Source organism: Miniopterus schreibersii, assembly GCF_964146895.1.
Source record: "Miniopterus schreibersii genome assembly, chromosome: 7".
NCBI lineage: Eukaryota > Metazoa > Chordata > Mammalia > Chiroptera > Miniopteridae > Miniopterus > Miniopterus schreibersii.
Genome location: NC_138108.1, coordinates 26,943,454 through 27,015,542, shown reverse-complemented (window position 1 = coordinate 27,015,542; position 72,089 = coordinate 26,943,454).

Here is a 72,089-nt window from a genome sequence, read left to right as displayed (position 1 = left end):
TGTTTCGTCTTACTTTGTACCTGTCAGGTGGTTGCCTGCTTTGTTAATTAACTTGCAGTATTAATAAGTCAGACTCTCACTGTATATCATTCACTGTCCTTTTAGACTGCACTCTCAGTAAATATGAATACTCCACTGATTCCATTTAACTTGTAACAGATCCAGGCACCTGCTTCTGAGCTGAAGCACATCTCCACTGTGGAGTTTTTTAAAATGCTTTAGCAACTGAAGTGCATCTTTACTACTGAATAGCAGCCCTCATCTGTAAAGCCATTTACAAACTTTACTGATCAAGCTGTACATTTCTGAGTTGGAATTTAATCTACAGAGCCTTCTGCAAAATGAGCTGAATCCTTTGCTAATCATGGGCAATGGTAGAATTTATTTGGTTTGCAGTAATTTGCATTATTTGCTTATTACACCCCTTGGTTCCTGCCGCAGACTGCTGTGCAGTGTTGCTGGAGCTAGGAAATCGTTCTCCACATCACCCCACTCCCGAGGTGAGAACATTTTGGTTGCAGATGAAATGTCCTCCTAATGTGAGAATCTCACCATTCACGCATGCATATACGCTCTCTCTGTGCCCATATGATGCCACACAGTGCGTGCTGCTGGACATCTCTTTATAAACTTATGAAACTATAATGTTTCAAAATATTAAACCAAAAGCAGCATCATTCCATTTGACTGTAGTCTCTGTATGACTCCCCGCAGCCTAACACAGCAAACACTGTGTTTATGTAAACCCCTAATGCTATTAAAATTGTTCCTGTGCTACATCCCACCACTCTAATTTAATTAATTTAATTAATCCTATATTATTATACTGTTTAACCTACTGCACTGTTTCAGATTAAACAGTACAATAATGTAGAATTAACTTAATCAAACCTAGATATCATTTTATGATTCCTCCTCCAAAAAAGGTTTTATTCCAGCTAAAGTATAGAGAAAGACTCAAAATTCCATTAATTAAAGATATTCAAGCACAAGCCTTTAGTCTTGGCTAGCAAACCTAGATAGACTGCAACAGATAATTGCAATAAAATTGGAGCGCTGTTTTAAGAAATCAAGTGCACCCCCATAACACTCTGGGGAAATGCATTGGCTCATCTAGAGAAAGAATAAACAATTCTAGGAAAGAATTGTATTCACATCCATTAGTATCTGAACCAACATCTAGACTTGTCAGGTAAGATCAATATACTTGCTTCATGTTTGCATCACAGAATGGCAAGAGGGCTTTTGACTGGATAAGATAATACCTTGAGTTTAATCCTGGTGTATCAGAAGATAAGGCACTCAATTGTCCAAGAGATTATAAAATTTATGCTTTAGTACTTTGTAGACATTAACCATATACACATTAGACCAGATAAGCAAATATGTACAATCTTCAGAACAAAAATATGAAACCGAGTACTTGCTTATACTTGAAGGTTTTTCTTAAGTCAGTGCATAAAAATGACAGTTTGTCTACAGTATGCAGACAAAAATATATATAGCCCAGTAATACAGTCAGGAAATATTTTCTATATTAACAGATTCACTTTTCAATCCATAAATTATATGCAAGAAAGATTAAATAACTCTAATAATGACAGAATTAGTTAAAAATAAAATATATAAATCTTCACCTTCTACTTTTAAACTGATCTTCACATTTGCTTAGGAAGATTAGCACCACCAATAATTGCCCAACTGATAGGTCTTTTGTATACATGTTCTTAATCTATCTACTGAGAAATAAATGTTCTAAAATAAAATAAAATTATAAAAACTATAAAATATCACACTTGGATTCTTCAATATTTTGAGGTTTGTAGCATCTAACAGATTACAGGCAAATCTATTTTTTTAAAATAGCTTTTGAAGGTTTTGCTACATATATCATTCCTTGTGCTTTAATTCCACTTCAATCCTGGGCAGATTCCTCTGTGTTCAGGATACCGCATTAATTTTGAAAACTGTTCTTGGGGAGCCTTGCTAGGATTATTCCAAGAATCTATTAGACCTTTCTTCTATTCCAAGAAGAAAGGTTGAATTTTAAGAATGTGATTTAACCTATTTATATTTAACCCATTTTATAAAATAATTATTCATATATTGTGGGGAATAAGATATTTCAGAAAAATTCAAAATCATATTAGAAAAGATATAGCATTGCCTTTCATTATTGAGTTACTTTCTAGGTATTTTCTACAGTGTACACTCCAGTGGAGACATGCTCCCAAAATCTCTCCTACTATTACACTGTTGCCAAATACAATAGGGCAGAAAATGGAACTGGTCAGGCAGAATACTAAAACCTAAAGCAAAACTATTCCAAGTATAAGATATATGAACTTATGATTGAGCTCTTAAGTTTGCCTTAAATAATTGCAGCTCTTCCTGAAATATGAGTAACATGCTAGTCTCTGGTCAACTGAGGATCCTATGTAAAACAAGCTGTGAATGTTACTCTATATTTTACCTAGAATTAATCCTAGATTTTTTTTTTCATGTAAGTACTTATTTATAATTCCTTGGGGACTACCCAAGATGGTATATGGCATTAAACTCAGGGCCTACTCCTTGATTTCTATCCTATCCACAAACAAGAAAGAAGAAAATGAGAGTAGCCTGTGACAGTGCAGGGGTCATATAGGCAAACTTATGCAGCTAAGGTTGTAACAGGTTATTATTTATTAATTCAAATTGGGGGAGGGTTATAAAATGGAGCCTTGTGTGAAAGAAAATAGAGTTTTTGCTTAGGATGCCTTTTTGTGTGTTAGAAAATTAATCTATCACCACCAACATACTCCCACACACACACACAAAACTGATCTACTGCTTTCTGTGAAAACAATGACCCTGGGAGAGCTGGTACTAGCCAAGGGGATCAGCAAAGTAACTGTACATTCACGCTGGAAAATAACCCAGCAGACGCCAAACAACTACAGCCCTTGTGTGATAATATACTAACAGTCATTTCAGTAATGGGTGAAGCCCTAATTTTAATGTCAAATGAGCCCCAACAGTACGGTTCAGAAAAAGTCCTGAGAATGCAATAGCCCTTGTGTTTGAGAATGCCCGGCACAGGTGAGGAAAACAAGAGGGGCTGCTGTTTCACGCAAAGGCTGAAGAAAAAGGCTAAACAGATTCGAGACGTACGCATGATAGGTAATCAAGCCAAAGTTAAACTCTAAATTCTAATCCCCAGGAGAGCCAAAGGGGCTTGCAGGAAAGGGAGACAGGGAGGCTGTGGAAAACAAACTGCTGCCGATATAATCGGAGTTTGAGATGCAGGGTGTCCAATGGGGGCTCCATATGCCCTACAGGTTCCAAGTGATGCAAAGCCAGCTACTTATCATCTCTTAAATCATATCCATTGGCTTAAAGCCAATAATCTCCAAAGTGCTGTCCCGTGATGCCTCGGACAGTGGTTGGGCCTGCCCCAGGCATCCTTTCTGAGCCTGCTTCCTAACCAAAGGAGTCATGCCGTCGGCCTCTAATAAGGCAGTCCAAGGTCTCTGAAAAATGGAATACTCTAGCTATTCAGATAAGATGACCCATCTCAACTTTTCTGACATTGTCCCCTACCAAAAGGGGGAAGATGTCCAATGCAAACAAAACGTGTTCTAGAAACTGCCGCTTAGACCACCCTAAGAGGAAAATGCCCTGGGCTTTATCTTTCCCTAGACCACAGATGAGTGAGAAAAGGTAATAAAGAGTTGGCGCCATATCCCTTGTCATTCACTATACTTTTCCCTTTTTTAAAAAATCTAGTGGTAGGAGTGCCTGATTTGATCAAATCATCTGGCACAGCTAAGGTGTATGTTCAAAGGTGTTGGGGGGGTTGTAAAAATCCTAGAAAACCATATATTAAAAATATATAAATGGTTTTGTCTCAGTGTTGAAACTGAAGGGATATAGATAAGGTTGACTTTCTCCTTTGTACTCTTCTGAAATGTTCAAGTGTTCTTTATCTTAGCATTTCAAATAGTCTGTACCCTCCCAAGTATTTGATAAATAACTTTTTCCTCATAGTTTTCCAAAATGTAGATTTCATTCAATATACAGAAAAATCACCACCAATGTGGCTATAATTATCAGTGAGCCCTCTCACAAATAAACAAAAAAATGTATATGATTTTCAATAGGATTGAATATATAAATATTTATTTTATATACACGTATTCAGAAATAAACCTCAAATGAGGCCTGTGGGGGAATTATATGCACTGGAAAAGTGGGAAAGAAATGAGGAAACAGTAGTGAAGGATGAGGCAAGTGCCTTCCGGACTTTTCAAAAACAGCACAAGAAAAGGTTGTGTGAATAGTTATCCGAGTCACCAGTTCACTCTTTTTTCTTCAGAGACCTAACTACTGCATATACGTAGTTAAAGTCAAAAACAAGTTCAGTTCAAGCAGAAATAAGTAAAACATAAAATTTTAACAATTACTTGAATAATAGATCTAATCCTCCTTGAAATTTCCCCCTTGAAAAACTTGAGAACATTGCTACAATTCTCTACTTCTCGTTGGCTATAGTTACCCAATAACAATGTGTAAAGGAAGGACATTAAGTAGCATGTAAGATGTTATACCATGCCAGAAAATGTTTTTTTTTTATTATTATTATTATTTGCCTTTTGATACTCAAAATTTACCCAAGGAATCAGAATAACAAATATGATTAGGAAATAGTTGTTTTAAATAGAAGATTATCAGAAATGAACATAGGGAAGAACAAAAATATGTAGATCATACAGAGCAGAGCAGTACAAGACCTAGAAGAGCAACACCAGCGTGAGTAGTTTCTCTGAGGCAATCGTCTGGCAAAGTCCCGCCTTGGCACTTGAGCTGAAGTTGACAAACGTATTTGAAAGGATCGGGCTTTCTGCTCTGCTTTCACTCCTTTAGGCACAGAGACAGCCAAGGAAAAAGTTGACCTCTAGGGCTTTGCAGTAGAACTTTCTAGGGTTAAAGTCAAGCCCTGACCTGAAGTACCTGCTGACACTGGTTGTTATTGTCCTCCCTGTGCCTTAGTTTCGTCCTCTGTAAAACTGGCACTATAGTAGCTGCCACTGGAATCATTATGCAGGTTAAATTAGGAAACATATGCAGAACAACTTTTTAAATCTCTGGAAAATAACAAGCCCCTGAACAATATTAACTACTGTGAATATTATTACTATTGATTCTTTAATTCCTCTCACTGCTCCATGGAAATTTTCACAATGGTTTTCACAATGGTTCAAATAGCTTAGACCCATTGAGAAACCACTGCAAAATAAAACTAATAATGTGACATGTCTACCACCACTCGCGGATTTAAAACCAATTTCTTTGGCCGCTCTAGTCTAGTTGTCAATGTGAAGGCACTTATTAACACTTCTGAAGCACATTAGAATTGTCTGTCTTCTATTGACTCAGATCTCTCTTTCTCTTCTTTGCCCTTTGTTCTCTCTCTTAAAGACATCAAGGGGGGGAAGAAAGAAATCTGGTGTCTAGTTCAGGCTTTAGCTTCTGAGGCTTGCTCTGTAGTAGGAATCGAAGCAGCATGTTTTTAACCTTGATGACACTTCATTTTAGAAAGCTGCTTGACAGGATCTCAAGGGATCAATATCACAAGTGGTCACGGCTATTGTTATGTTATTGGTCAGACAATGGGAGTTACCTATTTGTAGCAAGAAAGCTGAAACAACCACCAGCTAGTTAAAATCACAGAACACATGAGCAAACTCTACGACATGGAATTTAAACAAGAATATTCTATAATTTACTAAATCTTTATTTTGACTTATGAATTTTTAAGGCATTATAATACAAAAAGACAATGTGAAACTACTACTTACATAGTCACTATTTGGGGAAATTTAATAATGCAACATAGAAAAAATTGGCACCCTGGCACATCACCAAAATTAAACCAATCCAGATTTAAATAACCAACATAATGAGCCAACTTCAAGATTCAAATCCATTTAAAATATATTTTAGCCTGGCCGGGCATGGCTCAGCGGTTGAGCGTCGACCTAGGATCCAGGCGATTGGGGTTCGATTCCCAGTCGGGGCACATGCCCCGGATGTGGGCTCGATCAATGACTCTCTCATCGTTGATGTTTCTATCTCTCTCTCTCCCTCTCCTTTCCTCTCTGAAATCAATAAAGATATATTTTTTAAAAAAATAAAATAAAATATATTTTATTTTCCAAAAGGAGGAAAAACCAAACATGAAATATACATTTCTAGTGTCATTAAAATACTTTTAAGACCTATAATACTATAAGTTTTGCTCCTGTCATTCCACTGCTTTTCCCTATCTGTTCAGTCCCAGGTCCAACAGTGCATTTAAGACATTGGCTTGAGACCACAACACTCACTGACTTTAATGGGACTTCTAAAGTATTAGTAAAAATTCAGTAAGATTATACTATACATGAAACCACTTTATAGATAAATGAATAAAATCACAATGCCAACATATGCTCAATATGCAGGTAGAGTTTGTAAATTGCATTATGTACACATTCTGATTTGGATGGACTTATTCTAAAACACCTGAGGGTAATTACATGTATAAATACAGAAAACAATAAAGTTATTGTCTGAGCTATTGACCATAAGAGCTCTCATGACTCTGAGCTTAAACATAGTCTGGCCTTGCCTGCTATAGACATCAGTTGGTGCCCTGCTGTTCTTTGTGTCTCACAAGTTAAGGGTAAAATTCTCCATTTTTGTACATCTATGAGCTACATTTTTTTTAGAATCATAAAAGTTCAAACTGAACAGTAACTATCTAATTTTGCATCCTCGTGTGTACCGATTATTTCTGGAACTGGCAATAAAATTTTGCTAAGATCAATGTTATGCATCATGTTCTAAGCTGGCTTGCTGGCACAGTATCGCATGTAATATTGTAAAACAATTTGTTCTAGTCAACCTCAACTGGAGCTACAGTGACAACATTTCGCAGATGATGAGACTTAATTGCACAGAAATGTCATTTTTCAAAGATCCTGGAAACAAAGGAAAAAATCTGGATTCGAAAAGAAATCTCATGTTAACAAGGTCACCAGGAATCAGCGTTGGGTTTGCAGATGAGATGAACTCTGAGGTATCCTGTATTTGATTTGAAGAAATTACAAATATGATCCTAAATTTTTAAATGGCAAATAAAAGATAAAGCAGATAATTCTCTTAACTGGTTATGTTAAACTAAATAAGATATTTTATTTTTAAAAACACAGATTAAATGTTTACAAAAATAATAAAAACCTAACTATAGATATGCAGAAGTTAGTTATATAAGGTTTTAACAAAGTACACAGAAATTTCTGCAGCATGTTGACTCACAAAAGAAATGACTATATAAGCCTGCAAGAGTGAAATTTATTTTTAGTGGCCCAGCTTTCAATACATAAGATGTAACCTATTATACAGTGACATGCCAGTTAAGCTTCATCAGACTGATTATATACCATTTCATGAGGATGTAATCCACTGGGAGTTAAGTAGTCCAATGTAATCAGTTATAATAAGATGGATCAGCACGGGTTGTAAAAATATCAAATCCCCCAAGCAATAGACCAAGACAGATAAAATTCTGTATGTTGAAGATTTCTGAGTCCTGACAGATAGTCTATAATTACAGGGCTTTTATGGTTTGGTTGCAACCAATTTTTCTATAAAGAAGTCAGAACAATAAATATCTTCTTTACACCCTATCCATGAAATGGTCATTATCTTTAATAAAAAGCAATCAAATGTTTTCCTTTTTCAGAACTCTTCTCACTTGTTAAATCACATCAATGATTTCTCTATTTCTCTGGCCCAGTGTAAGTTTCCCAACTTTTCTGAAAACTACACCAAAAACAAAAACAAAAACAAAAACTTGGGATGGAGAAGTGATGGGATAGGGCTAGGACTGGGTAGGGGAGAGGCTGCACACATGAAAGTTCTCTCTATAAGTCTTGAATGAAACTTTAACCAGCCTGGACTGCAAATGAAAGCAAACCATGCCCTTTCCTCTCCATTCCTCTCTGCTATAAAGCTGGTAGTTCAAGAGTGAAGAGGAGATGAGCTCAGGGCTGGAGAGAGACAGCTACCCGGCCCATATTCTCACTCTTTCCCTCCCCTTTTCCATTTTAGTTGTATGCAACCCATGAGAAAATCCCACCTTGAGAAAAAATAGGGACAGAGTAAACCATTTTAAAAGTTTAAAATAAACTAAATTTTGAAGATAGAAGAAAACTCATAGACTCTCCCCTTCCTCTCATGGGGTCCTTTAGCCGGCATTCCCCACCTTGGTGACTCTCTTCTTCTGTCCACTCCCCACCCCCACCCCTCCTCGGGCTCCTGCTCTTTTTCTCCTCTCTTCCCTTTTCCCCTTTCCTTTCCTCCCCTCACTTACTCTCCTGTCTTTTTTCTCTCCCTGAGTGTTTAATATGGCTAAGCCTTAGCAAGACACCTTGCATTCTTTATATTATTTACTTTAATCTTTAAAATAATCTACAAAGGAGTATTCTTTTTTTTTTTTCCCCATTTTTCAGATTAGGAAACCAAGAATAGGAAGAATCTTGCCAAAATTCAAAAATCTGTTTAAATGAAAATCAAATCTCATTATTTTTTGTCCACGATATGAAAATAGCTCAGAGAAATTTCACCAAATTTTGAGAAAGTGCTTAGGATAGTCAGATTTAAAGTGTAGGCCCTTGGTCACATGTAAAAATCACCTTGGAGCATCTCAGGAGCCCTTCAAAACAGGAGAAGGGGGGAATGAGGGACATCTGTATTAATGTCAATAATAAAAATAAAAATATATGAAGTTAAAAAGTAAAAACACTCAAAAAATAAATAAAATAAAACAGCAGACTGAAATCTTCTAGAGAAACTCTATCTGTGTTTGAAAAGCTGACATAATTGCCAGTCAGAAGAGACAAACCATGATTGAAAATACGACCAGCACATCTAAAGTCACACACACACACACACACACACACACACACACACACACACGTGCCGGCTCACACACAATATATGGACTTACAAGCATCGATTTATGAAGAGAGCAGCCCAAGATATATAATATAAAAAGAACCCACCCAAATAATTATCCTATCAGTGACCTGGGCTGCAGAATTGTGACTACAGCGTGTTCCATAAACTCAAAGATTACCCTCTGAGAATCCTTTGCCTTCACCAGAGGTTTGACAGCCTGCTGAGCCTTGCCAAAATTGTTCACTAGCAAGAACCTGTCATAATCAAGCATGCCAACTTAACCATGAAACAATACAATGTTTTGTAGGTGACTGAGAGTTTACAGTTGGGAAGCAAATTCAAAAAGTCATAGAGGTTATCAGATATGAGCTACAGCCTCCAGAGTCTGTTCAGTACCAACCACAGCAGGAACATGGTTGTTCAATTATTACACAGTCTGTTAGAAAAAAAATGTAGTCTTCAGAATGAGACAGGTGTCAGTCAATTCAGATGTCAGCTCTGCCAACCGTCACTTAGCCTCCCTGCCAGCTTTAGTTTTTAATTTATTTTAATTTTTTAATAATAACAGTGTATATGTTTGTGAGGACATTATATCATTTATAGTGTAGACTTTCAAAAAATAATTATTATTCTCTTCTTAAATTAACTCGCACGAGGTTACGTGTTGAAATGTTTTCATATAAACACAGAGTCATCAATTTATATTCAAGTCACTTGTTCCCTAAAACCTTCCCCAACCCATCCTCAAATATCTACCCAGTTCATTCCCATATTGTATCTCTTGTGCCTGTTTTGGGCATGCGATTGTACCACTTTACTGAAACAGCTTCTTGAACTTCTAGAAGCAAACTAAAATCTACAAGTTTATTATGTTCTGTAGTCAAATGATCCTATTTTACCTTTGTTTTTATATCTTCAATTCTACATCTCATCAATAATTTCTTCATAGGTTATATCCTTGACAAAAGGTTTACAAGAGTGATTTATGAGTGGAAAAAGTTATATAACAGTTGCAATTCATAAATGTTGAAATACCTGACTGGTGTTTGAATGTATTTTTAAAAATTATGCTCATATTATGTGGAAAACCATTGCTGTATTCACTTTTTCCTGTAGTACAAATCAATGTACGGATTAATTTATTCACATAATTATATTTGCAGCTCTTTTACCTTTATTCACGTCTATAACATCCTTTATGGGAAAGTGCACCCTGCAAGTCAGTATAAAAAGTCTTTTGAACACTGTGGTGGATGGTCAGAGATGATATGTGTGCCTGTGGACATGGGGAGCCATCTGAACTCAGTCAGGATAAAAAAGCAGATGCCTGGACAATTTTACATTATAAACACCAGGAAGAATTTTAGACAATAGATCCTTGATTGCCAAGCCACTGAAGACTGTTATTTCATCTCTGAAACATAATTGGTCTGCTGGCATTACACCCACGTTACTCAAAAAGATGAAAATAAAATTATAAAGTGCTGTGTAAAGCCTGAAATGGCCACCTTTAAGTTTAATTTCCCCTTAATGTTGTAGAGTTCATAAAATATGCATTAATTCCAGTTTTTAATAGCTTTTATCAATCTATCTTTCTTCTTCAGATGGTGGACAATACCTATCTAATAGGAGAGATTTCTTATACTGCACTTCCAGGCCATGATCTAGTCTGTAATATTGCTGGCTTTTTTAGTTTCTTAAGCAGCATTTTTTAGATAAAGCACAAAAAGCAATAAACAGCTTCCTCAATGTTGAAATTATGGGGGGGATGGGAAATTAGGGTCATTTTGATAAGCCAGTTCATTTGTTATGAGCAGATTAGACTTTCGCTGAGAAAATATTACTAATGTCATATTTTTAAAGGTTAAAATTTATAAAAATTTTAATTTTTGAAACAACTGCTCCTAATTTTCTTTTGCCTTCCCATCATTGTTTTTTAATTCAAGGCAAAACCATTTAATCTTTAAAGTCTACATTTAGAAATACAAAACATCCAGAATCTTTTTTGTTTTCAATAATTTATTTTTAAATTAACAAATCAAAAAAGTTCATGGGAGATGGATGAAAAATCCCCACAAATTCTGATGAGGATAATTACTGCATTTATCAAACTTCCCATTTACCACCACCTATCAAGTTCCTGAATTTTTCAGTAGCAATTATGAATAATAAGAAATAAAAAAACTCAGTAGACCCAACTATAACCTCCTAAAAATTGGAAAAAACTTAAATGGCCCCAAAATACATGATAGGTTAAATAAACTATGGTATATTCAGAAAAGAAATGCTATACTATAATTAAAATCATAGCCTAGTAGGATAATAAATAACAGGGACTAATATTTTCAGTATATTGCTAAGTAAAAAAAGTAGGGTACAAAGAAGTGTAACCATATGATTCGTTTTTGTATAAAATGTCTGGAAAGAAATAGAACAAAATAATTACATTTTTTCTCTCTCTGATGAAATTCTGGGTAACATTTTCTTCTGCATAAACTTCAATATTTTTCAGAATTTTCCATTGAACTTATATTACATGTATAAATAAATTAAAATATATATATATTTTTTTTAATGAAGAAACCTTCTTTAGGCACTTATCAATTGACAACAGTGTCACAGTGCAATCTGTATTAACTGCCAATGATGATTATAATTAAGTAATAATACTAAACTAGATATCAAAGTGAAATCTTTATTTTATTAATCAGAAAGAAATTGGTAAGTAGATATTGAATGACTACTAAACACACAGCTGTTAAATAGCCTGCCACGGCACTTGTAAAAGTAGAACTGATGACCGGGGAAGCCAGTCTGCAGGCCACCTAAAGGACACAGGCCGGCTTTCAGTGCAGTCAGGGAGACACAGACACGTGAGCCGGGAAGGACAAGCAGGGGAGGAACCACCACGGTAGATTTGGGAGCACGAGCTTGATGCTAGGCTTCAGTGCAGGGCTGGGTTATGTTAGGTGCAGTTGGCACCATGCTGAGGCCCACGGTGTTTGAATTTCTTTTAAAATGAAAAGAAGAGACAGAAACAAGATGGTGGCGTAGGCAACAGCTGCACCCGCGCCTCCCGCAACCACATCAAAATCACAACTAAAACACAGAACCACCAGCACTCGGAGCCTCCTGAGATCCGGCTGCGCAGAAGCCCTGCAACCAGGGAGCTGAGGAAGCACCGAGACCGGGAGGAGGGGCGGAGACGCGGGCGGGTCGGGGCTGAATCCCGGAGACGCGGCCGCGGGCCCACACCCGGTGCTACGGGGTAAACCTGAGAGGGAATCTCGGCAGCGGAGGTTTCCCGGAGGAGGGAGGGGTCCCAGCCCCACAGCCCACAGCGGGCCCCCAGCCCAGGGCTCCAGGGCCGGGAAGAGACGTCCCCACAGCTTCGGGCTGTGAAACCAGCAGGGACTGTCCCCGAGGGTCGCGGAGGCTGCGGGAGCCCCGGCAGCTCCTCTAAAGGGCCCGGCACGGACTCACTCGGACACGCTCCCTCTGAGCCCAGCGCCGGGCAGCAGCCTGAAAGGACCTGGGACACTCAGGGGGGAACTAACCTGCCTGAAGTTGGAGTGAGAAGTGGAGGGGCGGCTTCCTCCCGGGCAGAAGGGCTGGCGGAGGCCATGGCTCCTTTGGCGAGTCCTCCCCGCACACAGCCGCAGGCAGGCGCCATGTTTGAGTCGCCAGCACCTGACTCGCACCTTTGGCCCCGCCCCGTGATTCCCGAGGCCCCGCCCCTCCCCACCTGCAGCTCATCCAGGCCATTTCCAGGGGCTTTTCTGTGCAAGTGGCCTCTCGAGCCTCATGCTCAGGACTTTCCTAAAATCTCTCAAACAAGCAGCAGCGGGCCCCATACGGCTTAATAAGTGGCCGGAGCCTTGCACTAGTGGCAGCTGCATTGGCTCATAGCCTGGCCTCTCCTGGGCACCTCCAAGCCCAGCACAAGGAGCAGCCAACTACGGTTTGCTGTGTAGCTCATGCTGGGTGGCCCTGGGCAAGGCACTGGCAGAGGCTGACTTTGCACCTCCCGGGAGGCCCCAGAGACAGTGCATCTAGTGGTCAGGCTCAACCACGTGGATTACAACCCTACCACGTCCACGAGTGACACACTCAAGGGGCTCACTTGGTGAACACCAAAGCCCCACTGAAGTAAATCCTGCTCCATAGGTGTGACTCCAATACAGCAGCTCTCTGGCTGTAGTTGCAGCTGGTCCTCACAGCCGATTGGCCAGAGGATCAATTCCTCCCAGTGATGCCAACAGCAACCAAGACTCAACTACAACAGGACAGTGCACACAGCCCACACAGGGGAACACCTAGAAGGCCCAGCTCAGGTGACTGGGGAGGCTGAATCACTGGACCCTACAGGACACCTACTACACAAAGCCACTCTCCAAATTCCAGGAGACATAGCAGCTCTGCCTAATACACAAAAACAAACACCTGGAAGCAGCCAAAAGGTGGAGGCAAGGAAACCTGTGACAATGGAAAGAACAAAAGAAATCTCCAGAAAAGGAACTAAATGAAATAGAACCAAGCAAGCTAACAGATACAGAGTTCAGAATTATGGTTATAAGGATGCTCAAGGATCTTAATAAGACTATTAGGAAAATTAGTGAGATCATTGATGATATAATAAAGTACCAATCAGAAATGAAGACTACATGAACTGAAATGAAGAATAATTTACAGGAAATCAACAATAGAGTAGAGGATGCTGAGAATCAAATCAGCCATTTGGAACATGAGGAAACCAAAAACACCAAACCAAAAGAGCAAAAAGAAAAAAGAATCCAGAAATATGAAGATAGCATAAGGAGCCTCTGGGACAACTTTAAGTGGCCCAACATTCGTATCATATTATTGGGGTGCCAGAAGGGCAAGAAAGAGATCAAGAAATTGAAAACCTATTTGAAAAAATAATGACAGAAAACTTCCCCTACCTGGGGAAAGAAAGACACTTACAAGTCCAGGAAGCACAGAGGGTCCCAAACAAGAGGAATCCAAAGAGGCCCACAGCAAGACACATTATAATGAAAATGGCAAAGTTTAAAGACAAAGAGAGAATCTTAAAAGCAGCAAGAGAAAAGCAATTAGTTACCTACAAAGAAGCACCCATATGACTCTCAGCTGATTTCTCAACAGAAACTTTGCAGGCTAGAAGGGAGTGGCAAGAAATAGTCAAAGTGATGAAAAACAAGAGCCTACAACCAAGATTACTCTACCCAGCAAAGCTATCATTTAGAACTGAAGGGCAGATAAAGAGCTCCTCAGACAAGGAAAAGCTAAAGGAGTTCATCACCACCAGACATGAAATGTTGAAGGGTTTTCTTTAAGAAGAAGCTAATGAACAATAGAATCTGACAAACTAAATACATCCAGAGACATTGACGCATGCAACAGACGATCATATTTCAGAGGGAAGAGGGAAGAGGGTGGAGGGTAGGAAGAGATTAACCAAAGAAGTTATATGCATATATGCATAACCCATGGACACACACAATAATGGGGTGAAGGCCTGGGGAGGGGGTGGGAGCGAGGTGGAGGGGGTCAATGGAGGGGGGAAATGGGACACCTGTAATACTTTCAACAATAAAGATAAGTAAAAAATAAATAAAATAAAATAATAAATTAACTAATTAAATAAAATAAAAAGAAGACACTAACTTCTAGGTCAAAAAACTAACTTTATGTCAACACGGTTGTAAAATATAATTTTTAAAAATTTTTAATGGAGGAAGGAGCTCACAAAAGCAAAAATGCCTAAGGTCCATGAATATCAGTCATATTGGAGCCCTGGTTCAAAGACTTGCTAAAGAATAGCATTTAAGAGAACAACTCCAACATCTCTAGAGAACAGATGAAAAAGTGTTTAAGCCCAGCAAGACTGCATATGAATATGTTACAGCAAACTGAATAAAATGAGGGACCAGAGACAGAAAACAGATGTAAATGATGAGAATGGCAAAAGAAGTAGGGTACCTTGACATAGACAAGAGATTTGACAAGTCATTGTAACAGTAGTTGTGGTTCTCACGACAATATAGCTCTGTGAATTCATGGCTGATCAATCTACAGCATGTGCCACAGGCACTGTCCTTCAAGCTCCCCAATTCTACCTAGATGAAGGTAAACGTTTTGAATTTTCACATTTCACAAAGCTGGAACATATTACTGTGCTGATTGACAGAATCAAGTTAGGCTTTTTTTAAAGAGTAAAAGACTTAACACAGTGAAGTTAAACAATTATGGATGTAACATTCAATGAATTTCAAAAGTTCACAATGGGAAAATGTAGATTCAAGAGTTTACATGGAGGGAAAAGGTGGGTGGTTGACTCTAAGAGCAAAATGAGTGTGCCACTGCTACTAAAATAAATAAAGACAAGCAAACTAGTGCAATCTCAGACTTAGACTTGGGTTGAAATATGATCTTTAGATCAAGGAAAATTACTGTGTTCAATTTGCATGTGTTATTTTTAGATAGAGTATGGTTTATTGTGATAAAGGTATGAGAGGTAACCAGGTTGGAAAATGGTCTATAAACCACTATGTTACATAAAGAATTTGAGGATGTTTGTCCTGAAGAAGGGAAGTGTGTGTGTCTATATGTGTGTTGGGAGTAGGACATAACAGCCAACTCTAAATGCTTGATGATGAATTACCATGTAAAATGAGGATTGTGTTTAGTTTCAATAACTTAAGAAAACACTCAAGATGAAAGGTTAAATATTGCAAAGGAAATGGTCTTCATGATGATAAGAGTGAAAGAATTTCTAACAATTAGAGCTGTCCAATAATAAAATAAAATTCCTGGGAAAGTAGTGAGTTATTTGCTACTAGAAATCCTCAAGTACAAATTAAAAGATCATATATGAACAATGCTATAGAAATGATTCTTGGAATGCGTATGTGGTTGAATAGGATGATCTCTACTATTCTTTCAGAGTAAAATATTTCATTGAAGAGAGACAGATGCAAAAGATGCAGGGAAGAAGAGAATAGCAAGGTGTGTGAGTGACCAGATGCGGGAAGGCAAAGGAGAGAAACGAGAATCGCAGCGTGTATGCTGCATGCCACACACCATAGACTAAAACAGAAGGAGTTCTAACTTGACTTCCCCACCACACATCATGTCTGTTCTTATCTGTTGGAATCCACCCAGCTTAGCCCTTGCAGGGCTGAGCCCAGCGCAGTGACACCAGGAAATCCAGATGGGCCCTCTATAACGAGTTCATTCCTCCATTTTCACATCTCGCCCATTTCTTTCAGGGACTTTCAGAAGCACCAAGAGCACAGTCAGAGTAACATTCACAGATAAACTTCATAAGCAATCAACTCTTCAGAGTCAAGTTCTCTCAGCCCAAGACAAGGAAGAGCAGAATATACCAAAAAAAACCCACAGCTTTGATAATGTTATTGTGAATTATGATGACTTATTAAACAATTTTCTTTATGATTGTCAGAATAAATGTATATTGCCCAGAAACAATTATTTTATAATATAGAAACAACTGGAGAAAACTAGGATTTTTATTGATATCTCATTTAGAGAAATGTGGATTAAATGTAAATGATTATAGAAAGAAGTTAAAAGACAATAAAACAAAATGAAAAGCAGCTTGAGACTTTTCGGCCATAAAGTGTAAGCCTGAATGATCAAGCTTTATTCATTCCTGTGCAGTTCATATTAGCATTTTATTATGCAAAGCTGTAAATTTGATTTTACAGGGAAAATAAAATTGGTTTCTTTAAACTTATTTCCTTTTCTGTAAAATAGAAGCTTTGAGCAACATGATCTCTATAGCCCATTACAAGTTTTACAATTCAACAATTAATAGATGATATTTGCTATTTACTATGGCCTCAAAAGTGGCTATATTTTTGAGAAGTCTCACTCACATTTAGACACTCAATAGCAAGCAAGAGTTGAAATAACAGAAGCTCTTTTCCAACTACCATCAGTATGCAAGCCTTAAAAAAATGATAGAAGCACAGTCTCAATTATTAGATGCATGGTTTTCATATCAATAAGTTGTGGGTAAAGAATAGAATGTTGATGAGCCTATCAATGTTCTCATCCCCTCACAGCGCGTAACGGCCCTCATGGAATTAATTTCTTGCAGGAATCAAGAAGAAGCTTTTAATTCTGATTTGCATGTTTTCCTGGCTGCCCTTCTGGGGAACTAGGAACATTATCATGGACCCTCATGGTGACTAAGATGTTGAAATGATCATTATTCTTAAATTTCACATTGCAATAGGACGCCCTTCTAGAAATATAGGATTAGGAAATAAGATTTTAAAATTGGATTCTGTTATTCACAATTAAGTGTCCCTTTTGACAGCTTTAGCATACAAAGCATGCTTATTCAGCTGCATAAATTTCCTACACTGGCGGAAGAAATATTATGGTGCAAATCCTAAAGGTGAAGTACTTGATTGAGCTTTTTGGCTCAAGGCCATGTCTCGTTGTGAGCTCACAGAATGAAAGAAAAGAACACAGCCTGTGAAAGTATCTAAAAATACCACATATGATATAAGGTTTTTAAAATAGAAAAAGACACATTTAAAGGTGATAGAGATTCTGAACAGTCTTCAAAGTGCATCTTAACAATAATAATTGAAATGCCCCTGAGTGAACTTGATTAACAGTGAGCAAAACATCCCCGTCACTACCTTCCCTGGGCTTGAATAATGATGTATTCGCATGATTTCGTGTAATAGATGAGCAGGAGATGTAGGAGGACAACTTTGGCTTAATTGAAATATTATAATATAAAGAATCTGTTGCAGACTAGATGACTGACAAACGTTAGGTCCCCTGGCAAAGTACCATCCCTGGGTATTACCCCTGGATATTTATATAGGGGACAAGTGATATTTGTGAAAACAGTATATTTCTGAGAGACTAAAAATGCCAGCACAATACTCCTCTGTAGCTTAAGTTCTAAGCGCTTCTGCTCTGTGACATTTGATAGGCATACTCTAACTTTCTAAATCTCAATCCCTGCTTCCAGAGAACACTAAAAAGAAATTGAAAGTAAGAACCCCCTCACTGTTTAGGTGAACTGGCAAACACGTAGTGTGGAGAACAGAAATTATGTTTGATATTTAAACAGTCGCAAGCCTGGCTGGCGTGGCTCAGCGGCTGAGCACCGACTTTGAACCAGGAGGTCGCGGTTCGATTCCTGGTCAGGGCACATGCCCGGGTTGTGGCCCCGTCCCCAGCAGGGTGTACAGGAGGCAGCCAATGGATGATGTTTCTCTCTCATCGATGTTTCTCTCTCTCTATCCCTCTCCCTTCCTCTCTCTAAAAAAGAAAAAATCAATAAAAATGTATTTAAATAAAAGAGTCACAAGAGTTGTCTCTCACTTAACAGCAGTTCTCAAACTTTAGTAAGCATAAGAATCACTTGGAAAGCTTGTTAAAAATACTGATAGCCCACACTAACCCCTATTCCTTCAGTAGGCCTGGAAATTTGCATTACAGTCATCATCTGGGAATTTGGAAGCAGTTATTCTCAGGCTATACTTGGAGGAAGCGCAGTTATTCTCAGGCTATACTTGGAGAAAAAAATGCCCTAAAAAATGTGGCTACTTCTCAATGCACTCCATCTATTAAAATGGTATCTTAGTGTCAATGAGCTTGTCTAGATGAATTTCCAATGCAATGGCATGTCAGTTCTGCGTTTGGCAGATTTCCATAATTGAGTGGCTTGGGTAGGGGCCTGATAGAACTATTCTGAAAGTGATTGATGCCACCACTGATCAAGCTAAACTGTACTCACTAATGCGCTACGCTCTGGGAGGTTCTTTATGCTGGACGCTGGGACGGTTGCCCAGGCACTGTGTTTGTAATGAAGATAGGCATGGTTCTTTAATGTTTTCCACCCCTTCTCCAAATGCCGAAAAATGGTTAGCAATGAGCATTTTTATACGTAGCAAAAATTAGACAGATTGAGTCAGAAATTTCTATTTCTATATATCCCAGTGAAAATATTCTAATATAATTTCTTTTCTAATGCTCTACTTGAAATGATTCATGTCAAATTAAACCTTTGGAACAGGGCTGATGATGTGAAAGAGTGACAGTTGGCCAGGATGCGATTATTAACTGTTTGCATTCTGACCAAACTGACTTAGCAACAACCCCATTCCATTCAGGATTATGTGTACACATTTACCCCAATTTGCTTACCTAAAAAATTCTCTTTAATGAATAGACTGACTCATGACAGCTGTTGCTTGTTACTCTTTTCTAAATCTTATTTGTAAATGAGTCTCAGCTACCAAGTAACCAAAAGACTGTCATATATTATTTTGCTAAATTTTTACTAATCCAAGTTCTCCTTAAAAGGAGAGCCTTCTTTGGGAAAATCATCCATTATGTGTATTTACTCTTTATATACTGTCCAGGCTTTTAAAACCATGTCCTCCAGAAATGGAGACAAAAGAAAAGCACAAAGATAAGTCTAATATGCCAAATTTTGCAGAGTCAAAACGTCATTATAGGCAAACCTGATGCATTTCATAACCTGAGTGACATTTCCTAGACCTACCAGTACTTGCAAGCTCTGGAAACCAACTGATCCAGACTATCAGAATACTGACACCTGAGTGCTGTGTCTAAAATTAGACTATTGAAATTCTCCATGGCTGTCAGTTCCCTTTATTACAAACACATTTTTTCTCATCAAAGCTGCTTTAATAAAATGAGTAAAGAGTGCCACCAAGTGGCGGCATATATTCCTAGATCAGTTCTGTTTTCCTGGGGGGAAATAGATATATATATACTTTACCTTTGTTACTTGTTCTCACAATCTTAAGAGAGCCTTATCTGCATGATTTAAAACGTGTGATTCAAGTGTTCAAGGCATATTTCAGTAGAAAATTATATTTTTCTGGATTGATGAGCAAATCTGCTATGATAAATTGTTTAAACATAAAAATTCTACCTACAGCTACTGGTATTTGTAAAAAGAAGTATTAATAAGAACCCAATTTCCAAATCTTGTTGGCTATATTGTCACTATTGGTCACATCTGGAGAGTTTCCAGAAAAAAAATTTCCTTTTACAAAACATTATCTATTATGTCCAGAAATTTGAAGTATATTAGATTGAGGACAAAGGGGCAAAAAAAATTTTTAGTAGCATGTAACCCTAATAATGTTGACTTGTAACCCTTGTTCCGCAATCCTTCTCAAAGGATTATGAAATTTTATGAGAGTAAAATTTTGAATATTCCCCTAAATCTATTTTAGTTATTCATTCTTCCTCATTACACAAACATGTCCTGAGCACCCCCTCTGCCAAGAACATTGTCAAGAAGAAAATGACATCTGACCCCATGATGTTCATAACACAATGGGCCCCCTGGTTCTGATGGGCTCTGTTGGAAGCTTTATACTCCCTCAGTTGAGACAATTTTATTTACAATAATGCATTGTACAGGGTGTGGCAAAAGTAGGTTTACAGTTATTCGTGTGGAAAAATAATACAATAGTGAATAAATAATAGAACAAGAATAAACTGTTTCACACACTCACAACTGTAAACTTACATTTGCTCCACCCTGTATTTGTGAACACCTTCTAGAGCTTTAAAATGATTTTGCATTTATAATTTCACTTATAGTCACAATGACTTTGACCATGTATAATCCCTGTGAGAACTATTATTCTTATATGTGTCTCAAGATGTGGTTGGGTGATTTACCTCGAATGTCACAAGATTAAAATTAAAATCATCTGACTCCCAAACTGTGTTCTTTCCAGGACACCACCATTCTTTATGATGAATACACTAAAATCAGCATTATATTTCAAGGCGGTTATCATCATAAAAGGTTCTGCAATGATTACGGTGACGTGGACACTGCTTGAAATATTTCTGGAACTCTTGTTCTGATTTCCCTTATGGGGAACACAAGCAGATCAGTCTCATTACACATTTAAAGCAACATAGTCTTATTCAGTATCTATCACTTGCATGACACTATACTGGATAATATAGAGGTATAAAGAAAATACAATTGGCAAGAAATTTACAGTTTAGCAGGCGCGATGAGAAGTGTAGTACTGATGCTTTTTTTTTTAGTACTAACATGTATAGACATAACATATACTGTATTTTATTTAACCTAAGATACTGTTAAACACATTCTTTTATGTCTCAGTAATTTAAAAAAAACAACACTGCACTGACAAAGTATAACAAGTTGTTCCCATTATTTAAATTTTTTATTTTACGTTTAGAGAAAGAGCCTTTTTAGTCTTATTTCGACATTGATTTTCTTTACTATATCACTCTAGTGCACGCATAAAAAGGAAATATATAAGCAAAATAAATTGCTTAAAGCATTGACAACTACTACCTGGTAGTTAGCAATTATAAAACCTCACAACTGCTATCTGGTGGTTAGCAATTATAAAACCTCAGCGATTATTATATTCGCCCCAATTTAAGAGATGTTAAATTGTAAAATGGGGGAGGGGGGTGTTTCAGAATCACTGAAATATTTCCTGCTCAGTTTCTAAAACAGTCATTGTATAATGGGGTTAAAACAAACCACGGGGGAAAGATAGTTTAATTCATTCATTTTCCTTTTTGGTTTTGGGTGCTATCAGTAATCACCACAATGGTTAGAGAATGTGTTGTAAAGTCAAAGAGACCTGAAATCATTTATTGACTGTACTTCTTACAAGCTATGTGATGTTTGGGTAGGTTAGTAAACCTTTCTGTATATTTCAGAATCCCAATCCATAAAAATGGTAAAAATAATAACTACTGCTTAGCTCTTAAGTGAAACAATGTACTTGACACACTTAGCACACAGCCAGTGGTAGTATTATATTTCAATGTGGCTACACTCTGCAAATTCTTCTAAATAAAATAGTGACACTATACTATTAAGCCCAGGAATAGCTTAAAAACCCTGTTACCTCTCATCACCAGTGATGGAGCACACGGTCATTCTTTCAGCTGACCCTATTAAAGGCCTCAGATCCCACCTGACCAAGGTAAGAAAAGAATTAAGTGCTCTGGCTTCAAGCCATTCTAAAGTAGCTACCAAATTTTCAAGAAGAAAAAATAAACATGAGAGAAAATTTAGTTTTTGAATTCATCCCTTATGTTCAAATATTCAAATATTAAGAAGACTATGCAAAAGAAAGTTTATTCTTAATATATTCATACGATCATAATCACAGTATTTTAAAATAGTCTGAACTTTAACTCTATCAAATATACTGACTGCCCCAGCCTAGAAAAGCCTGCCTTTTCAGACAATGTGGCCAGCAGAATCGTGACTCTTTCTAAAAATGAACACAGCTTGGGAAACGCAATTAAAAAAGTGATTCCAAACTGGCTGGTTACAGTAAGGCTTTGGGTGACTGATGGCTTAGCTGCCGCCTCGGCTTCCCCAGGACACCTCTGTGACAGGTGGAACCAAGCCAAGCCCATACATCAGACTCAGCCTCCAGGTCCGGACTTGTTCGTGGAACATAAAGACAAACTTCAGAGACAACTTGTATCTCTTGACCCTCCCTGAGGCTGATGAGTCCAGATAGCCTAGTTTCTAGGTCACTTTCTGAATAGGAAAGAAAGCTTTAATTTGGGAATATTCTCCTACTTCAGAGGCCTGGCCACTATCATTAGCCCTTACAGGATATTATTCATTTTTTATTAAAAGTATATCATTGCAAACAGCCAATAATGCTTACTAGTGGAATAAAAGCCTTAGTATTTCTGAAAATATATTTCTCAATTAGGACCACTCTCTAGTTATTTCCATTTAAAAAGAGAAGGTAGGGGAAAGCTTGCTCCAGTGAGTAAGGTGGACAAATAGACAAATATTTGGAAAGGTGAACAGTATTTATTTCCATTTTACCAGGGGGAGTAGATTTGTCTGTTTTCTTATTCATAAATCACGATTTTAGCTTCTTTTCCTGCTTGTTAAATATCAAGAAGGTTCTAAGTCCCCAGGCAATAGGCTGCAGTAAATAATGGCTGAATTTCATTCACTGCACTATGGAAAAATAAAAATCATAAACCATTCAAACAACAGTGGTCAGTTTCCTTTTTTGTGGAGCCCCGTAACTACAATTCCTTTGTCATCTGGAATTAGTCACCCTTTGTGTATCTGAATGCCCATGTTGCAAATTAATCAACACAAACCCAATAAATTCATTTAAAAATTACAGCATGAATTTTATGTTAATAAAACTGTTTTAATTATGTCTGTGTTCTCAAAGGTGAAAATCACTTAATCATCGATCTAGTATGAATCTAGATTTTGTAGTAAATATGATAAAGCAATTTTTAAGTTATTAGAGTTCGCAACACTAAGATCAGAATTCTTTAAAATATAAAATACAAAATCAGGTACAGAAATCACTGTTTCTTAGTCTCTTTCTCAAATAGTATATTTTAAATGCCCTCTTAAAGTTAGCCATACTAAAGGATGCTGTATGGAAAAGTTAAACAGGTTAAGACTACTCGTCTTAAAAAGTAAGCTTTCATATAAAATTATAAGACTGAAAACTGTTTTTATTAAGACTGCCCATTAATCTATGTCAACCTGATTTGGTCTAATTACAAAAGAAAATTTTGTATATAATATACTACATTCTGGCTCCGAAGCAGATTTTGCCATTGCGGTTAACCAAGTATAAGCACATTCAATAGAAGGGACATAGCCCCCATGGAACGCCACCGTAATGTCCTATCATGATAAGCAAGAGGTTTCAAAGCCTCCAAGGTGATGAGAGAGGAAAGGCGGTGGTGAGAAAGACGGTCACCTGGGAACTATGTGGAGGTCGAGGAGGGTCAGATTCTTCAGGTCCAGCTCTGCTGTTCCCAGGGCATTTTCTCCTCTGTTGTACATTTGAAGACGAAGATGACCTAATCAGCTCTAATGGGAAAAATCTTATCCAAAAATAACTTTCTCATGGGCTCTGACAGAGGCCTGAAATTCACAGGTCAAAATATAAAAATAAACTGTCTTCTTATTTCAGACTTTAGCATTTGGTTTAAATTTGTTCGTTAGATTTACTGATAACTTGATAGGATTATAACATTTTAGAAGAGAGGTGAAGAAAACTTTGATAACAAAAAGAAGAAAACATCTGGAAAAATATGAAGAACTTTCAGAAATTCTGTTGAAGAAAAATAACAGTGTCTGTGAATGGGTGGGAGCCGGGGCCTGGCCTTTGAGAAGACTGAAGACTGTACTGAGTACCGAGAAACAGTAGTAAGAGAAGCAGTGGGCTGGTCAAAACTGGAAGGGAGGCCTGGCCGGCATGGCTCAGAGGTTGAGCATCAACCTAGGATCCAGGCGATCGGGGTTCGATTCCCAGCCGGGGCACATGCCCGGGTTGCGGGCTCCATCCCCAGTTGGGGGCGTGCAGGAGGCAGTTGATCAATGATTCTCTCATCATTGATGTTTCTCTCTCTCTCCCTCTCCCTTCCTCCCTCTGAAATCAATAAAGATATATTTAAAATAAGTAAGTAAATAAATAAATAAATAAATAAATAAATAACTGGATGGAAAGGCACCAAAAATCTACTTCCCAAAGTTCCCTAAGATTGGTATTAACCATTACTAAAACAGATACCAATAAAATTTGATGATTCACAACTAACTTCTGCAAACAGAAACAACTGTAAATTAGGGGTATGGATAAATAGTATGTATTAGACTATTAGTTCAGAGAATATAATTAGAGCCTATGTTTTTACACTTAACATTTGTTTGTTGTTTGTTTTAGTATTAAAAGCTGGTTAAAGGTTCAGGAAGGATAAGACTCCAAATCACAAAATAGCCACTAGCAGTACTCCGATTGGTTCAAGCAGACGAGGCAGCCACACAAACAGCTGGCCACTGTCAACCGTTAGTGAAGAACAGAAAAGAGACCATTGCCTCAGTTACTCCTCTCAACCCTCCTGCAGGCGGCAGCAGAACTGCCCATCAGAATGGGCTTCCAAGCCAATGTGAAAGACTAAATAAAAAACTCTTCCCACTCAGCATTTGGGAAGAGGTTGAGCTAGGATGGGGACAAGAGGAAGACAAAAGGTGATGAGTTCTTGGTAATATACATGCAGAACCTGGGCAAAAACTCCTGTGGGAGGCAGCGGTTTCTAATTGCTTTCTAACGTCCTGACACTCAGCGTCTTTGATCTGCGCTCAAGCCAGGTGGAGAGTCAAATCTGACTGCACTAATTCTATCACCTTCTTTAATCCCTAATTGCCACTTAACCACAGGAAGCCATAAGCACCAAGAAAGAAGGGAGCAAAGAAAGCAGAAAATAGACAGTTTTATGATTTTGCATTTTATTTAATGCGTGCAAAAATGCACAACTACACTAGAAGTGAAAACAAAAACAAAAAGCTACAGTTATCATGTGAAATACTAGACTGGGTAGAGAGTGATTATAAATAATTTTAACTTGCTTATTCAAATACAAGCTCTTAGGACCAAAATTGGGTTCCTTTCTAGAATGAAGCCCTCTCCTCGATTTCAGGGGAGAGGTGCTGTGTTCAGTGAAGGAGCCGGGGCTTCTTATGTTGCACACAACTCCACCCAGCCTTTTAGCATGAGTCTGCTTTTCACAAGAGAATTCTGTGGTCAAATGGGCTTACTAGAGCTTCTTAAATTCTGTCCCTACTGGTGAGTTTTTTAGTACAGCGCTGTAAGACTTCATTTGATTTGTATAAATAGTGTCCATTTCAACCTACTTACTCCTCAGGAAAGTTAAAAGACTGGAGTGCTCGTCATCCACGTTCTGAAATTTTGTGGAATGAAGTAAAAATAACTGAACTGAAAGCCCAAGGTGGAGCTCATACAATGGCCCTGCACACAATTCCCGCTGCCTCGGGAGGCCCAGGAGGTGGAGTGTGCGCTGAGGAAGAGCAGAGTGGCTGCTGGTGTAAACGGGCTCGCCCTGGGAGGGCCTCCTGATGATTGCGGGGGCACTGAAAGGTACAACCTTCTCTTGGAAAACATCATCTGAATTCTTCATTAGATACTGTTTTTGAAAAAGACTTTGCCTGGCCAGGCGTGGCTCAGCTATTGAGCATTGACCTGGGATCCAGGAGATGGAGGTTCGATTCCAGGTCAGGGCACATGCCCGGGTTGTGGGCTTGATCTCCAATGACTCTCTCATCATTGATGTTTCTATCTCTCTCTCCCTCTCCTTTCCTCTCTCTGAAATCAATAAAGATATAAAAAAAATTTTTTAAACGACTTTTCTTGCTCTCTTTTTTCTGTGAATAAATAATTCCTAAATGAAAAACTGGCAATCTTTTTTTTTTTTTTTTTTTGCTAGTCATTGTTTTCTTTGAATCCTGGAAATAAAATGAGAGTTCAATTTAGCCAAGAGACATGTAAAGTTGTGGAAAGTTATGATGTTCTCCCAAGTTTTTATTTAAAAGGAAAAAAAAGCCATATCAAAACTCTTAATCTGCCTTCCACTTTTTTTCCGAGTCAAAAGCAAGTCCTGAAGGATGTTTACTCGCTCTCCATGAACTCGCTCCTTCAAAGGAAGCCTTGTAAAAACAGTTCCCTGCTGCCACCTAAGCTTGGGTATCTAGGAATCTCAGGCCCATTTTCCTCCCCATCTCAGCCCAACTACGCTCACCACCGCCCCCCACATTTCTCTCTTTAACCTTACAGAAGTTTGGGGGGAAAGTTTTTTAAATTTTCCCAGATTCTTCCTGCGAAAAAGCCCTCCAGAAAAAATGCTGAACCTTTCACCTTGTTTTCAATTACGTTTAATCTGGAGTTTATGAATTTGTTTTCTTTCACTTGGTAACAGTCCCATCCAGTCCCTCCTTGGGCAGCTCAGGGTTAGCTATTCTGCCCTATTATTAATCTCTACAAAATTGTCTCAGATATTCGCGGTTATATAGAGTAAACACAGAAGTCTGTACCTAGTCCCATCTTTACATCTTCTATTCCACTCCTCAGTTATCCACTGGCCTTATGCTCTACAGATTGTTCTCTACAGAAGAGCTGAAAATATGCCCACATATGTGGTAGTCCCTCATAAATAGGAACCATTACTCCATCTCACTTAGTATATTGAAACATGAACTAATAAGATAATTATTCAATGATAGGGGATGACTTCTCAGTGTAAGTCCCTCACCCAAATCATTCATTTTTCAAACACATGAGGTAGGAACCCCTACAATTTTATCCCTGAAATTATCTAATCTTATACATTGCCAGGACACCTTATTCCAAAGTATATGCCACATCTTCTCAATTGGCTACTGGTACTAAAAAAAAATAAAATATGGTGGGAATATGTGGATCTACCCAAATATTAAATAAAGTCCAATCATATTGAGTAAAATAAAACATGGGCTACATATAATCATATTGGGACCTGGGAAATGATTGAAGAAAGACTCAGTAAATAAGCAGAAGATTGTCAGAAAAGGAAATAAAAGGAAAATAATTCCCACAGTGACACGAACTATAGTCACATATCAGCTGTGACTTCTATCTGCAGCTCACCAGAGCTGCCTGGAATTGTGAAACTCTTAAAGATTTTTTTTTTTATTTTTACATTTGTATAGTACCTAAGAGATTTCTCATACTTTCATTTCTATTCTTTAGGAATAGTTAGTTTATTCTACATGTCCTGACTGACAGTTTCCTGAATCACTTTCCTTTTTAAAACAAAGCTAGGAAGAAGGGGACATATAATTCCAGTAAAATCCCTAACTTTGTAACCTATTCTAGATCTGGGCCTTTTGCATTCCTTTATATAATTAAGTACCACCTGACCTGAAGATTAAGTCTTATTGTCTAAATTGTTATAAAAATACCAGCATCTGACATAATCTCTTTAGCATTATTTTAGTATTCTTTCAATGTGTTAATCAAAGCATTAAAACACTATTGTTGGTAAAAATTAAATTATTTTTTCATTTGTACAAATCTAATTTCAAAGAGAATTAAGATTGTGAATATATTAGTCATCTTCCAATTTGAAAGGCATCCAGATTTTGTAGTGGAGGTTAATGTGGTTATTAGTATTTAACCTACTATCATCAAGCCCTTTCTTTTGTTATCAGTCTTTAACATTTAACATTTTCTGTCAAGATTCAAAGTTCACATTTTCAACATTTTGCACTTATTTTTGACATAATAGTTTTCATGCAGGTGCCATGTGTGAGTCTTACAGAATTTCAATACTTTGATATTTATGTAGATGTCTAAAGTAACCCTGAGGTCACTTTGAATTTCATCTTCTTTCCTTACCCATTATTACATATTTCTACTTCAGTTATCCTCTGACTCTATCAAATGTTTCAGAAAACCATGTCATATAATCAGTCATGAGTTTCTTTTATTTCTATTACTGTTATATATTATTGGACTAGTTAAGTAATTATAATTAGTTAATGGGCCTATGATGCTTTCTTTCCACTCATGGGCAAAGATGGCTAGCATTAGGTCACTACTGTCAACATTGTCAAACCAAAATACTTTCACATGAAAAATTATTAATTCTAAATTCAAATTCAGTTTAGAAATATAAAGCATAACTGAATAAATAACAACTTCACCTATGGCAAACCCAGAAAAACACTTTAGTAAACCATGTTTAATCTTTTCAAAATTCAAATATCAGTGTTCCTATACTCCAGGAGTAACTGAACATTCATTTTTGAAGTTATTTTGAAATGCACTCCCCCAATAAATTAAATTTCATATTATCCTACATTAAATATGTTAGGAAAGCAAGAACACATCATAGTTCTTTTTTTTCCCCAAAAAAGTTAATCTTGAATTCTTAGGGATAAAAATCTTTGACAGGTTTGTTTGTTTTTTTGAATTGTTGACACTATTCCTGACGTGGTTATTTTTTTTGAATTGTTGACACTATTCCTGACGTGGTTATTTTTTTTGAATTGTTGACACTATTCCTGACGTGGTTATTTTTTTTGAATTGTTGACACTATTCCTGACGTGGTTATTTTTTTTGAATTGTTGACACTATTCCTGACGTCCCCATTTCCCCTCCTTTATTGAGAGGTCCTTTACCCTACATATACCCACACCCCTCCTGCCCCCTTCAGAGAAAATGCGTCAACATACCCAAGCAGATGGAGATCTCAGCCTCGTAAGAAACAAATTCCATAGCTAACTACTCGTTGTCGGGAAATTCTCCTTTATGTTTAAAATATAAAGCTCAGGCTACAGAGTAAGGCCCTTTCCTGTAGTGCTATTCCTGTGGGGGAGAAAAACAGATGGACATAATCCATCACGGAGCTGGAAAAAATAAGAATTAGGTCACTTCTCTTTCTCCAGCTTAATAAAAGAAAGAAATCATTCTGGTGTTTCACATCTATTTTATTTTCTAATCACATCTGAAAGGTATATATACAAACTATTTCGGTAACAATATAAGTAGAACCTTCTGTGCAAAACCAAGGGGTAGGCACAGTTGACTTTCGATTCTTACCTGCCAGCTGTCGGTGACCTTGTGTTCTCTCCCCACCTTTCCCTGCCTGGAACACCCTGGGATTACTGCAGAATACAAGACAGTGCAGGTAATGAGAGGGAGGAGGGCTTGTTCAGACTCAACTGAGCCCAGAGCTTTCTTCCTTTGGGCCTGGGAGCTCCAGCCATCTTCAGTGAAGCTACAGGCGAGCAGCACATTGAGACAGCAAGAGAACAAGGCGTGGGACCCTGTTAAGGAATCTAAGCAACAAAGAATTCAGATGAGCAACAATGGAACTGAAGGCAGGCTTTCAGCATCTGGGGCCCCTGCCTCAGGCACGCTGTCTCTCAGTTTAGAAAAGCTGTAGGATTGGACTGGTCATTGGAAGATAAACTTGAACTGGGGCTAGACTACAGAGTCAGCCTTAGACCAGGGCCATGAGAAAAACCTTAAGGAAGTTGGAGAAAATGGGATAAGCACCTGACCCTACATTTGGGGTCAGAATAGCAGGAAGGGTGACCTATATACATTCCTGCCCTATGGAGCTTACATTCTGGTGCGATAGAGAGTAAAGAAAATAATAAGTAAAACATTTAGTATGGTGAAAAAACATCGTAAGATTGGCATTTTAATAGTACACAAACTCCTGTTTTATTTAAGTCACTAACAAAGTTCCTTTGAGTTCATCATGGCAGTGAACCAAAGGAGGTTGCAGGTGGGAAGAAGAAGCACTGTTTCCAAAGCTCCTAAAATCTCAGCACATAAAGGGCAATTGCTGACCCCCCTTCCCTTGTTCTTGAATCCAACTTCTCTGTCTACCTAGTCAGGTAGTGTGATGACTAAGGTAGATCACAATAATGTATTAGAGAATAAAGACAGGGTTTTGAAACTATTAAATACTCTACAGATTTTTTATTGCTTGACCTTTACTCATTTAGAGGGAGCATTATTAACTAAAATATCTCTGGTTGCATGCTACAGAATTATATCTTTGCCCTTTTCCTGTTCAATATTTTTATCAACAGCCTGATGAAGGCCTGTAAGGATGTTTATCAAATTTGCAAATAACACTAAGTTGAAAGGCAGAGCTAATGTGTTGGATGACAGAATTAAGATTAAAAATGATCTTGACAAGGCAGAACACTGAGATGAAATGCATAAAATAAAATTAGCAGACAAGCTATGAGTAAAAAAAATAACTAATTAACAAACAAACACCCTGCACAAGAGGGCAGAGACCAGGCTTGGTAGCATTTTCACTAAGAAGGAGAAAAATTCTAGAAGCCTTAGTTGATCTCTTGTTGAACATTAGTCAACATTTTAATAGAGCTCCAAAAAAAGTCTTAAGCTGTATAATAGAATAATATCTAAATCAGAGTATTCAAACCTAGGTTTCATACTTAAAAGCAATATTTAAAAATGTTTAAAGTATTCATGGAAGGGCAACAAATAGGAAATGCATTTCTCATATCATATTAGGAATAGCAAATAGCTGAGGAATTGCTTACTGTGGGAAAGAGAGAGCTTAGAGAAAACTGATACATATTTTCAAATATTTTAAAGTGTTATTACTGATAAGAACACTTCATCATTTTTAAACATTAACTGTATGACCTCAGAAAAATCTTTGTGCCTCACTTTTTAATCTCTAAAACAGAGTTAAGAATATCAATTATGTAAGGTTATTATAAGGATTATCAAGAAGGCATGTAATGTGTGTAGTACATTATTTGAAACACTGTCTGCATTCCATAAAGAGTAGGTATTTTTCTTCTCTATTAATCTAAAAGGATGACTAAGGTAAACGAATGGAGTCAGCAGAGCCATGCCACAAATTACTCCTGAACGAGTCTTTCCATGAATTTTCCATGCAGATGTCAATTGACTACCAGGAAATTTGAAGAGATTTTTACATTAGGTGAAAGTTAGATTTAATAGTTTCTAAACTCCCTTCACTGAATACTTTTTAAGTTTTCTTCCAATGCTAAGATTTTGTAATTGTCTCTGCTTTCATTCTATGCATCTAATGGATGTTTTTCTAATGTTGAAATTAAAAATATGCAGAAATAGGTATAACAACTAAAATTCATTGTATCTTACTGTGTCCCACAGCAAGAAGTAGCTATATTTATTGTCCCCTTTTCACAAACGAGGAAATGGAGACAGAGTAAAGTTATGTAGTTTAACAAAGTTCACACAGCTCATCAGTGGTAGAGTAATGATCTGAATCCAACCTATCTGAATTCATAGTCAACTAAGCTAATTTTGACTCATCAGTCAGATTTTTCTATAGCCATTGCATCCTATGGACTCTAGTAGGTTTCATGATGCCCTAGGATTTCTTTAGTTATCTCCAAACTGTTGTTCAAAAGCATTTAACTTTAAAAGTACAGTGAATTTAAAATTTCAAGAGACTACCAGTGGATGAATTGAAAAATTTGTTCTGCCTAATAATATTAGTAAATGACATGTTTCACAAAATTTATTTTGTAAACTAACGAAGGCCTTTCCTCAGGGCTGAAACTTTTTCTATTTCATCTCTTTTAGATGGAACTCTTCCAATGATGAACTGCCCACTTCCTGTTCCAACTTATTCACATTTACAGAACACAAGTTAACTTGTAGTTACATCTCAAGATCAACACATCATGAATAATCATGAATAATCAGGCATTAATGTCCTCAGGATATATTGATAAATAAACTATGTCAAAGTAAGCAGAGTTTCAGTGAGGGCCTGTGGCAGTCTCCAAAGAGTATTTCTGTGTCGTAGATGCTGGCCTTTGTGACAGTGTTCCTGGCTGCTCAAAAACACTACTTGTTTTCTTTCTTATTCCAGGTTGTTTCAAATGGGTGTAGTTGCAAGATGAAAGACTTCTAATTTTGTAAGATGGTGCTGTGTACTCAAAGCAAATTTCAGTGCCTATCAGATAATAAAAGACAAAGTATCGGAATTGGTGCTTGGTGAGAGGGCAGGAAAAATTAACTGAACAATATAGTTTCTGAAGCAACAGGATATTTTGTCTACTGAAGGGGTAAGTTGCCAAGAGGAAGTATAGGAAATTCATAGGAGCACGTGAGAAACTTTAAAAGTAAATTAAGGTTAAGGAAGTAAAATTCTACAACACCTTAAAACTTAAATCATGTTTTCCATTTAGTTGGGTAAGATTTGTGTCCTGATTATTGAAATTGGTTTAAGTTTCTGGTCCCTATGTCTGTGTGTATTTAAGCTTTCAATGCAGGTGTATTTAAGCTTTCAAACGTTTATAGCATTTTCTAGCTTCCTCTTTTCTGAAATTTAAATAGCTTCAGGTTCAGTTGTATAACTATGTGTGTGCGTGTTTTCATTTCCAAGGAGAGCCATAACTTAGAACTTACTTGGAAATTTACTTTTGAAACTTAAGATAATGATCTATAAATATTTCTCTAGGAAAGAGCTTTCAGCTAAGTAAACAGATTTTGTGTGCTGAAGCTAGACTTTGATTGAAATTTGATGGGTATTTGTTCCATTGGTTAATTTTTCTGCTTACCTTACCAAATATTTGGATAGAAGCCTAACTGTTGAACTGTACCTAAAGAATAGAAGTAATAAATTTTATAGCATAATAGGGCATACTTTATAATTGCTTAATTTATCAATGTGCAAGAACCCCCAAAATAATCAATTCAATAAGCATTTATTGATATCTATTCCAGTTAAGCACCCTGCTCAGTGCTGAGCATACAAAGGAGTTTGGTGGGGTCCCTGGCTGGGTAGCTCAGATGTATTAAGTGTCTGGGTGATAAGAACCCAAAGGAGAAAGTGCCAATCCAGACAAGAGAGTAAGGGAAAGTTTAATTATAGGAATTAACCAGAAAAACAGGGTGGAATTAGGATAGGAAGTCAAGGAAGATAATGAGCTGTGGTCAAGGTAAGAAAGCATAGAGTATGGAAAAACATATGATCTGTTTCTATGCACTCTCCAATTGTTCTTGTTCATTTCTCCTTTGAATTCCTTCTAAACAGGCTTCCACTTCTCACTACCCTGAAAAAACTTTTATCAGTATCACCAATGGCTTCACTATTGCTAAATCCAATTATAATAGATTTAAGCTGCTGTTATAATAATTTAACAGACTTAGTGGCTTACATCAACACCAATGTATTATCTCACAGCCCTGCAGGCTAGATGTCCCACATGGGTCTCACTGGGCTAAAATCGTGATCTGGTTTGGTTCTTGAGAATTTTATACCAGCAGTAACGTTGCAAGTTTGGACTAAAAGAGTACAAAATGCAAGAAAGCTGCCAGATCCCCGAAGTTCTATAGGCAAGAAACAAACTGCTGCAACTACTCAGCTAAACACATGTGCTCCATGAAGAGGAAAGGATGACTCCCAGGGTGGAGTGTGACACCCAGCGGGCAGAATGGAGGGCCACAGGGGATTTTGAAATTGCTTGGGACCTGTGTGTTCTGTGTTCTTTTATGAGACGATTAGGTGTAGCCACAACAGAAAACAGAAGAGAGGTCCAGAAAAAAACAAAATGTATTGTACTTTCAGGTCCCAGAGAAAGAATCACTACACACAGAGAAGGAGGCAACGTGGAAGGAGCACCGAGGAGGGGAACTCATCCAAGCAGGTGGGGAGCCGAGAGAGAGTGAGGCCCCAGGGGCATGTGTTTTTATTGGGTGTCAGGGTGGGGTACGCAAGAAAAGGCCTGAGGGGATTGCGTTGGTTCATTTGAATGTCACTAGGACACAGTCAGGAGAGGGCAAGAAGGGGAATTTGTGGCACAGGTCAGCCTTATTACCCTGGTTCACCTGGTCACCTGGGCAGGGTGCTCACAGCAGGAAAATGTGGATTTTTAGTGGTTACCTTATTCCATGACTCCTTTTTTTCTCCTCTTTTGAACTGAACTTCTACAACTGGTATTCTACGCCTGCCCACATAAGAATGCCCAAACCTGTGGAGAATTTTTACGAGGTTAGTTGAGCCAAACTGACTCCATTGCCAGGAAGCAAGATCTCAAAGCTTCTGAGAATGACACAAAATTTCGCAGTTTCTTTTACACATTTGGAGCTAAGGAAGGGTCATGAAGAAGATTACATAAAAGTGGAAGAAAGCAAGGTCCAGGAGAGTTAACAAGATTATGTGCTCCCTTAAGGGTGCTTACACCTTCAGGGTGTCTGAAAAAAAGGATTACTTCTGGCATTTCAAAAGTACTTTAACCTAGATGCACAGGAACAATGGGCAGGGCTTGCTTAAAGGGAAGATTAACCTTTTATGAGCCCGGGGCATGACTACCCGCCAGGGCCTGCCCAGTTAGGAATTTATGATCAGATCACCCTGTGAGGCTACTTTTTGTTAGATTTATCTCAGTGCCCCTTTTTTGTCCACAGAGTTCACAGATAAAAAGAAATTGTGCCCCACTTGGATTATGTGCAGAGTCTTACTCATACTCGATTTAATGAGACTTGAGACTTTTGAGCTGATGAGATTAAGATGAGATTTTTGGACTGGATGTTTTGGCATTTGGGGGATGGAGTGAATATATTTTGCGTGTGGAACAGGCATGAATCTTTGGGAGCCAGAGGAGAGGCTGTAGTAGACAAAAGAATGGCCCATCAAATATGTCCACATACTATCTCCAAACCCGAAAATATGTTATGTTACACAGTAATGGCCAATTAAGTTTGTAGGTGGAATTGATTGCCAATCAGCTGGCTTTAAAATAAGGAGGTTATCCTGGATTATCATAGTGATCCCCAAATAATCACATGGATCTTTATGTGAAAAAGAGGGAGGCAACATGGCCAGAAGCAGAGAGATGGCATCGTGAGAAAGAGCTGACCAGCCAACGCTGGCTCTGAACATGAAAGGGGCTTCAAACATTAACTGGAACCAATTTGGAGCACATCTTGTCGTAGGCACTGTATGCTATTTTTTTGAATCCTCATAACAATATTGGGTGGTGCAGGTTTTAGAAGCCATACATTATAGATTAAAAAAATGGAGATTCTGAAAGCATAATTTAGCAAAGACCGCAAAGTGAAGTATGAGCCAGGTCTCCTATCCCTGAGTCTACTGCTCTCTCCAATGTGACACAAGTAGTAACTAATGTGGCGTGACTTGGGTCCACACGGAAACCACCCACAAAATCATCATCTACAAAAAGTGGCATGATTTCCCAAAAAGACACTCTTTGTCACTCCTTAAATTAATTATCTTTTTCATATTTAAAATGTAAGTAGTTGAGTATTTATGCCCACAATACACTAAGTGGGGGGGGGAAAGTTACCAAGAAACATACAATAGAAATTATACTGAAAAAAGGGAAAAATCTAAATGCCCCAAAATATGAGTATAACTAAATAAATTGTAGCAAGATCCAGTCATTAGAACAAAGACTTCTACTTACAAAAGCTATAATGTAAAGTAAAAAGAAGATACAAAATACTGTAGAATACGATTACAACTATGTCAAGTGCAAAGAACATCACAGGCTACTTTAATTCATTTTTAGAATTTCTTAGTGAGAAACCAGTGAACTTTTACGAGCAATAGACTCAATCATTTTAAACTCAAGTCATACAATAACCTCCTCCTTAAGGGCCAGAAATTTTTTGTTTTTTCAATTTATTTCCAACAGTGCACAGTTTCTATACCAAGTAGATGCTTGATATTTTTTTATTGAATATATTTTTTAAAAGAGTAGACAAGAGCAAGGAAGCCCCTGCCTGCTTAGAAAGTATTTCCGATGTAAGTTCACTAATTAGAGATTTATTTGTGCTAATGAGTTCCTCTTTTAAAATGCAAATGCATCAAATAGCTAAATGAGCAAAAAAACATGGACAGAGAACACACAGGAGGAAACACAAATGGCTAATAAACATAAAATTAAAAGTTCAACCTCATTAATAATCAAAGAAATGAAAATTAAAATGGTATCAGTTTTCCTTGTGAAATTTGCAAAAATTTTTCATGGTAACTCTCAACGCCAAGTGGACTATAAACAAGAAAATACTGAAAATGGATGCCTCTCATAAATTGCTGGTAGGACTGAAAAATTGGTACTCACTTTCTTGAAAGCAATTTAGCAAAATAGCCCTAACTCCTAACTTTTGATGTAGGAATTCCATTTCTAGGAACACAGCTTAAAGGAAAAATCAGAGATATATGTAGAAAAGTTTTATTTGTGAATGTTCAATACTGTATTATAATCCCAAAACAATCTGAAAAAATCTAAATATCCATGATAAAGGAAAGAAAACTAAATTTTTATAAATCAATTCAGTAAAATAATATTTAGTCTTTATAATAAAATTTTCAAAAAATGATTGAATATGGAAAATTCTCGTGATATAATATTAATTGGAGAGAAGTAGTACACACATATTACTATACATCATGATTTCACTTTGTAAAATAGTTGAGCATGGAAGAAAACAGTGGTAATAACTCTCTAGCTGATGACATTAACATGGCTTTTGCTGTCTTCTGCATTTTCTTTTATACCCAGATTTTCTAAGAGGATATTTGTTACACATAATCAGCATTTTAAAAAGGTATTCTGCCTATTCGTGCAATTTCTAGAACTCCATCCTGAGAAAACAATCCAAAATGAAGAAAAGTTTTGACACAAAAATGTTCATACACAGCTTTATTTAAAATAATAAAAATGAGAGAACCAGTTAAAGATAGTATGGTCTATAAAGCAGATCACATTGTCTTTTAATGTTGTGCTTAATTCCTTTTACTTTATGCGAAACATCTTATTTTAGTGTGCTAACATAAACAACACTAGGACAGATAAAGAGGGACACACACGCACCCACAAACACACACAAGCTTCTTCCTCTCCTCCTCCCTTAAAAGCTAAATTCAGGACTGGAGTCGGGGGATCAAGTTTCCTGCTCTTCGAGTTTTAGCAGTAAGATGAGTAAAATTACCTTTCTGCTCTGTGAGTTTATGATTTATGTCTGAACCACCTCAAAACACAAACACACATTAACAATAAAGAAAGATAGGGAGTTTTTAATAATATAGAAAAATATTTTTGACACCACAGTTAAATTTTGAAAAGCAAAGCAAAATTGTGAAATCAACAGTGTAACTCAGCTTTCTATATGTGCATAAAACCGGCCTACTGAAGGGCCCTTGAGCTCAGTGGGATACAAAGATGATGTCGTTTTATTTTTCTCTGTTCGCTGCCTTCAAACATTCTCTGTAAAATTTGTTTTTCCCATCTTTTAATGACATCTTGGACAGTCCTATAGCTTCCCAGTCATTTTTAAATGTTAAGAATTTTAGTCTAGTCTAGTAGATTTTAAAATCTCAATCTTGCATTCAGTTCTGTGTTCATCTTGGCCTTCCCCTCGATGGGAGGGAACTTGAAATGGAGACCAGTGGGCTCTCTTTCACACTTCCCCTCTCCTTTGCTTATTTGCTTCTAGCTCGTACGTGAACGGATAGAAAGAGAAATTACAGAAAGACACCAAAGGTGCACTATTAACTGCAGCTGTTGCACCTTCACAGCTATAAATACCCCCAGGGTCTTCTCTACAAGTTCTCAGTAGGCCCCCTCACTAAACGGTTTGCTGACTTAACCCCATTGCCACTCCAGTTCAGCTCTAGCATTCACCCACATCTCCTTCTACTTTTGTCCCCTTCCCAAACACCAGTTCTCTCAGGTGAGACATGGACCATACTACTGAAGCTCAGATGCCTTCCTTGAGGTTCCTTTGACCACTAGAAAAGGGCACGTCTTTGTCTCAGTAAAAAATGAGAGTGGAAGCCAGCTTTACTTCTTATCTTCTTTTTCCCCAAACACCCTTTAATTCTCTCCCACCCCCACTCCAAAAAGGCATTTAACTAGAGGATAAGATACTATCTCCCCTTTCCTGTCAACCCCTCCCCAGTGTTTGCAAAGTGTTATATTGGAACACTGCCACATATGCCATTCTCCTGCTGAGACCAACAGCTCATATTTTTAAAAGTTCATAAAATACTTAGGTATGAACTTAATCAAGAAGGCTAAAGACTTGTACATTAAAAACATTGATGAAAGAAGGTACAAACAAATATAAAGACACACCGTGTCCCATATTGGAAGACTTACTATTGTTTAAATGCCCATGCTACCCAAAATGATCTACAAATTCGTTGCAATTCCAATCAAAATCCCAATTGCATTTTTTACAGAAATAGAGAAAGTTCAGAAGGAACCACAAACAACCTTAAATAGCCAAAACAATCTTAAGAAAGAAGAAAAAAGCTGGAGGCCTCACAGTTCCTGATTTCAAAATATATTACAAAGCTATAATACTCCAAGCATTATGGTATAGGCATAAAGACAGACATATAGGCCAGTGGAACAGAATAAAAAGCTCAGAAATAAACTCACACATATAAAGTCAACTGATCTTTGATAAGGATCTCAAGAATACACAAAAGGGAAAGGGTATCTCTTCAACAAATAATACTGGGAAACTAGATATCCACATGCAAAAGAATGATATTGGATCCTTATCTTATACCACACACAAAAATCAACTTAAAATGGATTAAAGACTTAAAATGTAAAACCTGAAACCATAAAACTCCTAGAACAAAACATAGGAAAAAGCTTAATGACGCTGGTCTTGGCAATGATTTATTGACTATAGCATCAAAAGCACAGGCAACAAAAGCAAAAAGTAAACAAGTAAAACTACATAAAACTAAAAAGCTTCTGCACAGCAAAGGAAACAGTTAACAGGGTGAAAAGGCAACCTATGGAGTGGGAGAAAATATTTGCAAACCATATATATAATGAGTTATATCTAAAATATGCAAGGAACTCCTACAACTCAACTGTAAAAACAAATCAAATAACCAGCTTTAAAAATGGGCAAAAGAATAGAATCTAAAGAACTTAATAAACTGATGAATAGAATAGATTCAGTGACATGGAAGCATAGATCAGACTGATGAATGTCAGAGGGATGGAGGAGGGCAGGTGGGTGGAGGGGGAGAGAGTAACCAAAGAAGTTATATGCACATATGCACAACCCAAGGACACGGACAATGGGGGGAGAGGGACTGGGGAGGGGGATGGGACGGGGTGGAATGGGTCATTGGGGAGAAAAAGGGACATCTGTAATATTTTAAACAAAAATTAATTAATTAATTAATTAAAAGGGGCAAAAGACTTGCATAGACATTTTTCCAAAGAAGACATACAAATGACCAACAGGTTCATGAGAAGGTGCTCAATATTACTAATTACGAGGGAAATGCAAATCAATCTACAGTGAGATATAATCTATATAATCTCACATCTGTTAGGATGGTTAGTATCAAAAAACAAAAAATAATGTGTTGTTGAGAATGTGGAAAATTAAAACCCTTATACACTGTTGGTGGAAATGTAAAATGGTGCAGCTACTATAAAAACCACCATAGAAATTCCTCAAAATATTTAAAACTAGAAGTATCATATGACCCAGCAACCCCGTTTCTAGGTATTTATAAAAAAAAAAAAAAAATTGAAATGCAGATCTTGAAGAGACATTTGCGCTCCTATGTTCATTGCTCTGTTCTTCACAATACCCAAAATATAGAAACAACCTAAATGCCCATCAGTAGATGAATGGGTTTATTTTAATGTGATGTGTACATAGAATAAAATATTAGTCAGCTTTTGAAAAGAAAGAAATCTTTCATTATGCAATAACATGGATGAACCTGGAAGACATCATGAAATAAGAAATAAGACAGTCACAGGAGCATGATTATGTGCTGTGTGATTTCACTTGCATGAGGGTATCTCAAAGAGCCAAACTCATAGGAGCAGAGAATAGAACAGTGGTTTCAAGAGGCCAAGAGAAGAGGAAATTGGGAGTTTCTATTCAATGGCTATAAAGTTTCAGTTACACAAGATAAATAAGTTTCAGAAATCTGCTGTACAACATCCCTATAGCTAATAATGCTATATTGTATACTTAAAAATTTGTTAAAAGGATAGACTTCATGTTAAATGTTTTTACTATACATTTTAAAAAATTGAAACAGCTTTGAAATGCTGCCTGTAGCCCTCAGAGTTCACACACACACATACCACCTTTGTTTTCATACAGTGACTAATTTTAATATTAATATATACAAGTTATTTATTAAATTCTACATTGTGCTAGGCTATTTTAGACAATGAGATACATTCTAATGAGATATTTTAAATGCTTCCTGTATAGAAATGGAGCTTTACTATTTCTAGTGTTATTTTATATCTCAGTAAATATAATTACTTCTAAACATTTTCAGACTCCTTAAGTTACTTCTGACATATAATTTACCAGAAAATTCATTAAAGCATTCATTAATTTTTTACCAATCTGTAAACCTTATCACTGCAGTTTTTATTAGCTAAGATATAATTAACGAGGTTTGACATTTTAATTTTAGGAACAAGTTATTTACCTATAGTATCAACAGTTTTATTATAATTACAGTTTTACTCCATCAGACTTCTCTTCCCATCAGGTTCAGTAATTAGAATTCCACACTTAATATCTCATACTCATAGTGACATTTATATCTGTCTTTTTTATTCTCAGTATTTAAATACTAAATAGTTTGTGATCTTAACTATTTTAAAGAAATCAATAGCAATAATGAGCACAAAATAGCAGTATTAAATATATTACAGACATGCCCATTAATGGAAAAATTGTATCCTATTTTCCTGACATTTATATCATTTACATTCATTTACTATCAATTTCCTTCATGTAGTGAAATATAAATTAAATGTTAGTGATTCTTGACGGGTGGAAACAATGATTAAACAATGTCATCTTTCTTGAAACAAATATGAATTCACTGAATAATGCTAATATTAATCCTGCCAGTAGCTTCAAGCAAGCCTTCTGAGATTTGGTTCCTTTAAAACTTAGAGACCAAGGCCCTGACTGGGTAGCTCAGTTGGTTAGAGCACAGTTCAGGTTTCGGGTTCACTCCCCAGTCAGGGCACATACAAGAATCAACCAATGAGTGCATAAATAAGTGGAACAACAAATTGATCTTCCTTTCTCTCTCTCTCTCAATCTCTCTCCCTCTTCTGTCTCTAAAATCAGTAAATAAATAAAAGATTTTTGATTAGCGACCAGAATTTATAACAATAATCAATATAGTCTCAAATAAAATTCTGAAATCACTACAAATTGTTTTGCTACAATGACGCAACACAAATTCTAAAAAGAAATAAATAAAATAGAGTGTGGGAGCTTTGCTCAAACTAAGAAAAAATTTACTTAGATAAATAATTCCATCAACTTAGGTTTCACCTAACATATTACCCAAAATATTTTCCTAGTTTTAAAAATTCTGAAATTAAGAATTTAAATGGCAATTATCAGCATTGTTTTTATTTTTTTATTTTGTTGCTTACAGCATTATAATCAGTATTTGCAGACAGTGTCTTTAAATGAAACATCTAGTACCATTTTAATGATGATGTATTTTCATAATAAAAACCTTTAAATGAAATGTACTTAGATTGAGAAAAACTTGTGTGGAGTCAAGATAAACTGCTTTCTGAAGAGGTAGGTGCTGAATAAAAATTAGGAAGTAAAACTTGCCTTCATTGGAAAAGAAGTGGGAAGCATTTCACAATAGTTCAGAAGAGTTCTTTTCACAATGCCCGGGAGCATGAATCTAATGTCCTAAGTATACACTTAGTATCAATATAAACACTGTATTATGTATTTCATTCAGTATTTTTCAGTCTTTCAATTTGGAATATATCTATGGTATTACTGGATTCAAACATCAAAAGACAAAGCAGAAAAATCAAAGCTAAGCATGTGAGCTAGTATATAACAAAGAAAAAATACTTCACAGAGAATTATTTTTCTGCCAAAGGCACTAAAACCCAAAATTATAAGGAAAAAGTTAACAGAAACTATCTCACCTTCATAGAGAGGATGTGAACAAAAATAGATCTTCTTTGAAAAAGAGAAGATTCTTGACATTTTTAAACCTTCAAGTAAGATAGGCCAGAGATTTTCTAACATTTATTTCCCCTAAATAATCCTCCAGAATTTTAAAGCAGCCTTGGAATTGGGGATTTTTAAATTAAATAATGTATGCTAGAAAGTGAATGTGAAAATTTGCATGTGAATGGCTCGTATTTGAATATATTTCATCACTCAAAAAACATGAATTTTCAGTACCTACAAAAGGTGAAGTATAAAAATGTGTGTGACAGACACATTTGCAAGAGCTTATAGTGCTTTAATATAGGCATACATATATATACATATTTATACACAAACATATATATTAACTACTTATTTATACACACACATATATATTAACTACAAACACAAAGCAAAATGAATGTGTTATGAACTGAATATTTATGCCCCCCCCCCCCCAATTCATATAGTAAAGCCTTAGGCCCCAGGGTGGCTAGAATTGGAGGTAGGGCCTTTAAGGAAGTAATTAATTTAAATGAAGTCATAAGGGTGGGGCCCTGATTTGATAGCATTAGTGTTCTTCTGAGACACCAGAGAATTCATTCTCTCTCACTTCTTGTGTGCACAGAGGAAACACCATGTGAGGATGCAAGCCGGAGAGACGGTTCTCACGAGAAACCAAAACCTGCCAATCCTTGATCTGGGACTTGGAGCCTCCAGAACGGTAAGAAAACTAATTTCTGCTATTTAAGCCATGCAAACTGTGGTATTTCTTATGGCAGCCCATGTAGACTAATCCAAAAAGAATTTGGGATAAATCAGATCATCACAGGCATGAAGAGGAAGGGAAGATATTCTAAGGAGGAGGGAGCCTATGTGTGGCAGGATTTGGACGTGGAGGGCAGGGTTAATGGCAAAATGAGCGCAAATTATAAAGATGAAAACTACGTTCAGGAGACAAGCATCCATCAGTCCCAAGTAGAGGCTGAGAGAGATCAAGCGCAGTAAGAGATAAAGGCAGCCGATAAAATAGGCAAACTCTTCCTTTTCTATCGCTTCAGATTCTTCACCGAAAGCATCGAATCATCTCAGCAGGCATTCCCTGGGTTACAAAAAGAATATCCGTTTAAAAAGTATGTGCTCGTGGGATGTCACTGCATCTTGGAGCTGAAAAGAGCGGAGTTTCTTAACACAAATGGCCCCATTGTCCCTAAAGGAAACGAGCAAGACAACCCTGCAAAAAGAGAAGAAACCTCTCCACAGGCTACATTGTCCAAAAATAAACCAACAAGCAAACAAACATTTCATTTTCTCTTGAAGAGATGTGCTCATCTAACTAGGTCATCAAGCAAGGACTCTGGTAGGGTGGGCCATGGGAAGATTGGACAGGGATTGTAGAATTCATGGGCACCCTTCCTCGTAAAATAAAGCCTGTTATGTGCCTGGAGCTATGGACAGCACAGAGCGAACATCAACTTCATCCAACTGAAGTCCAGGGTCTTACTTAAAACTGAGAGCTCAGAAAGACTATTTTCATGGAAAGGTGGGCGGATTCCCAGGAAACAGATCAGTGTAGTCACTTGAAGGGTTAGTGTAACGGTTGCATCCCAGTGAGGCAGAACTTCAACTCTAGTGCCTTTTCTTTCTGAGAACGCCCTAACTTTGCATTAAAATCTTCACCTGGAATATTGGTCCGATGAAGGGGCAGGATGGTCAGGGTAAAGGGGGAGATGGTTATTCCACGGCATTCATTTTCTTTTTAATCTTCACCCGAGGATATTTTTTCCATTGCTTTTCAGAGAGAGAGTGGAAGGGGGGAGAGAGAGAGAGAGAAACATCGATGTGAAAGAGACACATCAACTGGTTGCCTCCTGCACTTGTCCCCACCAGGGCTGGGGATCCAGCCTGCAACCCAGGTATGCGCCCCTGGCAGGAATCGAACCCAAGACCCTTCAGTCCTCAGGCCGACACTCTAACCACTAAGCCAAACCGGCTAAGGCCATTGCATTTATTTTGGCCTCCAGCAGAGTCAAGGGGCTTTGGCACATCCAGTCACTACTGGCTATAACCAGTCAGTGACAGAGAAGTTTGCAGGAAGAAAAGAGGCAGGAAGAGCAAACTTTTCATTGCTACTGAGGTTTACAAAAGGCTGCCCTTAGAGGGAAGGGGCAGGGGCAGAGGGGCAGCAACACCTCTGTTACAGTAAGTTAGACAGGCAGTTTGGAAACCAACATAACGACTTTTAAGCAATTAATAAATAAGCACTGCATTGAGCCGAAATGCTCCACTAATGAAAGCTCACAATTCCACAAAGGCATGATGAATCTTTGTTCATTTCTCCAGTCGAAGCAACATGTCTTTTTCTTAAAATTCCCCTTTGTACTGGTTCTGCTTCCAAACACAGCAGCTAACTAGAAGAGTGTCAGCTCTAATTGGATGATGGTTTGGAGACTTCAGATCGCCTGGAGGTTAAATAACGTAGCGTACAGCCTGTTTTTCAAAGGGAATGTTCTAATCTCCTGGGAGAAAGCGGAGACACAGCAGCTGTGCGAACTCGGGCGGACACCCTGCCCTGAAGAAGCCCCTGGATTGTCTCTTATACCTTAAGTTCAGCCGTTTTAATTCCCACCTCTGTGTGATGGCTGACAGTTCATTCATTTAGAGAGCTTCAGGGATGCGCAGGTGACTCAGTTCAGTAGCTATTTTAAGGATATGTCGCTTCTGTTTATTTTTTAATGCTAAGACGAACACACTGAATGAGACAGAGGAAGACCTTTTGCACACAAAAGAAACCGTTCTTTCAAAAAGGAGAATGTTTTGACATTTGAGACTAAGCACTTCTTTGGGGGATAGACTTCCTGAAGGCTGAAACATTGATTGGGAGCAAAGTTAAACAGAGCCCCACCACAGAGCACCCCCCCCTTCCCCTGAACTTTGGGTCTTAAAATACTCATGGCTATAAAGCAGGAATCCAGACTAACAAGGAAACCTTTCTATATTATTTATTGCAGTGCCTTCAGTAGGCTTCTACCAGGCTGTGGAGGGTGTTTATGAACTTCCTTTTGACTTGAATTAGAAACATGCCCAAAAGTTCAAGTTAACGAAGATAGCAAAGGAAAGCATGCTTTTCACACCAGACAAGAATATGGGGGAAATGGGTCTTTGCAACACCCCCCACAGTATTTTCCCAAGCGACCACAGTGGGGTTAGGGCCAGTCATCAGGGCTCATGGGTGCCAGGGACTGAGTAAGGACATAATCAGAAAGATGAGGGGATGAAGGGCTAACACCTGGAAGAGCGGAACAGATCCAAGGCAGCAAGGGCAGCAAATGAGGTCTTGGAGCAAATCACAATATATCGATAGCTACATCCTTAAGAAAAATATGTCTATTAAAAGTAGTTCACAGGATTTTTTAGACATTAATATAGCAATTCTATTTTGAAAAGAAATGATGTACTTACTAATATAAAAAGAACATTACCATGAATAAATTAGCAGCCCTTAAAATATTGTCGTATGCTCCAAACTAGCATCTTCATATTTCAGTGGAAAATGACTCATTTTGTCACTTAAATATCATAACTCTGTAAAAAAAATATGTATAGAAATTATATGAAGCTCCCCAGAATATGAAGATAAAGCAGAGTTCATTGAAATGCAAAAATATCAACGTTACAGAATCGATTCTTGAAATCTAAACAATTAATCGCTCAGGTGCAAAAGGCAATTATTTCTAATAAGTAGCTCAACATAATTTTTCTTCCTCTCTCATTTTTACATGCCATTTTCCCCATACGTCTTCCCTTGAGCTCTTAACTTAAATCCTCATTATAGTTACCACATCCAAATAAAAAATCCATTCTGCAAAGTCTCTTTTTCAATTTTCTAAAATATGTTTTTGTTTATTTTTAGAGAGAGAGGAAGAAAGAGGAATAGAGAGAGAGAAACATCATCAATCAACTGACATCCGCACGCCCCCTACTGGGGATTGAGCCCACAACCCGGGCATGTGCCCTGATGGGGAATCCAACAGGTGACCTCTTGGTTCCTGGGTCAATGCTCAACTGCTGAGCCACATGGGCAGGGCCAAGTGTTTTTTTTTATAATCTATACTTCTTTGTTCTGTCTTTTAGTTTCTCTTCCAGCAACCTAGCCCAAGCCTTCTCAGAGTTCCAAGCCTTCCGCACTCTTCCACTGGTTTGCCTTGGAGGTTGGGAAGTGACCAAGGAAGGATGGAGGAGAAAAGTTTCTGATTCCTAGGAAGCAACAAGGTCATCCCTGCCCTTCACCTGTCCCCTCTAAACCCACTCTCTTGAGAATCACAGCTCATCTGTTTCACTCATGTAGTACATTAATCAACTTTCTCAAGTGTCATTTTGATTATATCATGACTCTTTTTAGAAGTTTGCAGTCACTTTCAGTTACAGTTGGGGTTAGGATTAGACCTAGGGTTAGGGTTAGGTTTAGGGTTAGGGTTAGGGATATGGTTGTCATTTTAGTAAAATTGAAATGGATAATCTTTTTAAAGAATAGTGTCTCGAATGCATAATACCTAGTGTTTTGGGAATATTTTAAGCAGGCCTTATTAGCACTTCTTCCATCTGAAGATATTTTTGTTTTTCCTGGCCAATCACATGTGACACACTGAAGACTTAGGCATGTAACGCAATTAAAATATCAATGTTAGATGCTTCCTTTTTTTTTTTAATCCAAGAGGTTATAATGAAAATGTTCACTTTTCTTCATATGAAAGACACTCACAGGAAACTAGAGATTTCCTTTGAATGAGTAATTAAGTTTTAAAAATACGCAAATTAGTGCTACATTGAATTACAAGCTGTCATTTCAAATGATCACTTTGTTCTGACATTTCTACATTAGCAAATTATATTTCTAGAAAAAACTAGTGTCTAGAGATAGCATTTTGTTACTGTCTTTGTTAAGTATTGGAAAAAATTCTGCGTACGATTGTGTATGTGTGTCTCTGTGTCTGTGTGTTTTATCAACAATGCAATATGTTCAATAGAATTCACAGGCAAAAAATGCTTTTTAATATTCAGTAGGCATTTTTAGAAATACATTTTATATTGTAAGCATAAATTGTGGCTAATATTTTTTATTTTGAAACTAGCTTTCATCAAATATGAAAAGCATTACATCCATATGATGAATTGTTCCCTTGGTCTTCCCACTTCAAAGGGAGGAGACAGGACTGCCTTACCAACTGATGGAAGATTTGTCAACCTCACAGTGTGGAAATTGCATGTGACATGGGATATATTGTGAAGACCATCTTTGGAAGATACAATCTGCCATATGGCTATACATATATGGGTAATTTCAGAAGATGCAGCTCTCCTGTAATATATGTTTCATAAAATACTTCTTAAAGCTGCCAAATACTTTCCAGCAGAAGGGATTTTTATGAATTTAGCCTTGGGTACAATATAAATAGCTTCTAGGCTAAATATTACCCAAAAAACCTTCCTTTTGATGAGAAACACACTTATCAAACTATCTTTGTTTCACTCTGTCAAGAGCTTAGGGGTGGAGTTAGGTCACCTTATTATCACTCTTTGTGGAATATACAATTAACTACTTGGATTCATCCAAAAGAAATTCATTATATACCTACAATAAGTAAAAACTATCCTTGGCTGGCCTAACCCTGTAGCTTTAAATCAGCCAGTTGGCTCCTTCATCTCAATATCCAATCATTTTGAGCCCTGGAATCTTTGCTTTGTTACCAGTCCTAATTACTAGCATTGCCTCATCCCACATCCTGTGCCATGACCTCTCCTCGGCCCCAGACCTCTTGCTTCAGCCTCTTGCCTGGAGCCTCACACTTATTGCCATCCAATCTGATGATACATAAGGCAAGTCCTTTTCTGGGTCATTTTCGTGCGTATGATTCTCATTTTTCCTCAGGTTACATCTTCTCCCCACTACTCTAGACAACAGACATCTCCCACTTCCAGTACCCAGTAGACCCGCCTTTGCAGCCCTACTTTTGTGCCAGCCTGTGAAGCTGCCATTTCTGGGGCCTGGAAGAGCTAAAAGGGTGACGTCCAAACCGTGGAGAACACCAGTGTGAGTTACACAGATGCTCACCTCCAGTTAGTTAAGCATCTCATGGAAGAAACATATATACAGAGCGGAATAAAATAAATGCTGTAAGAGAAACACAAACTGCTTTATTTAAGGGTTCAGATAAATAAATAACTGCTCAATTTTCCTAGAAAATTATTATTTGATGCTGACAAATAATTATGTACAATAAGCATAGCTCAGTGTGTTCGTACTTCAGTGTGGTTTGTTGGATATCCCAAAAAAAGATAGAAGCACTTGTTGCTAAGCAGCACAAAAAAATAGTGTCCTAGGACCGGGTGTGTCTTAACAATGAATAATAGCTCCCACTCTCCCAACCTAGATTTCCCTGTGTCAGTGGTGGCTTGGTGCACTGTCACTTAGATTTCTAGCCAAGAAGATAGATCCCAAAGAGTTCACCACATGAAAGTGTCACTGATAGTTCTGTTGAAGCAGAAGAAAGTGCGGCAGGTGCTTGGAGGTATACAGCATTCCCATGGAAACATTTCTTTTCTTTTTTTAAATAGAAACATCAATGATGAGAGAGTCATTGATCGGCTGCCTCCTGCATGCCCCCAACTGAGGATCTGGCTGCAACCCGGGCATGTGCCCCGAAAGGGAATCGAACAGGGATCTCCTGGGATCCTAGGTCGACGCTCAACTGCTGAGTCACGCCCGGCCGGGCCCATGGAGACATTTCTGGTCTCACTGATACTTGAATATTTGGTGACACACAGTTCTGGGTGTTCCTGAGTCACTGTGTTGTTGTGCCCTATATAAAAATTCCACTTGTTTATTTTGGATGTTATTTAAATTTCCTCTATTCTAAACATCATCTTTGATCTTTCCTTTTTATTCAGCACATCTGACTCCCTGAAACTCCAAGATATATTTTGGCACAGGACAAAAAGAACTGAAGAGATTAAATATTTTCCAGATTCTCTTTTAAACTTTGGAGTAAATACAAGCTAAAAATCATCGTCAATGCCACGTGACTGACTTAAAAGTGCAGAATGTGTTTTTACATGCGCTTTAGAAGAATATTTGCAGCTAATATCCTTCGAATAATACAGTTGAACCTCTTAGCACCTTTTTCCATTATCAAAATTTTCAAGCCAAGGTCACTCTTATGCTTTATTTTTAATTGCTGGAGAAAGCCTTGAACATTTCAAGAAAGTAAGATTAAAAAGAAAAAATAAACTTCTCTTCGTAGAAACTAATGTTTTGAATGTGGATGAGTAATGTTTGGGGGATAAATTCTCATTACATACAATTGTGGGTGGTAGTTTCTTCAGTCTGTGGACTATTGTGTAATCAGAGTATAATTTTATTTCTTTGTCTTACATAACCCAATATAAATTATTTCAAATATCGGAAATGTAGGAAACATTTTAATAAACCAAAAACCATTACAGGAATGAATTCTGAGTAATGAAATCACTCCTGGGTCCTTAGGGCGAGTATAGTAACAGCGTTGTGTTGACCTGACTGCTGCCAATCGGCAGCCTCTGTCCCTGGAACAGTCCATCTCTTGTGAGCAAGTACCTGAGTGTGGACTCAGCACTCTGGTCTGCGAATGGGAAGTCTATCTCTTTGTCTTTCCACCCTTTACCACCGGCTGTCTCCGCAGGCACAGTGGATGCCTTCTGTCAGCAAACTGAGCTCAAGTCTGAGCTGGACCAGAATTCTGGAGCCCTGGCCCCACCGGTCCCATTGATCCCCCTGATCCCACTCCACAGTGGGAGCAATTAGTTGAGACTCTTTAGATCCAATTCTGATATGAAGGCTACCAATCTTCCTTCCTAGCATTCCAGTTGCCTCTTGGGACTTCAATAACCACTTATTAAATGTTATCTTAAAGTAAGAGGCTCCTTAGAACACACTTTTCTAGGTGTCTAAGGCCTACCAAAGCAAGTACTCTTTTAAAATAAGACATCCTTCAGTCATAGGCTCTCCCCTGAGGTGGTTGCTGGCTGCTAGATATATCCTATATCTATATAGATATAAAATAGGCTGCTGCAACTTGATTATATACAGCAGGGTACATTCAGGAGTCAATGCTATATTTGAAATCCAAGTATGTGTTTCGTTTCAAACCTGGTATTTTTAAAATTGATGCGTTTCTTTTACGGAGCATCCTGGCCTCTGAAGAACCTTTGCTGTGATTATACAGTTCACATCCTCAGCCATGGTTATCCAGGTGGCCTGGCGTTGGCTAGTCACTCACGGTGAGAGGCAGGACTATGCCAGTCAGGCCCATGAAACAACATGTCCTCTCCTGGTTATTTTTCCTCCATCTAACAAGGTTAAGCCAGTATTTTGGAGAATCTATAGGTTCTCAGAACATTCTCATCTCCCTCTGCCCATCACCATCATCATGTACCAAACATTGCCTGGAGTGTCAACTGTATGCATCACCTAACTCCCTTTTGGGTCTGGCTGATCCCCTTTCTTAAGCGTTGTTTTCATGCTACAAATCTGTGTCTCAAGTTAAAGAAGCACTCAGAGCAAAAGTCCCTGCTTCTAGCTGCACATCTAGAACCAGAATATATCCCCTATTCTGAGTAACACTAGTATGCAATTTCTGTCTATAAAATGGAGAGCAATGTATACATGGTTCCTACACTCATACAGTTGGCCATCTAGAGCCTAAGACTGAAGACAGAAAAACATATAACTACAAGGAAGGAAGGAAGGAAGGAAGGAAGGAAGGAAGGAAGGAGGGAGGGAGGGAGGGAGGGAGGGAGGGAGGGAGGGAGGGAGGGAGACAGTAAATAGTGTAAAAGGCTAAGGATCAGCAGGGCTTGTGGTGCTCTCGGTGAACTGCATGAGCCGTGATCACGTGCTGAAATGTAAGAAGTGCCAAATAAAGTCACCTTCTCCCCCAGAGCTCACCTCTCCTTTTGCCATAGTGCTGAAAATCCCCAAATTAATCCTTTTTTTTGAACCAATCAAATTGCCCTGTACCTGGTACACGTTTAATAAATACTTACTGAATGAATGTTGTAACAGGACCTCTTTAGCTCCAGCCTTTCACTAAATTGGTCCTCAAGGGCATAAGCCATGGGAGTTGGGAATTTGTTCTAGAAGACGGAAGCTCCCAGGGGAACGGCTTAGATGCACACTCACCAATTTTCTCACAGCCAACTGAGCGGAAGATGATCATTTATTCTGATTTACTAAGCTGGACTTTGAAAATTCAGCGTAAATGACTAAACGTCCTCTAACATATCTATCTTCACAGGTGGAAAACTAATAGCTATACTATAAAACCTATAATATCAAATTCTGGCAACCACATTCAGTGCTGACCTACTTACACTATTGGCCCTGTTAAAAGAGAAAAATCAAAACAGATGTGCCTTTATAATTCATTCCTTTTAGATGAAATAGATTTAGTAACTGAATTTCAACCACAGTGCTAAGGAAGAGTCCTTACATTGATTTTCCAATCTTCAGATTTTAGATATAGAGATTAATTGTATAGAGGAGGGTTTTAGAAAGCTAAGGTTCAAAGTTTCCAATCATCTATGGGCCACTTAGCAGCACTTTGCAAACTGCATTTTTAGTTCTTACCAGTTCTTGGTTATAAAGGAAACTATTCAGTCATTCACTGAGTAAATATTTGAGAGGTCTGAACACGTGAGAGAGACTAGATGGCTGACCCCCCCCCCAAAAAAAAAAACTATCACTCCTTATAAATCCAAAATCAGTGGCATTTTATTTCATGAAACAATAATTACGTACCTATTGTACATCAAGTCCTATGCTGTTAGGCAACCTGGCAAACCATCCATTGCAACACAATGTGATAAACCTTATAATAGAAACATGCAAATGATGCTAATGGAATGTGAGGGACGAAGCAGACAACTGCTTCATGATGACAGGAATAGATTTGTTGTTGTTTATTTCTGTGTATGTGCATGTGTTTAATCTTATACGGAGGTCTTATTACATGCCAGGCACTAAACCAAGTACTTTTCAGGAATTCTAAAATGATACTCACAACCCTAAGAAGTGAGCAATTTTCCCCCCCATTTCAACCTTGTATGTGTGAAGGAAGGGTGGAGGGAGTAGTGAGAGAAATGTGGGACATTAAACCTGGCCAGGTAAGAAGGACAGGGCAATAAACGGCCTTGTAGCACCTGAAGGCAACAAGGAGCTACGGAAGAATTTTTACGCCAAATAGTAAGTCTCCTTTCCCATTACAAAATGCACTTTGTATTAGCTTGGTGGAATATGCCCTCAGGAGGGTTCTGCAGAGAGGCTCTCCTGAGTCACCGACACTGGGCAGGGACAGCACACCCACAGCTGTTACAGAGTAAGTCCCCTGAGGAAGCAGCGGGAGTGCTGATTAAGATAATGTCACCCAGGCAAAGTAGCACGGCCAGTCCTCATGTCCATAGCTCCAAAGGCACTGCGTCAAGTACTGGCTCATTCATTCCATGGCAGTTTTTCTGCTGGTGGTATGTTGCAAGGATGTGAGAAGCAATGACTATAAAGTGCATTGCCAGTTTATTCCTGATAAGTCTCTTATCCAGAGAAAAAAGCAGAGTTGTAGCCAAGGTTGAGCATTAAGAAAAAGAACAAACAGACACGTAGTCACCACCACCACCACTACCCTCGCACACAAGGCTCTGCTTCATCTAATGCATGAAAACGCATGTAGATTCTGTCTTAGTTGTTGTAATCAGAACATATTAATATCAGCTTCCCTCCACACACTGAGTAATGTGCTCATGGCTGTATAGTGCACTGTTTCCTTCTCCCGGCTGCAGATTAGAAATTTGAGCGACTTTTTAAAAATGCTCACTTCAGCCCGGCCGGGCGTGGCTCAGCTGTTGAGAGCAGACCTAGGATCCAGGCGATTGGGGTTCAATTCCCGGTCAGGGCACATGCCTGGGTTGCCGGCTCGATTCCCAGCAGGGGGCATGCAGGAGGCAGCCGATCAATGACTCTCTCATCACTGGTGTTTCTATCTCTCTCTCTCCCTCTCCTTTCCCCTCTCTGAAATCAATATACGTGTTTTTTTTTAAAAATGCTCACTTCAAGGGCTCACTTTAGACCAATTCACTCAGAATCTCTCTGGGCAGGGCCCAGGTATTGATATTTTCAAAAAGGTCCCCAGGTGATTCTAATACACAACCCGAGTTGAGAACTATAAACTCAGGGGATGCATAAGACCGCATCCCCTGCTGACTATTGTGCAGTGAATTTCAATTCTTGCCAGGGTAAAGGTCCTCCTTAGGTCTTCAGAGTTTTTGAATACAATCCATTGCTCTGTACCATAAACAAATTACTTATTTGCTTGTCTCAGCATGCCTGTCAGGACATACACAAAGGTGAAGACCAAATTAACACAGAAGCTGTCAAGACATGCTATTGAATCCCAGGTGCTCTTGTTGGCCCACTTTATCCATTTAAAAAATTGGGTTTAAACTCAGTCCTCAAGGAATTATGTATTTGCTCATATATTTTACTTACAGTTAGAATATGTTACCTCCAAAATAGCGATGATGACTGAATTATTTATAAAATGGTATATTTCTCAAGAAAACTATTAAGATAGAAACTAGAGCCGTTTCCCTAAACACTAATTTTTTTTCCACAAATCAAAGTAGACACTTTGTTAATACAACTAAATATTATAATAATACTGATAGTACTAAAAGACAAGTTATTATAGAAAATAAATCTAGGTATTAGCTAATGCCTTTCTTATTGATCTGAGCTGTGCCAGTCAACACCCACAACAACTCAACTTTTATTACAGGATTTGAGTGTTATGTTTTTGTTGTTTTCAACTAATCTTGGATCTTTTAAGATGGAACTAAACCTCCCTAAGGAAAACTTATGGCCGTGAAGCTTTCAGGACAATATAGTTCAACAGTCTAAAGCATATCTGCATCTGACAAATGAGAATCTTGTCTAGGATTGCTTTCTGGAAATGGAGCAGTCTGTAGCGATTCTTCCATCCCCTATCAGGTGAATAAATTCTAAGATTAGGTGCATCCCTTATCCATGACTAAAGAAGACAGATATCATAGATGAGGCACAACACTGCTTGTACAAAATCACATGATAAAGCTCTTACCCAGAGAATAAATGGTAAGGAAGCAATTTTCCAATGTCAATCTTACAAGGAATGGAAGTCTTCCATTTTCAAAGGCCTTTTTAGAAACCATCTCTAAGACAAATAAATGTTTTCCAGATATAGCTCAGAGTCATAAAACACCATATTAAGGAGGTGGGCAAAGGAGGGGGAAATGGGGACATCTGTAATAGTGTCAACAATAAAAATAAAGTTAAGAAAATAAAATAAAAATATCATATTAAACCCTAAATTTAAAAATATATATGTATATGTTTTCATTGATTTTAGAGAGGGAGGAAGAGAGAGGGGAAGAGAGAGAGAGAGAGAGAGAGAGAAACATTGATTGGCTGCTTCCTGTATGCCCCCTAATGGGGATGAAGCCCAAAACCTAGGCATGTACACTGATCAGGAATCGAACTGGTGACCTTTCAGTTCATAGGATGACGCCCAACCAACTGAGCTACACCAGCCAGGGCTAAACCTTACATTTTAAAAAAAAGAAGCCATATATTCTAGAACACATAATTATGAAACAGTATAAAAAAGGGTTTCTTAAAGAAAAATTCCAAGTACATTTATTATTTCACTCTTTTCTATGTGAATCAATTGAATTGTGACATAAAGCCCAAGAACTCAAGGTTTTCTAAAAGAAGAGATTGCTTTTCCTGAACAAGATACAGCATGAAGAAAAGGATATCTAGCATTCATACTGAACATTACTAACAGATCATTATTTCACCCAGATTAAATTGCTGGGTCAAATAAGCCCTTTGGGACATTTTGATTCGATGCTAATCTAAAAGGTCTTAAAGATTACTGAAAATACCTATAAGAAGTGAGGCATTTCTTACCACTCATCTCATCATCAAACAATCATCAAGTTGTAAATTTCCACCTAATTCATGAGGCTCTGCATAGCAAATTAAATGACACATGTCTACCCAGTTTGGGTGGTGACTCATAAAGCATGACTAACTGATCCAAGATCAGATTTTTTTCCAATTTTTACTCTCAAAATACAAGAGTGCACCACTCAGGATCATTGACGATCTAATGAAGGCTTTCTTCAAGTTGGTGTTTTAGTACTGTTAAATCACCAGGAGTTCTGTTTCTAAGAGAAAATACACGTATTAATCATAGAAAGGGATTTCCATAAATATGAAGAAAATGCAGCTGACTTTCAATAAGGAAGAACTTGTCTGTTTCCTTTTCTTGAGGATATAGATCATATCAGCAAGGCAAACGTCTCTGCCTTCGAAGAGCTTAGTCATATCAGGGATAAGATGCATACACATAACAGAAATTACTGACAGCTTGCTATATATTCTGTCCTGCAGATAGAGTTGCAATAAACAGAAAACAGTAAATGTTTTTATGTAAGGGAAGTAAACTATATGTTGATATTTAAGCATATGTTTAATACTTACAAATGAATTTGGATTGAGCAAAGTTGTAAGTAGGCAATAATTATTTCATGTCAGTAAATACACAAAGGATAATAGTAAAGAACAAAAAATAACAGCATGTTGCTCTCTGTACACAGGGTGGGGCAAAAGTAGGCTTACAGCTGTTCATATGGAAAATAATACAATAATTAATAAATGATAATGCAAGAATAAACTCTGTTTCATATACTCACACCTATAAACTACTTTTGTCCCACCCTGTATAATAGCATCCACAAGAAAACATACATTTTATATTTTTTAGCAATGGATTTAATGTTGGATGTTTTCCCAACTGAAAGTACTAAAAGCTGAGGGCCCTAAGTTTATTCACTATCTAATGCCACTGACTCCTTGTCAAAAGCAAGAAGCAGGAAGGCAGAGCCCTCCCCTGGCAGTAGAGTAAGCTCCTTGGTGGGCCCATCAGGAAGCACCTGTCTGTTGTCTGGGAGGATCTTCCTCCTTCCTGAGCCACTGTCCTTTGTGGCCTCTGGCTTTACCTGCTGCGAGGGGCTTCTTTGCTCATTTCCCTCCAGGAGCGTATCAGAGATGCACGTTGAGAACATGCCCTGCTTGGGGAGCTGCACAGTCCTTGTAGCTTGTTTCCTGCTGGTTTAGATGGTAGAGAAGGGCGTGGGGAGGTGGCCCAGGCTCCTGAGAAGGGGTTGAACCAGCTTTCACAAGACAGACTCCTTATGTATTTGGGGGAGGGGGGAGGGTTCCCTCAGAATTTTAGTAGAATTCCCATCTATTTGTTTCACATCAATTTCCTGTGCCTATAACCCAAAAATCTCAGCTGGAACTGTATTTCAAGCCTGGAATTCTGAATCTACATTTACCGGCTTCATACCATAACTATTTCCCTCTATATTCCTTAAAGTTGATGACAAAAATACACTCAGTTGGGAAGGCAATATCTAAATCTGGTCTTTGCTGCCATACTGGATCCCATTCTGTGGCACAGAACTCCTATGGGGAGGTGCTTGAAAAGGGCTATGAAAACATAATATACACAAGTGACCCATTTCCCCTCAGCTAAGGGAAATGAGTAAAACAGAAGCAGCTTGTAAAAGATTCCCATTTTATATAAAAATTCATATAAATTTTTAGTTTGTAAAATAATATTTGTTTTGTTCATATTTACATGCATATGCAATAAGAGTAAAAAACATGCATGGGAATCACAAACACAACTTGGAAATAGTGCATCACTTTGAGAAAGGATTCAGAATTAGGGGAATGAATTTGAGGAGTAACACATAAATATTCATGTATGTCTATAGTGTTTTATTTTTTAAAAACCTGATGTAAATATGGCAAAGTGGTTAACATTTCACAAATCTGGGTGGCAGAGACATGGATATTCTTTATAGTATTTTTCCTACTATTCTGTATTCTTGAAACATTTTACAATTAAAATCTAAGTCTCTTAAATGCTAATTTAAATGATCAGCCTTCAAAAGTGATTCCCCGTTAAGCTAAATTAAAAATAAGTTCATGTGAAGTTATAGTAAATCTAGTAAACTCAACTCTGATTAAATATTTCTGTATATTTTATTAAGGTGACACTTTCTAATAAATACTTTAAAGTACAGGGTCCAATTTATAGGCAAAATTACACATGTTCCCCTTTAAATAATTCTAACAATTTACAACATTAGAACATTCAGGGAGGGAAATACAGAGAGAAGTATCCACAGTAGGCTGTGGGACAAAAAGAAGCCCTAAAGAAAAACAATACAATTAGAGGCAGAGAGAGAAATCTTTGTGTTGGAAGGATTTACTTTTACCAGAATTAGAATTTCTCTTATCTAGTTAAGATTATTAGGATTTTAATTTTGTTTTCTTACTGAATTATACACTTGACCTCACTCCAAATTTATATACCTGTCCTCATTCCAAATCTGTTGAGGAAATCAACTGAATCTACATTTACATATATTTCATATATGTGCATATTAACACAAACAGATATATATGAGGAGTGTGATGTGGTTTATCTTGACAGGAGAAAGTGATTGACTAAACTGAGATTAGAAAAAGAGCCATTTTGAAATGATAACAGTAAATATATTAATAAGTGACAGGGACAAAATATTAAAATGCCTTGTCTTTGCCCTTCTTGCCTTCCAAGCAGAAAGGATTATTTGCTGCCTGCGCAGATCCTCAAGCCTGGGCCTTTGCCATGCTGGTGAGCCAGGCTGCAGAATTGCTGATTTATGTGGTTACAGGCATTCTGTGAATCCACTAAATTGAGGAAGTTGAAGAAATCCCCATGTGACATTCCAGGCTGAGAAGTCAGTCAGCACAAACAATCAATTTCCTATTTAGAATTCTTTCTGAAAGAACAGGACAGCAACAGAGGAGACTGGAGCAGCTCAGGGCCCTGTTTCTCGTGTGGCAAGATTTACAAAGGGGATTAACCCACCTGCTAGGCACTAATTTTCTGGTACTTTAGGATGTTTTATATTATGGGATAAAATCCATAACAGCCCAGAGCTGCCCAGAACTTTGAAAGGGTAGAAATGTGTGCGTTTGTTTTGACTATAGGATGGAGGGTTATCCGGTGGCCCACTGAAGCCAGATGATAGACACATTCTCCTGGATGAAAAGGAAATGAAATTCTGATTGACTTCCGAAACCTCATTCTTACAAACTGTTCCAAGTTCTCCAGCATCCAGACTTAGTACAAGAAAATTTGACAAAGCCTTAATGAGCCAATCTTAGAAGAAAAAGGTTTTGATGGCTGAAGAGGAGTTCTAAAGAGCAAGCTGATGTTTGGGGTAAAGTCCTAGAAAAGAAAATGGAAACAACTAGTTTCCATTAGTGGGAACAGCTCTTTTGTTAAATGGAAAAGAAATGGTTAAAGAGTACTTTTAGGACATTTTTATGTGTGTTGCGGAAGACAATTCTATCATTAGTCTTCTCTCAATCTTCAAGAGTCTTGGAGTTAAGAGTTCTGTGTATGTGTGCATGTGTGTGTGTCTGCATATGTGCATATGTGCATGTGTGTGTGTGTGTGTGTGTATGTGTGTGGGTTTTAAATACAACTCCATGCTGCTTCCAGCACCAAAGTGGCTCAATTCATTCAGGTTACGCATATTAAAGGCATATGTTTAATATAATTTACTACTTTGTGTTTTTTCCATTTTGTATCTTATTCATTTACTAGAACTCATTATTTTTGTTATAGTATAAAATTATAGAAATTCCGAGCTAGAAAATATTATAAAATTTAACAGTCCCGTAACATCATTTACTGGGAGGTAAACTGGAAGCTAGCACAGTTAACTAAGTTCCCAACATAACGAAGCTAGTGAGTGAGGCACTGAGAGCCAGAGACAGGCCAAGAATCAAGTTTCTTGACTCTTACCGTCTCAAACTGTTACAGAAGCCAACCTTTCTTCTTTGGGGGAGGAAGTTAACATTTCTGGCAGAATGTTTAAGCAAATTTCTGATAAGGTTTAATTTAACGTCTTGTTATGGGACACCATTTCCTTCCCACACAGCTGTCAGTCAAAAGTGACCTTTAACCAGACTTTTTTTTTTTTTTTTTTCAATTTATGACTAATCCAGTGGTTCTCAAATTTTGTTGCACACTAGGATCACCTGAGGTAATTTTTAAAATCCCAACATCCATATCAAACCCGTACCAATTAAATCAGAATGTCTGGAAGTCGCAGCCAAGTATCAATATCCAATATCCTTTAAAGATCCTTCCCTAGGTGAGCCCAGGGTGCAGCAAACCGCTCATGCAGGCTCACAGTGAGTGATTAATTGTTTCTCTCCATGGCCCCTACCCTGTCCCCCAGCTCGTATCTCTATCTCTGTATCTGTCTCTATCTCTCTCAAATGAATCTAGAAATTTGACTACTACAAGCTTTTTCTTTTGAATGGATTAACTATTTTTCTACAGTTTATTCTTCTTTGCACTTTCTTCCCAAGTTAAATGATAGGCTTAGATACTCTAAAGAGTAATGACTATTCAAGGCTTACAATACATTCCTTAAAGTCTTCACATTTACTTTAGGAAGATCTAAGAGAATCTAGTTACTCTAGATAAACAAAATCACAACTAACAATTTATTCTCAGAAACATAATCTTTGATTAGCAGCAAATAACTATTTAACTAAGCACTTACGTTTCTTCCATGGCTGTGGAAGCACTTGTTTGCTCTTCATGATACAATTACCGAGCCACTAATGCCTTTATAAGCTCTAATCACTTTTTTCTGGCCTCTTCCCACCAATGGCTGAAGCTCTAATTGAGTTTACTAAGGAAGTAAATTAGGCAATTGTCCATAATAAGATTAGTCAATTTTTGTACTTTCTAAGCAGCGAGTCGCAAACCACAATATTTGGCAGAAAATATAAGAAAAATCCCCATTATTGAAAATCTTATTTTTCTGTCTGATTATTTTTCTAAACTTTGTTTCCTATGCATTCATTAACTTGCAAGAATAAATTATATGCTTAAAGTATATAAAAACAGCCCAAACTAATATTATTGATGGAGCAGAAAGAGATATTTATTGAACTTCCAACATATACCAGGCTCTAACTGAGCACTTTATATGTTATCCAACATACACAAAAATTCTAAGACCATCTTTATTTTATAGTGAGGGAAAATGAGACACTGTAAGGTTAAGTAACAAACCCAAAGCAGTTTGGTTGAGAGATAACAGAATCAGGATTCATACTGTCAAAGAGTAATAGATTTTTGTATTATTATGAAATACAAGTCTATTGATTTTCAGGTAGGGGAATATAGGCCAGTAAGAATTTACTGAGTACTTGACTAAAGGAAAAAAGTAAGGGTTTTGATTGCTAAAAAGGAGTTCATAATGCTTATTCTAGTTAAGCATTGGAAATTGCCCTCTGGATAAAATCAAATAAATACTGTCTGTACTAGTTTGTCAAAACAAATTCCAATCCCCCCAAAGGACTTGCATCAGAACTTACATATTTTTTTAAACTCTCAAAATTCAATGATATAATTTAATTTTTAAAAAATATCTGAACCAACATTTCACCAAAGAAGATATACAGAAGGCAACATGTTCAATATAATTAGTCTTTGGGGAAATGCAAATTAAAACCATCATGAGTTATTACTGAAAACCTATTAGAGTGACTAAAATTTTAAAAATTAACACTACCAACTGCTGGCAAGGATGCAACTGGAACTCTTTTACATTGTTGGTGGGGATGCAAAATAGTACAGATGTCTAATCTCTTTAGCCAAGCAAGTCTAAAGCTTTCTTGTTGAGTTTATCAATGCTCACACTCTATACAGTGTCATTGCTACTACTAATTGTAAGGATAGTTTCTAACAAACACAGCAAGCATTTGGGGAGCTCAAGGCAAGGAAGAAACCTGTTTTCAAAGCAATGGAAACCAATATTTCCAACCTCTCCTGCTAGGTTTGCATGCCAACAGACAGCTAAATGACAGAATAATAATTCATCTCAGACACTACCAATATAGAAATATCACAACCCAAAGTGGTATATAATCCCTTCCCAGATGGCAACCTCCCTCCTCTCTCCAAGGTCCCCAAGAAACATGCATACAGCCTGAAATTTTGGTAAACTATGTCAGTATATTTCTTAGTACCTTAGGTTACAACAGAAAAAGTATAATTAACCCAAGCCATGTATTGATCAATTCGTTCATTAAAAAGTATTATTAGCCCTTTTCTGTGATGTGGTGCCACCAGCAGTATTTTACATTATGTGGATTACAGAAAAGCGATTAGACTTTATAAGAGGTATTCATGTCATATTTATAAGGATTAAAGTAGCACTAGAAACATAACATAAGTTTTTCTGACCATTATAACTAGTTTAGATTTTTTCACAAAATTAGTGGCAGATTATTACCAACCTAGAAGGTATAATTTTTACAGATAAGGTTATTAATTGTGGAGTAATCAGAAATTAATTTTCATGAGTGAATCTTATCAGAATTGCAGCTGGTAACATTTTTCGTAGAATATCCTAATAGATGGAAACCACTCTGGTATTCCAGAAGGATGACAAATTCAAGTTAATTAAATTTCCTGAAACAATTATGACCTCGCCAAATCAAGCAAACGGTTACTATATAAAGCGTTTGTCCTAGAATTAGGATGTTCAGAAAAATAAGAGAGAGCAGTTTAATGATTTAAAAGTTAATAAATTAAAATATAAATAAGTAGTCTTATTAGTAGGCATTCATTTAAATATCAGGTTATCTGTTTTAGATAATTCAGACCAAAATATAATTTACAAAACTTTGCTGCAGGAAAATAAAGATTCAAACAAATGAAGAGATGCTCCATGTTCATGGATTGAAAGACTCATTATTGTTGAGACTGCAATTCTCCTCACATTGATCTTTAGATTCAAAGCAATTCAATCAAAATTCCAGGAGCCTCTTTGATAGCAATTTGCAAGCAAATCCTAAAATTTATATGGAAATGAAAAACTAGATTATCCCAAACAACTTTGAAAATAAAGAGCAAAACTGGACGTCTTTCACTTTTCAATTTCAAACTTACTATAAAGTTATAGCATGATACTGGTATAAAGATAGATATATGGAGATCAATGGAGCAAAATTAAGGGTCCAGAAGAAAAAACAAACAAAACATCTTATACTTATAGTTAACAACCTGATTAAACAACTAGCATCTACACAGACTTGCACATGAGTTTTCATAGCAGTATTATTCATAACTGCCAGAAACTGGAGGCAATCTAAATGTTCATCAGTGGGGAAATGCACAGGCAAAATGGGTTATATCCATTAATCAGGATACCCTCAGCATATAAAAGAACAAATTGCTGGCATATGCACCATCTTGGTAAACCTCAAAAACATTATACAAATGGAAGAAGTCGCACACATTATACCATTCCATTTACCTGAAAGGGAAAATTTATAAAAACAGAAAGCAGGTCAGTGATTTCCTGAGGCTAAGGATGGAAAGGGGACATGTAAACGGACAACGAGGGATCTTATTGGGATGAGAAATTCTAAAATGGATTTATGGTGATAGCTGCACCACTCAGTCAAGTTACTGAAGATCACTGAATTGTATACTTGAAACTGGTAAATTTTATGATATGGAAAATATATATAAATAAAGTTGCTTTCAAAAATAAAAAGCAGGTGGGTGGGATAGCAGTTGATAACACCTGATCATATATTTTACACTGTGCTCTATAATATATCTCAAGTCAATTTGAGATATAGAGAATTTTCTTAAAACTGAATAAAGCATCTGACCATGACCTGATCATTTTATACCTACAGAAGAGGTTCAGTATGTGTTTCTCCTCCAATAAAGTGATGGCAACAATAACAACACGGAGTCGCAAGTAGAAGAGCGGACTTACTCCGCAGCTCACCCAGAAATATTCAAGGCAACGCAATAAGAGAAAGGACACAGACTCTCTCAACAGTGAATGTTAGATGAGATGGACGTGAGAACAATAACATCCCCGGGTGCTTTCAAACTGCTCATGACCTTTCCCATTTCAGCCTGTTACAAACCGAATGCCATTCAGTTGCATCCCTACTTCAAACATACAACACCCATGTTATACCTTTCCAAGGGGCTGTAATATTAGAATATGTTGGACTGATCTCAAGCTTAAGAATGGTTCCGCAAAGTCAGAAATGATTTATGCTTAGAAAGTGGATTCACAGAAAAACATTTCTTTCTAAATGTGTACAACAGAAGCTTTATTAACACATCCATTTAACTGCTACTAAAAAGTAAAGAAAGAAATAATCCAGCCCCTCTCTAAAGCGCACTGATATGCCCATGGTGTGCTCAGTGCTCAAGGTCCATTGTTCTCACATAAACCTGCCATGTCTGCTTCCATAAACTGTATCACATTTTACCCAGTCTACTGTTTACTCCCAAATCGTTACTATAATTATGTCATTCTGTTAAATATTACCAGTAACGTCAGTGAAAATGGTGAAGGACCTCCAAAAACCTGCTTCAAAGCAATGAGAACACTGAAAAAAAAAATGTCAGAATCAACTTTTCCAGCACTGAAAATTAACTAAATGTTTACAGCCATCCAAAGACTGTTTACTTAAAAAAATGTTTCTGTTGAATTTCAGTAAGAACATGTTTTGTGGCATTTTAACTTGTCATATTCTCCTCTCCCAACCTCCCACCCCCAGCTATGCATATAATCATGGTTAACAAAAACAACAGCAAAAAAACAGCAGACTAGAAGCCAGTGGAAGAGGCAGAATGGGCTGGAGCTCTTTTAAAGCCCCATTCTTAGAGACTGGGTATTATTTCACCTATCTCGTGGCTTCCTTGAAGATCTCACTTACAAGTTTTATTGACCTGACTCAGAGCTAGCTTGCCCTGTGCAAACAGCCTTTTCCCCAGGAACATGAGTCGAAATAATCAGAGGAAATTGTTTAACATTGCAATTGCCTGGAGTGGTGAATTAGAGTTGGGGCAAACAATAGACTAACCAAAAAGTTTAAAAGGAAAAGCCAGGGTGGAGACTTCCCTAGGGGGGGCTTTGAAAACTGATATATTCTTGAGAATCTAGAAAGCCATGTGTTTGTGTAGGTCATAACTATTCTCTGAACTTTTGCTGTAATTATTGTCAAAACCACATCACTTAACACTTAATTATAAGGTAGCACATATGACTTTAATTGTAGGTTACTTTCATCTCCCCAACGTTACACTAACAGCTAACTTTTATGTAGCACTGTGTGCCAGGCTCTGTTCTAAGTGCTTTAGATGTGTTGGCTTATTTAATCCTCATAATAAGTTAAATACAGTTATTACCTCCATTTTACAGAGGAGAAAACTGAGGCTTAGACTGCTTAAAACCCCAAGGTCAAATAGTTACTAAGTGGTAGAACTGGGATTCAAATACCAACCTTTCAGCTGATGAGGTCATGCTCCTAAATACCAAGTAATATCATCTCTAGTTTGGCCTCTAGCTTGTAGAAAAGGTAAAGGCTTTGCCCTGGCCAGTTTGGCTCAGTGGTTAGAGAGTCGGCCCGCGGACTGATGGGTCTCAAGTTCGATTCCTGTTAAGGGCACGCACCTCAGTTGCAGGCTCGATCCCCAGCCCTGGTCGGGACACATGTGGGAGGCAACCGATCAATATGTCCCTCTCACATCAATATTTCTCTCTCCCTCTCTCAAAAAAGCAATGGAAAAAATATCCTCAGTGAGGATTAAAAAAAAAGAAAAGGCAAAGGCTTTGGAGTTAAATTTTGTAGACATGCCGCTTTCCAATTTGGAGAAATTATTTCATTTCTATGAGTCTGTTTTCTCCTCTTTAAAATCAGTCTGATAATACTACTATTTCATTAGGATTATTATGAATATTAGACAATACTGTGTATGGAAATACACTTTATGTATTGAAAAGTGCTAATAAAAATATTTGCTAGTTAGATACCCTGGTGGGGGGAAAGCAAGAAGAACAGCATGGTAGAGCAGAGTCAACAAGGCCCTGGGTTTGATTCTGACTTGAACAGTTGCCACCTCTGATGGGCAAATCATGTAACCCTCATGTGTCTTAGTATTGACATTGTACACACTTCCTGGGTTCTGAGGATTAACAAGAGAAAGTCAACAAAAACCTGACAAATACAGTGTACTCAACAAGCATCATTTTCTTTCCTACTCCCTTTCCTCATCATAGACCAATGCTCCATTTCCATTCACTTAACTCAGCTTTATTTTGCTTCATAACATCCGTCAGCCTCTGACATGTTATATATTGATTTGTTTCTTTATTTTTTATCATTCCCATCCAGGTTGCAAACTCCTTCAGGTCAAAGACTTGTCATTTTCTTCCCTGCTGTATTCCCAACATACAGAGCAGTGCCTAGAAAATAGCAGGTACTCAATAAATATTGCTTGAAGGACTTAATATCATCTATCAGTATCTTTTTTTATGTCAGGGTCAGTACCACTGTAATCACTTAACAAAAATGAGGCAAATATTTATCGAGTAGCTTTAAAATGTATAATATGCTCTCAGCCTAATTTTCTCAAAGATTAATCTCCAGCCCACCTGTGTCAGAATCCCCTTGGATACTCATTACACCAGAATTGTGGAATCAAAATGGCGATATCTCAGGAATTTATTATTTAAGCAAAATCCACCTTCTTCTTTCTTTCTTTTGTCTACCTGCTGCTATAAGCTGAGCAGAGGAATGAGTGAAGAGACCATGGGAATAAACTCCTGCAAGTTGTTCCAAATAACACCTGGAAGAGGAACCACAGCGAGGGAAGGGTCAAGGGAAGCGTCGGCCTAGTTGCTGAGCCAGTTCCCCCCTTTTACGCATTGACTGTGATCTCCAGAGGGCACAGAGCTGGAAATGTGTGGAGAATGCTGTGACATGGTGAAGTGACTTCTCTGGAATCAATACTTAGGTACATGAAAAGGGATTAGCAAATGCCAATTTTAAGCTCAGCACTACTATAGGCATTCACTGAAAGACAGGAATAGAAGATGTGGACTTCTTACATCTTGGTTGGGGAGAGTGTTATAAATGGCACGATAAATATTTGAAATGACTAAAATATAGTACACAATCAAGAAATATTTGTAAACAGATACTAGGAAATAAAGCATAGTGGTTAAGAGAGCAGATTTCAGAGTTTTACTAGCCTTTGAATTCTGACTCTACCATTAAGGAGCTATGTCTTTGTGTCTGAGTCTTAATGTTGCAAAACCAAAATTTCCATATCTACTTATTTGTGAGAAACCTACTTCCCAGAGAGTTCTTATACAGACTAAAAACCAGATGCCATATGTACTAAATAGTAATAGAAATAAGAATATTAAGAACAACGGTTATTGTTTGCTATCTGCTAGACACTTTCTAAGTATTAATTTATTTAATTATCTTAGAAACCTGTGAGGGTGGCTGGCCAGTGTGCCTCAGTGGTTGAGCATGAACCCATGAATCTGTAGGTCACAGTTCAATTCCTGGTCAGAGCACATGCCTGGGTTGTGGGCTCGATCCCCAGTAGGGGGCATGCAGGAGGAAACCAATGGATGATTCTCTCTCATCATTATTTCTCTCTCTCTCTCCCTCTCCCTTTCTCTCTCTGAAATCAATAAAGATATATATTTTTTATATCATACCATTTATTGACAAACTTCTATGTTCTGGGCAAACATTATCTCACTCAACCTTCACACCTTTGGAAACAGAAGTATTATTATTATTATTTATTATTATTATTATTATTATTATTATTTCTGCTCTGACAGCAAAGCTTCTCTGTCTATGGAAATACCATAGTACTTCTCTAAAGGTAAATACAAAGCAATAAAGTAAACACCCAGATAATGGGAATCAGTAGAAAGACCTTCTCTTGTGTTCATATTTTCCAACCTGACAGTAATCTATAGAAAGAAATTCTAGACAAAAATTATTGCATTTTTAAACTATAGAGCTTAAAATATCAAATAATGTACCATTTTAAAGAACCCTCATTCACACATCTAGATGTGCTTAGCATGAAATCACAAAACGGCATATGAACAAGTTGATTTATAAATAGAAAGTGACTAAATAGTGTAATTAACACTGAATGCATACGTACTTAATGAAGTATCTTATTCTAAGAACAGTTTTTAAGAAAAAATAATGGTAAGAATTAAACCAAATTTTTTTCACATTAGGTTTTAGATCAATTCAATGCAATAACTATTTGTAGAAGACCTACTAAGCTAAGCATTTTCCAGAGCCTTTGGAAAAATCAGCCCCTGTCACAGGCCCTATGACACTAACAGTCATGTTTTGTGTCTTATGTGCATTTGCTCAGACCAGGGTATAAACCTGGCTCAAGAGTACACAATACTCACTCTGCCCAGTAACCCACAATAAATTATGGCCTGGCTCAAAAACAAGGAAGCACAAGAATTCTCTCCTGGAAACTTAAACCAAGGGATTACAGAGAAAATTGCTAGATAGTGCTGAAAGCTTAAACACACAAGTCATGTACAGTCCCTGCTGGAACAGTGCGAGCATTACGCCACCAGATTTCGAGGAAGCTGGTCTGACAGAGGGAACATGAGACAGCAATGAGAGAAGCCATGCATTCCCTGAGGGAGAGAGAGAAAAAGATAAAAACAAAATCCTCAGCTTTTAATGTTTCCCAGTCCATTTCCCAAGAGTCTTGTACATACTTCGGTGCCTGTATTTAGATTTCTGTGTGATTTCCCTAGCTGTTCTTACAATAACCCTTTTGTTGAGTGTTTTTCAAGACTTTCCTGTTCCATGCCCACAAGATACTCTTGCCTAAGACACCTGCTATGATTTCAGCTCTGAACTATCATTCCAAGGGTTCAAAGACACTTAAGGATAGTTCATCCTTCTAAAAACTTTGCAACCAGGTGGAAAATAAGTACAGCCACATGGCAAATATAATACAAGACATATGGTGTAAAAAAGTACAAAGTACAATCAAAGGACCAGGAAGCAATGTTTGGTTCAAATTAGTTGTATCTAAGAAGGTTTCTTGAAGACGGTGAAATTTTTACCAGATCTTAAATAATATTAGGATTTCAAAAGTAAGGAAAGGTGGAGAATTATATCTTCATGCAGGGAGCAGTGCTAGCAAACACACAGAGGCAGAAATAGGCAACTTCTTTGAAGAGCAATTGTTCTGAAATGAGTTTACTATGTGGTGGCGCACGTAGAACGGGATCATTTAAGAGAACAAAAAATAAGCATGGAACATACCATAGAATGTGGAAATTACTATGTAACCCATGAAGACTTTTAATTAGAGAAATTAGTTTATTAATGTGCCTCTAAAAAGCTTAAATTCAGTATTTAGTATCCACTCAACAGGAGCAGATGTCAAGGTAGGACACCAGTTATTAGACGAACTGATTTTTGTAGGCTTTGCCCTGGAAGGATGACCTAGAAATGGTTTTCTGAGTTAAATGTATAAGCAAGATGCAAGGAAATTTGTTTACTAGAAAACAGTTCCACAGATCACAGTGGAAAGGCTTAGGAAAGAAATCAGTAGCAAGAGAATAGGCTAAGAGAAGGACAAGGCACTGAAAAGCCCAAAGTATGTGAGAAAGTACAAACTTTGTGAATGGCAGCCAAGGATGACGGACTTGAAAAGCATGGTGTCATCAAGATTCCGGAGGGAATTCAATTATAAAGTAATTGTAGTGGTTTGCATTTATAGTAAAAAGACAATTTTTCAAACCAAAAAAATTATCAGTGTCATAGTGACTCAGTACTTTAGTGAGTAACCAGACCCATGAAAACCCAAACACTGCGCTGGATATTTGGAATTCACCTTAGCTATATTTCTAGAGCCTAGGAAAATTCCTTCATGACCTAACTCTTATGAAGATTGGGTCAGCCATTATCTTGAGAAAAGAGTAATTTCATAGTAACTATGTTCATTTTAATAAAAACTTCAAATGATTTACAAAAAAAAAAACACTTAAATATCAGACGTTTATATTTCTGAAAAGGTACTAATCTTTCAAAATGAGAAGTGTTATTCTATTTTTTTAAAATATATCTTTATTGATTTCAGAGAGAGAGGAAGGGAGAGGTAGAGAGAGAAAAAGAAACGTCAATGATGGAGAGTCATTGGTCGACTGCCTCCTGCACCCCTAACACTGGGGATTGAGCCCGCAACCCAGGCATGTGCCCTGACTGGGAATCAAACCATGATCTCCTGGATCCTAGGTCAATGCTCAACAGCTGAGCCACAGCCAGCCAGACGAGAAGTGTTATTCTTTTTCCTCTTAACAGACCATTAGAAATTTTATCAATGAATTACAAATACTCAAGCAGTCTAAAATTTAAAATATCAATCTAGGGACCATATTATTTATGAAGCAGACACTCTCTCTGAAAAGCAATGGTTGGCTGATATGTCCATAGGAGTTCATTACATAATTCTCTACTTTTTTTAAAAAATATGTTTTTATTGACTTTAGAGAAAGAGAAAGGGAGAGGGAGAGAGAGAAACATTGGTGGGGGAGAAACATCAATCAGCTGCCTCCTGCACACCCCCTACCATGAATGGATCCCACAACCTGGGCATGTGCCCTGACCAGAAATTGAACCAGCAACTTTTGGTGCTTGGGACCACACTTAACCAACTGAACCACACCTGCCAGAGCTCTACTTTGTTTAATGTTTGAAATTTTCCATATTAAAAATTAAAATAGATAACACTCAGCATGATCATTTTGTATACTGTTTGTAAAGATCAGTAATCTACTTTAGACCAAAAATAATAGGCCATCAGCAATGTAACATCTTCTATTGTCTATTTTGACCCTTTTCATAGCAAAAACTTTATTAAATTAAAGGACTAAAATATCTTAATTGAGTAATTATTACCATACTGTTATTTTATTAATTAACAATAAGAAGGAAATGAGATGAAATAAGCATTTTTTTAAAACAAAATTTTAACCATTTAAAAAATAGAAAACATAAAGCTCATATTTAATGGAGTTGTATATAAGATATTTGGATAATTCAGTAAAACAGAGTGGCTCAATTAATGATGTTGCTGCGGGTATAGGATGGTAGTAAGAAGCACATGTGGTGTATTTTGGTCTTCCCTGGTTTATAGCAAATTCTAGAAAACGTCATTTTACCCATAAATACCCCAATACGTATCTCTATGAGAAAAGAAGTTTCTAAAGCATAGTACAATATCATTACCACACTCAATGAAATTTACAATAATTCCTTAACATCAACAAATAACCAGTGCATGTTTAATTGTCCCCAGTTGTCTGAAAATGTCTTTCAGAATTTTTTGCTACAAATCAGGAATCCAAATACAACCACATCTTGCCCCTGCTTAAATATCCCTAGAAGTTTCCCATTGCCCTAAGGATTCAGTCCAAAATATCTGGCATACCTTAAAAGCACTACATGCTTGTCAGCCTGAGGACTGAAGGGTCCTGGGTTCGATTCTGGCCAAGGGCACTTACCTCGGTTGCAGGCTTGATCCAAGCCCTGGTCAGGACACATGCAAGAGGCAACTAACCGATGTGTCTCTCTCACATTGATGTTTCTCTCTCTCTCTCCCTTCCACTCTCTCTGAAAAGCAATGGAAAAAATATCCTCAGGTGAGAGTTAAAAATAATAATAAAGTAAAATAAAATAAGGCACTACATGATCTAGTTCCTGCCTGCCTACTTCTGTATTTAATAGCAGTGATTTTTCTTTTAACAAATTCTCTCTCATAAACTATAAGGTATTCTGAAAAGCAGCCATACAGAAAAGTCAGAAGAAAAAAACTTTATAGCTATGTATAGTGACGGGTGTTAACCAGAGGGACTGTGGCGATCATTTCATAATATATACAAATATCGAATCATTATGTTGCACACCTGAAACAAATATAAGCTATATGTCAATGATAAAATTCAACTTTTTAAAAAAGCAGAAGAAATGCTTGAATCTTTCCCTTTGTCAATTTTCCAAAAAAATGAGTTGATGTCCTATCTGGCCTGCAAAGGTGTTCAGAGGGTTTTCTGCTTTTGCGTTGATGTTTGCCTGATTTTGTTTTGGGTGTCAGTGAGTATTTCCCGGCTTTGTGGCCACTGTTCTTTTGCCCCTCTCTGGCCAGTAGGAGCCATTCGAGCCGGCCCCCGTGTAACTTTGACACGAGTGACGAGCTGGACCAGCTTCCTCTTACCCGCCCCGACAAGCTCTCCCGGACCCACCTTCCGCAACTCCTGCCTCACATTCCTTTGAAGGGCCTTGGGGGTTTTAGTGGTACATGGCATTTAGAAGCCTCTGACATCTAGAGTAGTCATCATGACTGTGTAATCATTACTTCTGGGGCTTTTCAGTGGGTAAACCTAGAAAAGGTTTACCTCTATCTCCATTTCAGATAGAGAAAGATATGTAAGTACATATGTAACACCTAATTCAAGTTAACGACTATAGGATTTTTACTTAACTTCTTTGATTTTAGATTTTATCTCTTTTCTCTTACTGTGAATAGCCTGTTTCTAACATTAACATAATTGCTTAATTGCTTTATCCTATCTATTTCTTTATGTATCTA